Genomic DNA, 72,089 nt, shown 5'->3' on the forward strand with positions numbered 1-72,089 from the left:
TGTACATGCTAGATTAGCCGCTACAACAACAACAACTAGCAAGTTAACAAGGATTTCATTTCAAAATGTTTCCTGGGACCACTTATTAAGTGCACCGCCCTCCCCCCCGTGTGTTTCACGTAGCGCAGAAGTGCTCCATGAGAACATGATCAGCTTTAATCATCTTCAGCTGCTCAGTGTTCGATCTGTTATGTCTGGTTAACTAAGAATAACGCAGTCTGTGTTGTTTTTTAGTTCTTTTTATTCCAGATTTTTGTCCGTACCTCGTAGCTACACATTCACAGTCAGCTAGCTACCTCAAGTACAACCGTTTCAGTGGGAACTTCCGGTTTACAAAATAAAAGTCCGTTGGAGCAACATTATTAGAATGTTACATTCTAACACTACATCAGAGCTACAGAAGATAGGAGAGTTTAAATTAGGTTAATCTAAACTAAGTTAATGAAAACTTAATAATTCATTAAACCTGATCAGATTCAATAAACCAATGATCTCTGAGAGGAAATCAGGTGACATTAATGCTGATCTCATACATCTTTGTATGACATATAAATAATTAAAAAGGAGCAGTCAGAATAATTCATGTCACTACAACTTATATCTACCTTTTGATTGTATCTCCCTTAATTTTTGACATAATTCTTTTATTATTATTATTATTATTATTATTATTATTATTATTATTATTATTATTATTATTTTATTTAAAAAAAAAATATTAGTATTTATTTTGTTTTCTCACAGTAGTTGAAAACTAATCTTTTCTTTAAAAAATGATAAATATTTCTTAAAAAACGGAATTAAAATAATTAAGTGGAAAACACAGAATTTGGGAAAAAATAAAACAGAATTTGTAATAAAATAAAATAATTTTATAAGGCCCTAAGTCAAAGATACAAACTTCTTAGTAGTAAGCAGTGATGTTGTTAGGTACGATACATTGTAAACAACAACTTATGTTTAAAATCACAGTAACGTCAGCGGACCCCTTTACACATGAACTCAGCACAGACACGATCACCTTGAGTACATGCTAGTTTAGCCGCTACAACCACAATCAGCCAGTTAACCAGCGTTTATAATACACCACAAACATATCTGATCATTTTATTTTTCACTGTGTTAGTTCAGTTCCATTTAGTGCTAAAAGTTTCTCAGTGATTCATTTGATTTAGTTTATGTTCAGACAAGAAGATTCTGGTTTTATTTTGGTGACAATTTATTTTTTGACTCTGTCATGATGATGAGAATGTTTTGTGTTAAAATCAGCACTTTTATTAATAATTTATTTTTGTACAACAGACACCATTTTGTTTTCATTTGAATTTTAGTCATTTAGTTTTTTTATGTTGCTACAAACGTGCAATATTTACATGTTACTGTGACAGTTGTTGTGCAATACATTTGTTTAATTTCAGATACATTTTGAACATACATGAATATATCTGCTAATTATAGACATATCATATCACCATTAAGAGAGTTTAACACTACAATTTAAGAAATAGAAGAATATAAGAAATAGAAGGAAATACATTTTTTATTGGGGACTCATTGAATTTCCCAGAGACCCACTCAAATCACCACCTGGGGGACTCACTACATTGAAAACCTATCAACATCACTTCCATTTAAATTCCAAGTGACTGCACGAGGGGTCACAACTCCAAGATTGAAAAACACTGTATTACATTATGTTTTCTAAGGGTGCAGCGGTGGGGGGTACATGACTTCAGGTTAAATGTACGTACGGGACTGTGAAAAATTTGGGAAACACTGACCTAGTGGAAGTGCATCTGATTGTCAAAACAACTTGATGTCTTTTCCCTAACTCCTTTAGGAAGTCTCCTAACTCCTTTCCTTAACGCTGTGACCTCATCCACGGGGTTTAGCAAAAGTGGATAGGAAATGAGATAGAAGGGAATATTCAGAAGCAGCCCTGGGGCCTATTGGGGGGGGGGGGGGGGGGGGGGGGGGGGGGGGGGGATCAATTACGCGCAGAGAAACCAATCAAATGAAGAGCGGACGTGACAACAATAACTAGTGTAGATATTTTTCCCTACTGGAGCCAGCAGACAAAAACAGTGTAGTACGGTACAGACTTACGGTTTTAAAGCCTGTTGTTGTTGTGGTTTTAATAACAATATATCCAGTTCTTTTAAAACAGAGCAGTTTCAAACGTCTTCTCCGTATCGGCGACATGTTTGTTTTGATACTGCTTGATTTTTCCTGTTCGGCTCTCATTGGCTAACCCTAACCCTTACAACAAGTAAGGAAGTGGGTGTGGCTTCACCAGGCTATAGGGGCCTCCTGTACAAAAGGTACGTACACCAAAAACGTGCGTACGTTAAAGTCTACGGCAAAATCCTGATGATCAGAAACTGGAGTGAGCATGGATAAGTGCGGCCTTTCACGTCAAGTCCTAAGGTGGCGTACGTACGTTTCTACACAGCTGATGCTTTAAATTCTAAGGATTTGTGAGGCACACTACCAAAATAATACAATACATCAACACATAAACCTCTGAGCTGCTGTTGACATGTAGCATTTACACATTTTTAGTGATTTACACTTTTTATATATATTTTCATCTGTCTATTCTGAGTCAATGTTGTTCACTACCTGTCAAAGACAACTTACTTGAAGCTCTGTGAGCTGATTTCATGCAGGTGGTCAGACACTTACATCTGAACACTTTAACGCTAAGCAGCCGCACGCACACACACAAGCAGCCGCACGCACACACACACACACACACACACACACACACACACACACACACACACACACACACACACTATGGGGTGAATCTATTCTAAATTCATGTGCACCAGTTCAATGAACGAATAAACAAACGCATACCCTACGCCTGCACACCTATACGTCTGATCTACATTTTCCATAGACTTGAATAGGTACACGGTGTTACGGCAGAATTTACGGTTGACCTCATTTGAGACATGATTCATTGCTCTGGTTGAATGATGGAATCCAAGAGAAGTATTGATGGTTTTATAAAAAAGGTTTATTCTAAACTAAGAAAAAAGGTACAAAATGGAACAAAGTGAAACAAAATTAGCGTCCGTCCAGGCGGACGTCCGAAGGAAGTGCCGCGCCCCGCCCCAACAGTTTCAAAGCTTAAGCTTTTTATACAGATAAGAAAAGGTCCCAACAGTGAGAGACAAAAGGGAGGGAGTCAGATGCCCATAGTGGCAATGTTGGAGGATGATGAAGATGTTATGAGAAGGTTTGGCTCCAGTCTTTATCTGTCTTGATAAGTGTGTACGTCAGTGTATGTCCTTGGCAGAGACTGTGCTGCACTGAGAATAATACGATCTGTACTGTTTAATCATGATTCAGCTGTTCAAAAGTGTAAAGATTAATGGAGTCGTCATGTATTAAAACATGACAAATTGTACACATGAACATACATTTGAGGATATGATGATGAATATAAAATTTGCCATGACATTCCCCACTTTTGGTCGCCTCAACGACCAAATCAAGAAACAAAAGTATTATATTCCACCTTTGCTGTCTGTCAGGGTTAACCATTAGCATCGTTATTGTCATACATTGGATATATTCTTCTTTTGTGAGGCACGGATATAGACATATCAAGAAAAATGTGGAAATAAACCTTAAAAAAAACTTCATCATTATTATCAATGGCATGAATCATCAAAAATCATCCTTTATTACATCTAGATAAGCAAAAATCATCATTTGCATCAAGGACATCACTCGTCTTCATCGGCTGAGTTCAGTGGTAACTGGGGTAACCAATAGCATCATGAGTGAAGAACCTTGAGTATTTTCCTCAATCGTAGCAGAAGGGTTTATGACTGTATTCCTGCAGCTAGGTGTGAGCTTGTCCTCCCTCAACCTAGCTATGAGCATTTGGTGTGGCTTATAAACAAAGCTAGGCCCTTGTTCTAGAGAGTTTTCTTGTGTGTGTGTCTCAGTGGCCTTGTCGGTTCCCCCTTCATTGTTCGGTCAGCCTCCGTCTCAGCATCAGCTGGTGTCGGCAATCATCTTGGATCCATGTTGCCTGCTCCGCGACCTTCACTGCCGTGTGGGTCGTTCCGGTCGGCGTTGTAGATGATTGGTTGTTGTCTGAGGAAGGGTAGTCTCCACACACCTGGCAACCTCTCTTGGGATCGGAAGGTACCTGAACAGAAGAGGGGGAAAAACACCAAAACAAAACTCTTGGGATTGGCTGGTACCTGAACACATGCGCGATCCCACTACTGAGGCTTTAGCTGGTACCTGGTACCTGGTAGGCTTTAGCTGGTACCTGGACAGAAAAAAAAGGGGGGGGGGGGGGGAAAAAAAAAAACAGAACAAAACAAAACAAAATAAAAAAATAAAACGAAATGAAATAAAATAAAATAAAATAAAATAAAATAAAATTAAATTAAATAAAATAGAATAAAATAGAATAGAATAGAAGTTTAGGGGTGTTAGGTTTAGTTAACTAACTAAATGAATAGTTAGTATGGCCAGGAAGGCAGAGACAGGTCAGAGGTCAGGATCTGAGAGCTTTTCAGATCCTAAAAGGTGCTGCTGCACAATCACACAATGGTTAGGTGTGGGTTAGTGAGCTTTTAGCCATGCTAGCTCAATGTTATCTGTAGCATTCGCACGTGAGTGGGAAAATATGAGGCTGAAAGAAAAGCAGGAAGTATTAATTCGATTTTCTTTTCCTGGAGTAAGAAGAAGCATAGCTGGAGTTGCAGTGATTATCTGTGGTACATCTACTTACCTGGTGAGAAGCAACAATTTGAGAACCACTGTTTACTAGTGATGGGAAAACCGGTTCTTTCCTCTGATTCGATTCTTTAACTCTCGAACATTAAATTGAACGAGTCCCGAACGAATCATTTCGTTCATTTGTACAGCAGATGGCGCTGAAGCCTGCACAATGCAGAACTCATACCGCCGACGTGTTTTCTCCAACTATAAATACTGTAGACAAGATGGTTTGCTTCAGGTGACAAAGTATAACACACAAAATGCCATAAGCTATTCAAGCCATTTGAAAACCCAGGAAAGCTAACACACACCACAATAATGTAACTTGTGTCCTGTATCCTCTCTGTTATCATTGTTTAACAGCACGGCAGTCTGGGTAACTGTCACGTGACAGTGAAAACAGACCAATCAGAGAGAAGTAATGCTGCTGGCGCAGAGCTCAGCCTGAGCCAGAGCTGTGAACCGATGAACGATGAACGAGAAAGACCCGGTCAGCCCGCGAGTCATGTGACAAAGGAACCAGTTGGACGAACGAGAACGAAGTACTGAGCTGTGAACGATGAACGAGAAAGACCCGGTCAGCCCGCGAGTCAGACTCGTGACAAATGAACGAGTTGGATGAACGAGAACAAGTACTGCTCTGCTCCACAGCCTGAGCAGACAGAGACCCTTTCGGCTGAGCAGTCGATCACATGACAGCTGGGGAGAGGACAGCGAATGTAAAACTAATTTTGACAATTAATGATACAATTAAAACAAAAAATAATAGTTGATGAGTTGCCTATGTTTACATGGTGCATTTATTGTGTCCAAAAAGTGACATTATTATTATTACTATTATTGTTATTTTTATTGTGTTTGTTGTTATCATTGTTATGTTTGATTATTTTGTGGCAGAGTATAACACAATAAATATGCTGATATAATTTTCGAAAATATTTATTTACAAACACATTCATTATATAGGCTATACAATAACACAACAAGGACTGAAGACCACTATAATTATGATTTCGTGAATAAATAATCTATATCGGGTGTCACATGACAAATAAACTGTAGATATCAGACATCAATCATTTCCTTGTTCAGCTCTCAGTCAACAGCCCCCCAGCCCCGTAGCTGTCTGAGCCACAGCTGTCACGTGACGAATGAACGAAAGAGCAATCCGTCATGATCCGTATGAACGAATCGTGAACGAACCGAACGAACTGCAGTGCTTGCTGCTCACAGACAGCCTGTCTGTCACGTGACTAAAGAACTGGGACCTGAGAATGGATCCAGCTGAGTGAGTGGTGAACGAATCATTTCTGTTTCCTGTCTGCTGCTGACTGAGCTCATGCAGCTGCTGCCATGTGGCGAGAGAAGGTACTGCATGAAAATGAACGAATCGCTCCCTGAGAAGACTCGTTACTCCCGAGTCATATAAAAGATTAGTTCATTTTGAACGAATCGTTCACGAACGATACAACACTACTGTTTACAAGGACATGCAAGTCGGACGGAGAAGGACATGCAAGTCAGACGGAGAAGTGTGGAGTGTGATTACATGTCTTCTCAAGATGAATACATACAATTGGGAGACATGGAGATGTGAGAAAGCTAAATGAGTTTAACCAAATAAATAAATGATGTTATTTATTTATTTAAATTGTTTGTTTACTTTCTTTGCTATCTCTTATTTGTGAAGGAGAAATCTTATTCTATCCTTTATTTATTCTGAATAATGTTAACACTCCACACCTATTTACATAGCCTAATTCTTTTATAGAGCTGAATTTGTCAGTTCATTTATTTCATTCATTTCCCTCATAATTATTATTTGAGATGTAATTTACTTAATTTTGAAGGTCAATTGGTGGCAAAAGTGTCTCCTATTCTGTGTCTGAACCAGAGTTTAGCAAGATTATTGGCCCTTTAAGGTTAGACAGAATTAAAGTTAAGTTGAGTCGAACAATCATATTGTCTTTTGCTCTCTGTATTTATCCCATTCGTGGGGGTGACGAGCCCCAGCACGGTTTGGAGAGCTTCCTTAAATGCTTGGAAGTTACTCAACTTTAAACTATCTCTTATTTCAATCAATTATCAAGAATTTCAGGAGGACCCTTTTTTAAATCTCAGGCGACCCAGATTGGGCCACCAACCCAATGTTGAGAATACTTAATTTTTCCCTTAAAAGTGTCTAAACCCAGTGAAGGTGTTTTATGGTCTTGCACGCTAAGTGCTGTTGGAACAAGAAGAAAATAGTTGGAGGGTTTTGGGGTATATTATTTTCCTATGATAAAATATAAATCAAAAATCAGAGGGACGTTGGCCCCTCCCTTCCCTTTTTTTACATAAGAATACATTTGGATTCTTAAAACCATATGATAAATATCATTGGAAAATTACTTATCTGATCATTTTGGATGTGTCTCCGTTTTCCTCTCTCTTGTGTCCGCCTGCCTTTGTGCCCTCCAACCTCCTCGACCTCCTTCTCCTCAGCCATAAAGGTCAAAGCCAGGGTCAACTGTACGCTCCTTTTGGAAATTTGAAGATCTGTCCCCACTTTCGCAGTTGGATTGGAAGTCTCTGTAGTCTCTGGAATAGATATTATGTTAGAACATCCACAATATGTCATATTGTCACGTGTCTATTTCAATCTATTTCCCCTTTGTTTCCCAGTTACAGTTATGGACAATACTTCCCTTTAATTCTCATCCTTCATCATAACAAGCAGTGACCAGGCATGGCGGCTGGAGGAAGGATCGGAGTCGAGAAGGCGGTGGCATTCTGTTAGGAAACACTCAGAAACAGAAAGAGAGGAAACCATTAAGACTTAACTGGATAATTTAAAATATCTCTTTTCTTTAGTTGGATCTGATTCGTCTCCTTACAGCGACCTGTATTTTGGAAAAAGCTACATAATAACAACAACTAAGACGAAGACGTAGACAAGTGCACACCACAACGAGTATACACATATAACAACAAAAAACATGGACACTGAACATGTAAGGTCAGTCAAGGTCAAAGCCAGTCATTCCACTGAAAGTGGTATCATATATAAAAACGTCGTTTGGTGTTTTTAAACACCCAGAAAAAACCTTTAAAACCTGGTAACTTTTTAGAAGGCCCAAGGCCTAAAACCATAGTTCTTTTAACAAGCAGCAGTGTTTTCTGAACACCCCACTACATAATTGGCAAAAACAGGGAGAAGATCAAGTGCATCAAAACCCAGGAGGAAAAGAAGGTGAAACAGAGGAACATGTGTAGTCAAGCAGCCATTCATCGGTCAATCACTCAATGACACGTCCACGGCACATTCGCACTCACAACGCGGTTCTCTCAGGCATACGTAACGTGTCATCATTCAGTCACTCATGCACCGCACACGTTCATGCCTCAATTTTCACGTCCATGCATTCACAAGGTTTTGCTGCATAGTGTCTAAGTAGAATATAGGTCTCATCTAACCCACCAATGGCGATAGCCAGTCCACCTCGTCTCTCGGGGTCAATGAGCTCTTATTGCCCCCTCATGCTTGGCAACCTTTTGGTGTTAATTAATTGCTTTTTACTGGTATCGTCTGATTACTAAGAGGTACGCTCCTTTTTACTTCCGCCTTGGCGGAGTCTACACTTAGAGTATTGTCCCTTGCAGTACTGACAGTCTACTAGCTGCTGATCAGGCAGCAATCGCACGGCCATGCACAATAACCAAACTCAACCCCGGTCCGCGGGGGAAACTCAACCGCTGTCCATCTCCAGAAATGTAAAAAAGAATCTCTGAATCAGCAGGAAACTCAACCACCGCTCTTGAAAAATAAGAGTTTGGGAATAACTCAACCACCATAAACTCCAGAAGTCTAAGAAAAAAACCTCTGAATCGGCAGTCTACTCTCAACCACCATAAACTCCAGAAGTCTAAGAAAAAAACCTCTGAATCGGCAGTCTACTCTCAACCACCATAAACTCCAGAAGTCTAAGAAAAAAAACCTCTGAATCGGCAGTCTACTCAACCTCGGTCTGCAACCTGAGGGAAACTCAACTGTCAGAACTTTCTGGGCACCTCTAATATCACTCAACATTGAACGGAGCACGCAACCTCTAATAACCCTCCCTCTAAGGGAACGTAGAAATTTGTTCAGAACGGTACTCGGTTACCAAGCATGTATCAAATCAGGTGGACCGCTATCCCCCAAAGAGCGCTTTCCCTAGCAAGGTTTATCCTTTTTCTGCACATTAAACCAGGACTTCTTGTTTGAAAAGTAATTGCCTATGTACTCATAGCAACTAATGGGACATTTTTTTCTCAGGAAAAATTTGGTACCCCCCCCCATGCTGTCGAGTGGCTTTGGGCCGGCCAGACAGTCCGACGCGGTAAGGGGGAGGAGCGCAAAATGAAAACAATGAATGTTGAACTAGGCTGTCTGTCGCAAGCAGCTTCAAAAAGGGTAAGGTACAGATTGTTTACGAGGGTATCGGTCAAAAAAATGTCAAAATTTAAACTTGTTGAGGCTGCAGTCCTCAATCTCTGTCTCAATTTTCCTGAAATTGAGTAAAAACAAAAGAGAAAAAGAAGAATCGTTCAGAAATAACAAAGGAGAAAAACGTGTGAGCTCAAAAAAATCATGGCCAATAAAAATTAAAACTTCAGCTCCAAAAGCTGAGGCAACAGAGGGCTCTGTCTTCAGCGGATGTAACCATATCTTGCATTGTGGGGGGCCTCCCCTCAATCAAGAGAATAAATGAAAGAAAAGCAAACAAAAACAACCTTTTAGTAACACTATTTTCTTCCCCTTTGTTTGTTGTTTTCTCATAAAGGCCAAAGCAGTGTAAATAAATGAGCAACATAATGAATAAAAGCAAAGATAAATGATGGGCACACTTGATCTCATGTGGCAAACAGAAGGGTTCTGTGTGAAGTTCTGGTGGTCCTGTGTTTCTCATAGTTGTGAATGTGGGTGTGTGACTGTATGTCTGGTCTGTCTGCGTGTGAGAGAATAAATGAAAACAAAATAATCTAGTGCACAGTCAGAAGATAGAGGGGTTAGTATTGTGCGAAGGAGAAGCTTGTTGGCTATTTGCTAGTTGTCCCCCTCCATGCCAAAGTTCAAGGCTAAAGTGATTTAGCTCTGTGCGTGCGCGTGCCTGTGCGTGTGCGTGCGCACTACCACCAAAGGCTGTGGTGGACTTCTTGTGGCTTGGTATCCTTGTGGCTTTTGAAACAGTGTCTTTTTGGTGAAGATTTCCAGCAGACGTGTGACCAGTCTGCAGTTGCTGCCCATCATTCAGGCAGTAGTCGTGGCGTTTAACTCGCAACTCATTGGTGGGGGGGAGTGTCCACTCCGACGCCCACAGGTTCTCAGTCTTTGATGATGGGGCAGGATGTGTTAATCCAGCATTGGCATGCGGCCCATTCATAGACGATGAAGAGTTGACTTGGGACTGAGCGAGTTATTTCAGCATTGCTTTGCTGAATGGGAGTTGAGTCCTTGAGTCCTGAAAGGTCACACACCTTTGATTGTCCATTTCCTTCTGATGCTTGGTCCTTTGAATGATGTTGACATTCCATTAGCGTAAGAGTTGAAGGTGATTTCATTCTTTCATTGAAGATGTCGTTTCTTCAGGGGGCAACCACAAAGCCAACAAAAACTAACAATTTAAATAATAAAAAATGATAATGATGGTAACAGTAATATTAAAATAAAATAAAATGAAATACTGTATTCATCTGTGTGTGTGTGTGTGTGTTGCCCATCAAACATGAAATCAAAATAAAATTTAAAATAAAAATAAAAATAGTGTCTGTGTGTAATGGCACTATTCTATCGGCAGGGGAGAAGTGAGAAATCACAATGTTGTGTCACAAGTGTGTAGTGCACTAAACTGGCCAGTGAGGGGCGCCACCTCTCTCTTGGGATGGGTGTGGCGTGTGCGTGCGCCCGTGCGCGTGCCTGTGTGTGTGCTCTCTCTCTCTCCCTTTCTCTCTCTGTACGTGTGTGTGGGTGTGTGTGTGTGTGTGTGTGTGTGTGTGTGTTCACACGTCAAAAAAAAAGAAAAAACACAGCAGCGACGTGTGTGTGTGTTTGGCTCTCTGTATTTCTCTCCCTTTCTAAAAAGCTGACACTCGTCAAATGAAAGCATTAAAGCCAAGCCAAAGGGAGAAATCTGATTCCACGTTTAAACAAAATAAAAACAAAGATAAAAAAAAGTAAAACTCGCCTGAAAGCATGATCTGAGTTCACATCATACCAAGATTGTATATGCGTATGCATATATTATTTGTTTATTGGGTTGTTCATCTGTTTGATTCACAGAAACACAATTTAGGTTAGATTCGGGGTTTTAATCTATTTTGCTTTCGGTACAGAGGTGAACTCAGATCATGGCACCGCTGGGATGTTTTGGAAACTTTGGTTGCCCGTCTATCTATGGTCAGGACCTCACAGGCTGTGGGTGTCCGAACAAAACCAAAGTAAATAATGACCTAAACAAAATATCCGAGCCCGAAGAAAACCAGAGAGAACCTACAGCATTAAAAAGCACAGAACCTCAACCATTTGAGCCTTTCTCATGGCTATTCACTGCGTCAAAACACAGAACAGCTGAGGATCAAAATCAAAGCTCAAAGCTGAAAATCAATACAATGCTTGACTGGTTCCAAAAAAATCAACACAGAGCGAATATATATATATGTAAATGAAAATTTACATATATATATATATTTATAAAGGCTTTACCTTAGTCCGAATTGGTGTTTGAGGTTCAACCGACGGTTCGTGATCCAGTCTCTGTCCGAGGGGTGGACAGAAGATGGTCCTTGTTCGTCGACGCCAATTGTTACGGCAGAATTTACGGTTGACCTCATTTGAGACATGATTCATTGCTCTGGTTGAATGATAGAATCCAAGAGAAGTATTGATGGTTTTATAAAAAAGGTTTATTCTAAACTAAGAAAAAAGGTACAAAATGGAACAAAGTGAAACAAAATTAGCGTCCGTCCAGGCGGACGTCCGAAGGAAGTGCCGCGCCCCGCCCCAACAGTTTCAAAGCTTAAGCTTTTTATACAGATAAGAAAAGGTCCCAACAGTGAGAGACAAAAGGGAGGGAGTCAGATGCCCATAGTGGCAATGTTGGAGGATGATGAAGATGTTATGAGAAGGTTTGGCTCCAGTCTTTATCTGTCTTGATAAGTGTGTACGTCAGTGTATGTCCTTGGCAGAGACTGTGCTGCACTGAGAATAATACGATCTGTACTGTTTAATCATGATTCAGCTGTTCAAAAGTGTAAAGATTAATGGAGTCGTCATGTATTAAAACATGACAAATTGTACACATGAACATACATTTGAGGATATGATGATGAATATAAAATTTGCCATGACAACGGACACAACGCTTTAATGTGCATACACAATATAGTGCATGCACACATACGCCACACCTGGATGTGCGTCAGGACCTACGCCGGGGCCATGCCGTTAATGTGACGTGGAGGTTGGCTCTTTTACTTCTGTGTGGAGGGACCGCCTCGCCACGCGATTGGCCGCCCTGCCATTAGGGGGTGTGGCTGTGTGTTGTTATAAATGAGCATTAAAAAGCCCTTGTTTATCTTCTGGTCACAGAAAAATATGTTTTATGTCTTTTAAGCATCTTAAAATGTAATTTATTTCTAGATTATTACTTACCTACTGTACCTAACTATGTGTGTTTTGTTGGACACACAATAGTCATGTCGGGGGTGAGGGGACCTCGAAAAGAATCCCTTGATAAACTATTCGAAACAATGCAATTTAACTAAAAATAAATCTTGAATGAAATAAATAAAGGAATAATACAAATGAATTGTGGCAAAGTGGGATTCCACCTGAACTTTTTTGTAAAAACGTGTAACTTTGGCCTAATGTTTATTATTATCACCAAACTTGCTGCAGTTGATGTTCATACTGTATATTAGTTCAATTATTTCTGCTTTTATCACCTTCTATATGGATAACTGGCTTTATATCTGATGTAAATCTCCATTTTTTTTTTTGGGCAGACTACAGATTTCTGTATTTAAAGAAGCGTAGGGCATCAGAATCAGAATCAGAATCAGAATCAACTTTATTGACCAAGAGTGTATGAATACACACGAGGAATTTGTCTTGGTGACCTGTGCTCTCTCTGATAGTGTAACATTAAATTATAACAATCAACTAGAATAAAGAAAAATAAATAAAAAAAGAAGTATAAACATAAATATAAGAGTAGTTAGACTAATATGTGCAAACTAAATAAAATAACAAGATAATAATAATAATAATAATAATAATAATAATAATAATAATAATAATCCATCCATCCACCCATCTTCTCCCGCTTAGCCGTTTCCGGGTCGCGGGAGCAGCATCCTCAGCAGGGAGGCCCAGACTTCCTTCTCCCCGGCCACTTCCTCCAGCTCTTCCGGGGGGACCCCGAGACGTTCCCAGGCCAACCGAGAGACATAGTCTCTCCAGCATGTCCTGGGTCTTCCCCGGGGCCTCCTTCCGGAGGGACGTGTCCTGAACGCCGCACTAGGGAGGCGTTCAGGGGGCATCCTAATTAGGTGCCCGAGCCACCTCATCTGGCTCTTCTCGATGCGGAGGAGCAGCGACTCTACTTTGAGCCCCTCCCGATGACTGAGCTTCTCACCCTATCTCTAAGGGAGAGCCCAGCCACCCTACGGAGGAAACTCATTTCGGCCGCTTGTACCCGTGATCTTGTTCTTTCGGTCATGACCCAAAGTTCATGACCATAGGTGAGGGTTGGAACGTAGACCGACCTGTAAATAGAGAGCTTCGCTTTTTGGCTCAGCTCCCTTTTTACAATGACGGACCGGTGCAGACTCTGCATCACTGCAGACGCCGCACCAATCCGACTGTCGATCTCTCGCTCCATCCTTCCCTCACTCGTGAACAAGACCCCGAGGTACTTGAACTCCTCCACCTGGGGCAGAACCTCATCTCCAACCCGGAGAAGGCACTCCACCTTTTTCCGGTCGAGAACCATGGACTCGGATTTGGAGGTGCTGATTCTCATTCCGGCCGCTTCACACTCGGCTGCGAACCGATCCAGTGAGAGTTGAAGGTCACGGTATGTTGGAGCCAACAGGACCACATCATCTGCAAAAAGCAGTGATGCAATACTGAGGCCCCCGAAACGGACCCCCTCAACACCCTGACTGCGCCTAGAAATTCTGTCCATAAAAGTTATGAACAGAATCGGTGACAAAGGGCAGCCCTGGCGGAGTCCAACCCTCACCGGAAACGATTTTGACTTACTGCCGGCAATGCGGACCAGACTCTGACTCCGGTCATACAGGGAACGAACAGCTCCTATCAGGAGGTTCGATACCCCATACTCCCGGAGGACCCCCCACAGGAATCCCCGAGGGACACGGTCAAATGCCTTTTTCAGGTCCACAAAACACATGTGGACTGGTTGGGCAAATTCCCATGACCCCTCAAGGACCCTGCTGAGGGTGTAGAGCTGGTCCACAGTTCCACGGCCAGGACGAAAACCACATTGCTCCTCCTGAATCCGAGGTTCAACTATCCGGCGGACCCTCCTCTCCAGTACCCCTGGATAGACCTTACCGGGGAGGCTGAGGAGTGTGATCCCTCTATAATTGGAACACACCCTCCGGTCCCCCTTCTTAAAAAGGGGGACCACCACCCCAGTCTGCCAATCCAGAGGCACTGCCCCCGATGTCCACGCGATGTTGCAGAGTCGTGTCAGCCATGACAGCCCCACAACATCCAGGGCCTTGAGGAACTCCGGGCGGATCTCATCCACCCCCGGAGCCCTGCCACCGAGGAGCTTTTTAACCACCTCGGCAACCTCAGCCCCAGAGATAGGAGAGCCCACTCTCGGGTCCCTGGGCCCTGCTTCCTGATTGGAAGGCGTGTCGGTGGGATTGAGGAGGTCTTCGAAGTATTCCCCCCACCGATCCACAACGTCTCGAGTCGAGGTCAGCAGCGCACCATCCGCACCATACATAGTGTTGACGGTGCACTACTTCCCCCTCCTGAGACGCCGGATAGTGGTCCAGAATCTCTTCGAAGCCGTCCTGAAGTCGTTCTCCATGGCCTCACCAAACTCCTCCCATGTCCGGGCTTTTGCCTCGGCGACCGCCGTGGCTGCACTCCGCTTGGCCCGTCGGTACCTGTCTGCTGCCTCCGGAGTCCCACATGCCAAAAAGGCCCGGTAGGACTCCTTCTTCAGCTTGACGGCATCCCTCACCCCCGGTGTCCACCAACGGGTTCGGGTATTGCCGCCACGACAGGCACCGACTACCTTGCGGCCACAGCACCGATCAGCCGCCTCAGCAACAGAGGCACGGAACATGGCCCACTCGGACTCAATGTCCCCCGCCTCCTCCGAGACATGGTTGAAGTTTTCCCGGAGGTGGGAGTTGAAGCTCCTTCTGACGGGAGACTCTGCCAGGCGTTCCCAGCAGACCCATATACGTTTGGGTCTGCCAGGTCTAACCGGCATCCTCCCCCGCCATCGGAGCCAACTCACCACCAGGTGGTGATCAGTTGACAGCTCCGCCCCTCTCTTTACCCGAGTGTCCAAGACATGCGGCCGCAAGTCCGATGACACGACTACGAAGTCGATCATCGAACTGCGGCCTAGGGTGTCCTGGTGCCAAGTGCACATATGGACACCCTTATGCTTGAACATGGTGTTTGTAATATAATAATAATAATAATAATAATAATAATAATAATAATAATAATAATAATAATAATAACAATAAATAATAATAACGAAATAAAATAAAAATACAATAACAATAATGATGAGTAGTGCAGGTGAACATTTAATTAAATATTATGTCCATGAACATTCACAGTGACAGGTTGATCCAGGGTTGTTATGTTTAGTTCCAGGTTATTTCACAGTAACAGAAACAGGTCTGACACTCTATGACTGTTTAGTGTTGATCACAGTGACAGCCTGGGGGAACATCAACACCAATGATCTTTTCTGCAGTCCTGATTATCCTTTGTAGTCTGTGTCTGTCTAGTTTGGTTGTAGATCCAAACCAGACAGTGATGGAGGTGCACAGAACAGACTGAATGATGGAGGTGTAGAACATGATCAGCAGCTCCTGGAGCAGGTTGAACTTCCTCAGCTGATACAGGAAGTACATCCTCTGCTGTGCCTTTTTCCTGGTTGTGTCTATGTGGGAGGTCCACTTCAGGTCCTGTGAGATTGTGGATCCCAGGAACCTGAAGGAGTCCACGGTAGACACTGTGCTGTTCAGAATGGTAAGGGGGGGTGAGTGGGGGGGGGATTTCTCCTGAAGTCCACTGTCATCTCCACAGTCTTGAGCGTGTTCAGTTCCAGATGGTTCTGACTGCACCAGAGAGCCAGCTGTTCCACCTCCGTCTGAAGGCAGACTCGTCCCCATCCCTGATGAGACCGATGACGGTGGTGTCGTCTGCAAACTTCAGGAGTTTCACAGAGGGGTCCCCTGAGGTGCAGTCATTGGTGTAGAGGGAGAATAGAAGTGGGGAGAGAACACACCCCTGAGGGGCGCCAGTGCTGAGTGACCGGGTGCTAGATGTGATGCTTCCCAGCCTTACTTGCTGCTTCCTGTCAGACAGGAAGTTGGTGATCCACTGACAGGTGGAGGCCGGCACTGTGAGCTGGGTGAGTTTCTGGTGAAGGATGTCCGGGATGATGGTGTTGAACGCAGAGCTGAAATCCACAAACAGGATCCTAGCGTTGGTCCCTGGGGAGTCGAGGTGATGCAGGATGTAGTTCAGGCCAATGTTGACTGCATCCTCCACAGACCTGTTTGCCCGATAGGCAAACTGCAGGGGCTCCAGCAGGGGTCCTGTGATGTCCTTCAGGTGGCTCAATACCAGCCTCTCAAAGGACTTCATGACTACGGACGTCAGGGCAATGGGTCGATAGTCATTGATCCTGTGATGGCAGGTTTCTTTGGGACTGGGATGATGCTGGAACTTTTGAAGCAGGATGGTACTACACACAGCTCCAGTGATGTGTTGAAGATCTGTGTGAAGATGTGGACCAGCTGCTCAGCACAGGCTTTCAGGCAGGAGGGAGACACTCCGTCTGGTCCTGGAGCCTTTTTGATCTTTTGTGTCTTGAATAGCTGGCACACATCTCTTTCAATGATCTTCAGGGCAGGTGGGGGGTCAGAGGGTGAGGTAGGGGGGGAAGTGGGGGGAGCAGGAAGGGCAGAGTCCAGGTGTTGGGCTGATGCTAATGTATAAATAATGTATAAATCAGACTCCATAGTGACACCACGGTGGTTAGTGTAACTGCTGCGCCCCTGTTTGTTTCACTTTCGCTTGTTACCCGTGCACTGATCTGACGTTATCATTAACAGTCGTTTGTTAATAAAAGAATAGAATAATCTTCATTGTCATTTCCCTGTAAAGGTACAATGAAATTTAGGGGCGGCTCCCACTGAGCCGTGCACACAAAAACAAAGAAAAACAGGAATACAATGTGTACATTATTTGTGTAGAAAAAAAATATTATGTGCATTTAAAATCTTAAAGTGACTGTAGTTTTAGGGCGACCGTGGCTCAGGTGGTAGAAGGTCGTCTTCTGATCGAGAGGTTGGGGCTTCGAGCCCAGAACCTGACTATGTGTCTGTGGTGGGGTTCGATTTTCGTTCAAAAAGAAGAACCACGACCATCCATATGGCAAGTCGACTTTCATTTATTTTTCCATAAATGGTGCCGGTGCTCAATATTTACAGTGGAACATAAATATTTACATGAAGAGAAAAAACCACAACCTGGTCCCAGCTCTACTTCCAGCTGAGAGGCTTTCAGAAATGTTCAGGTACATTGTTCCACATGCACCTCCAGAGAAACACTGCCCTCTATGCAGCTTCCTACACTGCTTTTAACAGGTTAGCCCCTCCCATGGGTGTGGTTTAAATTAAACCAAAAACAATTATTAAGGAATACAAACAAAAACAATATTCACATCCTTTTCAAATTATAACTGATTTTATAACAAACAAATGCATTTTTCAAATCACATCCTAAATTAATCCCCATATAAATGTAAAAACAATTAAGACAAAATAACCCCTGATCACATGATCTCCCACCCTGACCTACTGCCTTACATAATCCCTGAGTTAACTCCGCCCCGTTTTGTCCGTCAGCTGCTCAGAGACGTCATGTGACCGGTAAGAGTTTCCGTGTGTGCGTGAGCTGCTGCTCGGTTAGTGACGACGCTGCTCCGTCACAGTGTCGAAGTGTCCTTGGGCAAGACACTGAACCCTAAGTTGCTCCCAGTGGTCGACTAGTGCCTTGCATGGCAGTCCTGTCCCACTGGTGTGTGAATGTGAGAGTGATTGGGTGAATGAGCTGATGTGTAAAGTGCTTTGAGACTGTTTCAGTGGTGATAAAGCTCTATATAAATCAAGTTCATTTACCATTTTAGTTTTTGCAGGAGTGCAGGTAGGGGGGGTGGGCTGATTGTTCATTCTTTAAGGCAGGGGTTATGCGTGTCTGAGTCCGTGGGTGTTGGCAGTTCATATGGCCTAGGCCAGGGAAGAAGCTGCTGGAGTGAGATCTGGTTGAGCTGAGATTGGTGTTTACCACTAAAACAATGTTAGTTCTGTGAGAAAAAAATGAGGTTTTTACTGCTGGGTGAGACTCAGATGAGAAAATGCGACTCGACCAGTACGTCAACTGTGACACGTTATTTATTTACTCTCCATTCATGTGACTTTTTACTGCACTACCTATGCACATGCCTCTGCGTACGTCTGTGGAACCAAACAGTAGTTTAATTCACTGCGCTTGTCTTTTTTTGTCTCAAAGCCGTCTTCTTCTCATTCTTCTTTATTTCCGATATTGAGCCACGTCTCAAGCCGTCGACAACTCGCACCAGCATCATTTGACGTCTCCATCAGCATCATTTGACTTCACATCTGCAGAACTGCGTGTGAAATCTCACCCAGAACAGCAGCACACAGTGTATCACACAATCTGTTCAAGGCAACAGGGAGAAATGTGTGTGAAATCATTATCTTCATCACCCATTAGCATTAAAAAAAACTTAGAATATATGTTCATCTTTTCACTAATCCTATATGCTCCTTTAAAACATGATTTATTGTCACTCAGTATCATATATTTCCAAAATGTCACATCATCTGTAACCACTAAGGTCCTACTTCAATCTGAGCTAAAATTAATTATGTAGGTCATGTGGACACTTAAAAAATATTATTTGTTATGGGTATGTGATTTCTGGAGAAAAGTGGGTGCGGCTTAAGAGGAGAGGACTACCTTCTTGTTAATGTCGCCATTGTATTTTCCAAGTTTGACAAAATAATAGCCTGTGTTTGAATTTTATTTATTTATTTATTTGACAGGGACAATGCAGTCAGACATACAGTAGTTACAGCAAAAAGATGCAACTGATGCGATACATAGTGTAAAGCTAATGCTAATTCTCAACTCCTGGCCCTGGTTGAGATTTTTCCTATAGATACAAAATACAATAAAATCACAATCTTAAACACATGAACTTGTTTACAGCAGTGATTCAGCATTTATACATTCACACACTAACTCATCACACTATTAACAACATTATTTACAAGTAGGTACAACTTTGATTTATTTTAAGCCACAACTTGAGCCTTGAATTTAAACTGTGTGATACATGTGAGATGGTGTACAGTGAGTTCTACAGTTTGTCTGGTTTGATGGAAAAAACACACTGACTAAACGTTTTTCACTCATTGCTGGAGGTGCTACTGGTGACTCTGGTGCTGCTTTGTCTCTGTATAAATGAACTTAGTGGCTCTGGTCAAAGGTTATTGATGTATTTGAATATTAGTATGTAATATGAAGTTTTCAAAACTTAACAAATGATATTTATTGAGGATATTACAGTGGTGGTAGTGGATCGGTTTTTATTGCCTGGTTGTATAATGAACCAATGCCTTTGTAGCTGAGGGAGCTGCTTGGTTCCATGATGTCATCATGTATGATATGTAGGAGAAGATCATCACATGATGTCATCATGTATGATATGTAGGAGAAGATCATCACATGATGTCATCATGTATGATATGTAGGAGAAGATCATCACATGATGTCATCATGTATGATATGTAGGAGAAGATCATCACATGATGTCATCATGTATGATATGTAGGAGAAGATCATCACATGATGTCATCATGTATGATATGTAGGAGAAGATCATCACATGCAGGTACAGTAGGGCCGTTTGATTTGGGATGTAGTGTCCAATTCATTTAAAACAATTGAGATTTCTTTTAATAGTTTTTGATATTTTCACAATATGTTTATCAAATTTTAGTTGTGGGTCTAGAACCAACAACAAGTACTAAAATTCTGTTACAGTTTCAATTTGTTCATTTTGTAAAATTGTGGAAATTAGGTTTTTTTTTTTATTATTGAGAAACACATGGAATCTGTCTTTGAGAGATTTAGCACCACTGGCTCACCTCAGCCATACCTACAGACAACATGTCTGTACGCAGCCATACGTACAGACAACATGTCTGTACGCAGCCATACGTACAGACAACATGTCTGTACGCAGCCATACGTACAGACAACATGTCTGTACGCAGCCGTACCTACAGACGACATGTCTGTACGCAGCCGTACCCAGACAACATGTCTGTACGCAGCCGTACCCAGACAACATGTCTGTACGCAGCCATACGTACAGACAACTACAGACGACATGTCTGTACGCAGCCGTACCTACAGACGACATGTCTGTACGCAGCCGTACCCAGACAACATGTCTGTACGCAGCCGTACCTACAGACAGCATGTCTGTACGCAGCCGTACCTACAGACAGCATGTCTGTACGCAGCCGTACCCAGACAACATGTCTGTACGCAGCCATACGTACAGACAACTACAGACGACATGTCTGTACGCAGCCGTACCTACAGACGACATGTCTGTACGCAGCCGTACCTACAGACGACATGTCTGTACGCAGCCGTACCCAGACAACATGTCTGTACGCAGCCATACGTACAGACAACTACAGACGACATGTCTGTACGCAGCCGTACCCAGACAACATGTCTGTACGCAGCCGTACCTACAGACAGCATGTCTGTACGCAGCCGTACGTACAGACAGCATGTCTGTACGCAGCCGTACCTACAGACAACATGTCTGTACGCAGCCGTACGTACAGACAGCATGTCTGTACGCAGCCGTACCTACAGACAACATGTCTGTACGCAGCCGTACGTACAGACAGCATGTCTGTACGCAGGCGTACCTACAGACAACATGTCTGTACGCAGCCGTACGTACAGACAGCATGTCTGTACGCAGCCGTACCTACAGACAACATGTCTGTACGCAGCCGTACCTACAGACAACATTTCTGTACGCAGCCGTACGTACAGACAGCATGTCTGTACGCAGCCGTACGTACAGACAACATGTCTGTACGCAGCCATACGTACAGACAACATGTCTGTACGCAGCCATACGTACAGACACAGACACAAACACTCAGGAACCACAGCAGCAGCATCTACGTCACACGTCACCATAGCAACAGCACACAGCGTGACTGTGACCAAACTGCTGCTGGAGAAACGTTGGTATTAACAAAGTGAGGACAAAGGAACCAGTGTGTGCTGGATTAATCCCACAGCTGGATTATGGCAGCAGTGAGACCAACAGGATCAGACCTTCTGCGCTCTGAGCAAAGAACAAGAGGCCACAAGAATGAAGGTAGATATGTTGCAAAATGTGAGAACTTAAGGAATGTGATGTGAGCTTGTGTATGAAAAAAATCCACACGTGAGAAATGAATTTTATGTCACAAATGATGGAAAAAAACATTCACACATGTATAGACTGATATTTACACAAATAAAATGACAACTGCAAACTTGTAATACAGTATTTACTCACATTTTTTTTTATTATTATTTGTGCCAATTATCGTTTCCAACTTCTCCAATCTGACGCTACAGATGCACAAACTACTTTTCTCACGTCAATCTGTGCGTCTTGAGTTTTGCAACATTTTGCGTCTGAGACGTTTGTTGCAGAACAGATTTGTAGAACGTGTAAAAAAGCAGAAGGGAAGAATTGGAGATGGAGCTAATGTCACTTTGGCGCAGCAATCCGGTGATACTGGACCGACACGAAGTCATTGTTCTGGACGGTAAAAATGTCTTCATTGTATAATACGAAGAAATGTCCTCTTCTGTTCACACGCACCGCGCCATGTTTTCTCAGAAAGAAGTGGTCATGTGACCAAGCACGTCCCGTCCTAAAAAGTGTTTCCATTGCGTTAAATTTCAAAACTGAAACGTCTGGAAAAACCTCCTCATTAAAGCGTAAAAACCTTTTCACGGTTTTTAGGTGTTTTTTTAATATTTTCATGTTTCCATGACCACTTTTTATTCAACTATTTAGATTTTGCACATGTTCAAGGGTCATGGAACCGTAGGGTGACCACACATCTGGTTTTACCCAGACATGTCCTCTTTTCATGTCTTGTCCGGACTGACCTGGTGGATTTTAAAAACTCATCAAAATGTCCAGGTTTCCCAGGGACACTGAACGCATCTCAGAAACACGTTAAATGAAATGACCGTAACTCTGCTAATATTTGCTCTATAGGAGAAATTCCACCAGCTTCTGAAAGCTAATGCGTTGCTCTTAGAATCACGTCATTCTGGTATTCTGGGAATTTCATTCACACGTGACAGAATCATTAAAGATGACACTTTATTTTGATGAAATGTTCAGACACGAGGAAAAGAGAAGAGAGAAAGAGACCAAATAGTGATGGATTTAATGAATAAATATCATGATGAAGATCCTCCTGGATGATCAAACCTCCATGGAGGTTCAGAGAGGGGATTTAAAACCAAGGAACCACTGGGACAAACTGACAATGTAGGAAGTTAAGTGTAAAAGAAATGTAATTTCTAGATGAATTAATGTTTTTCTGCTTTTCTGTAGTCTTTTTCTTCTGCTTTTTAAACCTTACGGTCAATAACAACCTGTTTATTTACCATATTGTATTTTGCTGTTACAAGGTAGATTCAAGAAAAAATGGAAACGCAGCTAATGTTTCCTTCCTGTAACTTATCGACTTTGAATCCATCCATGTCGTGGCGCATGCTAGGTTAGCATAGACCACATGCTCTGTTTTACAAATAAAACATGTCAAAAGTATCTTTAGCTGAAGGAAAACTCAATCACATGCACTGTTGCAACACTGTGCACTAAATCCAGCTTCAGAGGCTGTTGAGCCATCCAGCAGGATTCAGAACCTTCTTACACAATGCCATTGTTGTTCACGCTGTGATGCCATTGGCCGGCGGGAAAACAATAAAAGCCTCTGGTTCTGACCCCCCAGGTCAGAGGCTTCAACTGAACACGAAACAGACGTTTGGATTTGAGTCGCTGCGTCGAGGTGGAAACATGGTCAGCAGGTGAGTGTATAAGGTCCTCATCACACACACACGCACACACACACACACGCACGCACGCACGCACGCACGCACGCACACGCACACACACACACACACACACACACACACACACACACACACGTATTTTTGTAGCTGTTTTGTTCATTTTTGCAGCAGTGTGTGTGTTTTTTACTGTATTTTCCTGCAATATTGTAATTTTTTGTATTTTTTTAAATGTATTCTTGCTTTTGTTTTGTGTGTTGTTCTGTCATTTTGTACATTCACTTTGGGTGACGCAGAAAATTAGGTGTCTGTTGTTATCTTGTTTGTTATGAGGCATTGTTTGCATTTCTGTTGTCTTTTTCTGTATTTTTCCTGCAAAATATATGTTTTTTTGGAGTTATATTGTGTATTTGTGTGTGCCATTTGTTTTTTTTGTTTTTTTTGTGTGTTTCTGTTGTTATTTTTATTTTTATTCTTTTGGCTTACTTGTTTTTCTTGAATTTTTGCTTACTTTTGCAGTCATTTTCAGTAATTTTATATATTTGTTTTTGTCTTTTTGTGTTATTTGGCATAGTTTTGTGTATTACTGTTGTAGTTTTGTTCTTTTTTGTAGCAGTTTTGTGAGTTTTTCTTTCTTTCTTTCTTTTTTTCTTTTGCTGTATTTTCCTGCAATGTTGTAATTCTTTGTATTTTTTTTTTTTTTTTTACATATTCTTGTTTTTTTTGTGTGTTTTCTGTCTTTTATTTTGGGGGCCAGTAAAATTAGACTGAGGGCCACATGTGGCCCCTGGGCCATCAGTTGTCTACGTCTGCACATGGTATCTGTCTCTCTCTCGCACACACACACACACACACACACACACACACACACACACACACACACACACACACACACACACACACACACACACACACACACACACATAGACACTTCAATTGCAAATGGACATGAAAACCTAACAAAAATAATGATATATATATATTTTATGGTTTATATATATTTTATTATTATTTTATATACATGGAGACAAAATTCCATTCAGAAAAATCTGAATTTAAAAAAAAAAAAAAAACATACGAACATACAAAGAAAGAAAAAACCTGGACCCCCTACATCACATGTGTCAAACTCAAGGCCCAGGGGCCAAATCCGGCCCTTTAGAGCATCCATTTTGGCCCAGAGGAGAAAGTAAAAATGATGTGAAATATTTTGTAAATTACTAAATAATCTACTTGTCCAGAAATCTCAAATTCACCAACTCCACAATATTTTTAGTGTCTTGCATTTTTCTTTTGTTCGTATCGCATGAATGCAGTCATTTTTATTTGCAAATTGTGGAACGAACTCTCAATTTTTCCACAAATTTTGCAATACCACAAATAATTCCACAAAATGGTGCCAAAATCAAGAATGTTGTAGTGAATTGAACTGATAAAAAAACCTAGTGCACAATAATAATAAAGTTGTTCTTTTCCCCTAAAAATCTACGGCCCACTTGAAGTCAAACTGGTCCATATTTGGCCCCTGAACTATAATGAGTTTGACACCCATGTCCTATATAAAACACGGTTTTCAGGTTAGTTAAAAAAAAAAGAAATAGACAATGAATAAAACAACTGGATGTTTCTTGGAATTTAATGTAAATAGAAAATGTTCAGAAATAAATTAAAATGTGACTTTTCATTGTTTTCATGTAGTGATGTCGTAGCAATCAATTCAGTTATGTTTGACTAAATTAAACATTTTTAATCCCTTCAAATTTAAAACCTTCACCCACAAACAACATCTACAAAAATCTGTGAGGATTTCTAAAAACCGAGCTCTGAGAATCATCAATAACTCTTCTGGTACTGGTGGTCCTGGTAAAGCCATGTTCCAGCTCCTTCCCTCCAGGAGAAGATATCGTTCATTGAGATGCAGAACATCTCACCACGTTAACACTTATTAGGCTGAACAAAGCACTTTGAAGGCTGTTCTTACACTTTTATTGGTGTATTGTTTTAAGTAGGTTATAAGTGTGTTTTTATTAAATCGCTTCATAGTGTGAAATGTTTCCCTTTTCATTTTTACAAATATTCCAATGTGGTTTCTTTTCACAGCAAATGGCAAATAAATTGAACTTGAACAAAACACAATATTTTGCACCATATTAATTTATTACCTTTTAAAAATGTTACTACTTTACAGTTTTACAGCCTGTGTTCCTCCATCTTGAAATCACATGATTGATGATGTCACATCACTGCAGCGTTTGGTTGTAGACAATGAAGCAGAGAAGAAGAGCTCTCCTAAGGGACCTTTACTGTGCACTGACACGCTCTGGCAGCTGAAGTTACAGAGTAAATCAAGGACTGTTGAAGACGCACAAACCCTGAGGATAAAAGTCCTTTTGGGTGGGAGTCCTTCAACTCACAAACTTCATCCACCAGAGCGTGTCAGGACACTGTTTAAGGGGGCCTAAAGCTCCCAGAGCTCTTCTTCTTTGCTTCATTGTCTACTACCAAACCTCAAGATTTTTTTTCGGTTCACAACTGTTTTTACATTGACATCTTTAACTTTCCTGATAATTTAGAGCAACCAAAGCAGCACAAGTTGTTATTTTAACTGAAAAATCTACTAAATGATCAAAAAATCTACTAAATGATATTAAAAACTACTAAATGATCTAAAAATCAGGCTGAATGTTTTACTCTAATAGAAAACAATGGGATGTTTACAGGCAGTGGGGCCATGTGACATCATCAATCACATGATCTCAAGATGGAGGAACACAGGCTCTAACCCCCAGTTTCCACTGGAACGTCACCGCCGCGTCTCCAGAGCTGATAGGTTTCCATTTTAGTCTATGTGTTAATTTCCACCAGGTCCGCTGTGGTGCATGTCTACTCCTTCCCAGATGTGGTAGTCCAGTGCCCACCACCAGATATACACAGGGCGTCTATTTCTGACAGACACCGGAGCATGAGGCATCAATCAGCTCAGAGCAAATGAAGCTAAACAGGAAATTAAGCACGTACTCCGCAATAAAATATCCGCAATAGTTACTTTTCAAAATAAAACACTTCAGATTATATTTCAAGTAAATACATCATCAAAACGTCATAATGTGTAAAAACAAATTCACATCCACTATATTGTTTCCTCTCATACTGTAACTCACTGTAAAATGCAGCAACTTTGATTTAGTTCATGTTTTACTGGTTTTACAGTTTTATCTCTTCTTTGTTGGCTGTTGATAAAAAATGTGTTTATGACAAATCCAGAGTCCAACCTTCTTGTTCTCCTTCGTTAGGAACACTGACCTGTTTATCTGTTTATTGTTGTGTTTATAACACATACATTTAACTGCGTTCTCACGCGATTATATAAATATTGTGAGAACTGCTCTGTCTCGTGACGTCACAGTTGTTCAAACGGAGCGCACGCCAAACGCAACTGGTGTGAATTACCGGACGGTGGACAGCGGTTTACTGGATCGGTGCCGTGGCGCAGCGGAGACGTATCTAGTGGAAACCCCGGGTAAAACTGTAAAATAGTCCTATTTTGAAAAGTTAATGAAAAAAAAAAAAAATAAGGTGCAAAAATAATGTGATTTGTTAGACATAGATCTAATAATAAGATGATTTCAAAGATCTTGGGCCACATTTGTAAAAACTGATAAAAATCTAAAAAGTTTAAGATCAGCTGTCATTTGGGAAAGCAGCCAAATAAACTGTTTCTGACATGAAATATTTTCCAATCAGCAGTTCTAACAGCAGGAGCTTCAACAAACACCATAAACAGTAGAATCCAAGGACTCAGTTTTCCTCCTCCTCTTCTCTGACTGTGTGACACAGGTTTGAACATCCAGCCGCAGGCTACAAGAAGATATTTGAGACGTGTGAGGAGCTTTCTGAGCCTCTGCCCACCACCATCACAGGTAGGAATGTCCGCTCCGCTCCCTCCGAGGGAGAATGTCGACTTCTGTAGGAACGTCTGTTCTCCCTCGCAGCGAGAAGGTCAACTTTCGGAGCAAAGTCTGCTCCGCTCCATCAGAGGGAGAAGGTCGACTTCCATAAGAAAGCTCATGACTTACATAGGAACTTCCACTCTGCTCCCTCGGACAGAGAAAGTTGACTTCCGTAGGAAAGTCCACTGTCCACACTTGTCATGAGTCTGCTTATTTAGTCACTCCCTGTTCCTTGATTTTGCCTGTTCCTGTCCATGTTTTCCTGTTCCTGTCCATGTTTTCCTGCTCTCCACAGCTGCTCCTCATTCCCTCGTCAAGTCGGAGGAGGTTATATATACTCCCTCAGTTCAGTCAGTCTCTGGCTAGATTGTCAACCTGTGAAGAGAGACTTTCATGCTCTTTGAAATTATTGAGAGTTCCTTATTCTGATTATTAAAGTGTGGAATCTGTGCTCCTTATTAATAAACAAATCCGATTGGGGAATATTTCAGTTATCCTCCTTGTTTTGTTTGGGGCCCGTTTATTCAATCTTTTAGATATTTCAGTAGTTGAGTTCTTCCGTATACACGTGATAACACTGTTGTGGCGGTTTTGAATGGAATGAGACGGAGTCAAGTTGTAGGGTTACTGGTCAGATGCGGACACAGGGTTTATTTGGTCAAAGGGTTTTTGAGGCAGACCGGTCTGGGATTCTGAGGTTTTCATGTGTGTGTCCAATGAATCTGTAGTCGTTCTGTACAACTTCCAGAAGAACGTCTGCTCTGCTCCCTATGAGGGAGAAGGTCGACTTATGTAGAAATGTCCACTCTGCTCCCTCAGACAGAGAAAGTCGACTTCCGTAGGACTGTCCACTTTGCAACTTCTGTAGGAACATCTGCTCCGCTCCCTTGGAGGGAGAAGGTCGTCTCTCCCTCCTATGGAGCAAAGGTTGACTTCTGTTTGATTCCTCTCTGGCAGGAAGGATCCCTTCCTTTCTGAAGGGAAGTCTGCTTCGTCTGGGTCCCGGGCTCTTTGAGGTCGGAGATGAGCCTTTTTATCACCTCTTCGATGGTCAGGCGCTCATGCACAAGTTCGACTTCAAAAACGGTCAAGTCACCTACTACAGGAAGTAAGACATGGACATTCTCATTCTGTTGGTGCTTGAGATGGAGAAAAGTCACTCCACTGTGTGACAGACGATGCTTTCACTACGCCACTCACTCCAGTTGTTGCTTTTCTATTTTTGGAGTCATCTTGTGTATTTTCTGTACTTTTTTTGTCATTTAGTTACTTTTTGTTGTTGTCTTCTATTTTTCTGATATTTTTGTTATAATTTTTTCTGTTTTTCTGTAAATATGTTTACAATACAATTTTGTGTATTTTCTGTTATTTTGTCTGTTTTTTGGAGTCATTGTGTTTTTATTTATTTGTTTTTTATTTTTCTAATATTTTTGTAGACCTTTTTGTGTATTTTGTACTTGTGTCTATTTTTCTGTAATGAATATGTTTAGAATAACATTTTATGTATTTTGGTTATCATTTTGTTTATTGTTATGTTATTTTGTGTGTTTTTTGATTGGTCAAAGCATTGCTGAATAACAGCCCTGCGTAACGCCACCAAAGAATGGAACTGAAATTAGCATTGCGCATGATGGATGATGCCGCAAAGACCTAAATGAAAATAGATGTTTTTATTTCAAGCCAAATTACAACACCTAGTGGTCAAACATAAGACTAACAATGATTGGAATCAATTTGACTGACATTATTTCCAAACTTTTGGAAAACTTTGGCATAGTTGTGGCAAAGTGAGCTTCAGCCTGAACTTTTTGAACAAAAACAACAAACAAAAAACATGTGTACTGTATATCTTTGTCCTAATGTTTATTATTATCACTAAACTAGCTGCAGGTGATGTCAATATATTAGTTCAATTATTTCTTTTTTAGCCTTCTTTACTGAGAATTGACTTTATATTTGATGTAAATCTCTTTTTGGGTGGACTAAAGATTTTTGTTTTTAAAACATGATTTATTGTCACTCAGTATCATATATTTCCAAATAAATCACATAATCTGAAACCAATAAGGGTCCTACTTCAATCTGAACAACAAATAGCCATGTAGGTCATGTAAAAGCTTAGAAAAACGTTATTTGTTATGGGTATGTGATTTTCTGAGAAAAAGAAGTTAAGGAGCCCTGAGAAATAAAAGAGTGTTTTCTGTCTTCTTCCTCAGGTTTGTCAGGACTGACGCGTATGTGCGCGCCATCACAGAGAAGCGTGTGGTGATAACAGAGTTTGGCACCTTTGCGTATCCTGACCCATGCAAGAACATCTTCTCCAGGTTGCTTCATAAGATCCTGAATCTGAACGAAACTTCGAACGAAAAAAATTGTTGCTTCTTTGAAACACTGTCACTGATTTCTAATTTCTTCTTCTGCAGGTTTTTCTCTTACTTCAAAGGCGTGGAGGTGACGGACAACTGTTTGGTGAACGTCTACCCCGTAGGCGAGGATTACTATGCCGTCACAGAGACCAACTACATCACCAAAGTGAACACGGACACCCTTGAGACGCTGAAGAAGGTAGATGAGTCCATGTCTGCTCTGCTTTCCCTCTCTAACGCACACAGCTCTGTGTTTGTGGACAGGTGGACATGTGCAACTATGTCAACATCAATGGAGTCACGGCTCACCCTCACATCGAGAGGGACGGAACCGTGTTCAACATTGGCAACTGTATGGGAAAAGGAGCTACGCTGGCCTACAACATCGTCAGGACGCCACCCACCCAGAAAGGTTTGCATCTATGCTGCAGATCTACATTTAGAAAGGTTTGCATCTATACTGCAGATCTACATTTAGAAAGGTTTTTCATCTATAGTGCAGATCTACACTTAGAAAGCTTTGCATCTATACTGCAGATCTACACTTAGAAAGGTTTTTCATCTATAGTGCAGATCTACACTTAGAAAGGTTTGCATCTATACTGCAGATCTACATTTGACCATAGTCAGTATTTCTAGTGAACTACTCATAGTGAAACAGCACAGTTACATTAGTTACTTGGTTAGTTACACTGAAGTGAAGTCAGTGTAGGGCAGACTAATGCTAATGCTAATCGCATGATCCAGACATTCAGGTCAGCATTGGTGGTGTGGTGACTTAGTGGTTAAGGACGCTGGGCTTGCAATCAGAGGGTTGCCGGTTCAAGCCTCACCTGTGCCGTCACTGTGGGATGTTGAGCAAGTCCTTTAAGCCAGAACTGCTGCCCACTGCTCCTCAGAGATGGGTTAAATGCAGAGGACAAATTCCATTTATGTACTAACATTACATGGCCAATTAAAAGCAAAAGCCCCGATTTAATCTTTAATCTTAATTAACACAGGAAACAACACTTTGTGCTTCTTTGGCTCATTTTGTGTTTTTGTCTGTTTTTAGTCATTTGTGTGTTTTTTTCTTGTCCTTTTGTGTGTTGGAGTCATTTTTGTGCACTTATGTGTGTTTTTGTTGTTGTTTTGGGGTTTTTGAGTCACTTTTGTGTAATTTTGTTGTACTTGAGTTTATCTTTTTGTAATTCTGTGTGTTTTTGGTATCATTTATAGTGTTGTGGTGGTCAAGACCGGTCTTGGTCTCGAGACCAAATTTTAAAGGTCTTGGTCTCGTCTCAGACTCTGAAGCATTTTGACTCCGTCTTGTCTCAGACTCGGGATTTTCCGTCAAGACCGTTAGAGACCAGCACTAATTCCTGCTATTTTTAAACTTTTTAATAATGTGATAATAACACAGAGAAGAACGGGATAAAACAATCCTTTATTCATTATTTAATCCACCCCCTATAATGACCACAACCTTCCTTAATGTGACTGAGTGACGTGTGTGTGGCTACGGTGTCAGTTTGGACCGTGGAGCGCAAGGGAGAAATGAACTAATCACTGGTAAAAATCCCAGTAAAACTCCAGAAAACAATAACCAGTAATAAATATTATCTCTGGTAAAGACAGTAGCTCTAATAACTGGTAAAATGATAAAGTGATGATATTACAGCCTGTGAATGCTGGATAGGGGACGCACTTACTCTGCTTCTGGGTCTTAGTGCCAGCCGAGCGGTGAAGCCTGTTCATTTTACCGTGTTTACTGAGGTCTGTGTGTGTTTAATAAGTCTGTGTGTGTTTAATAAGTCTGTGTGTGTTTAATAAGTCTGTGTGTTTAATAAGTCTGTGTGTGTTTAATAAGTCTGTGTGTGTTTAATAAGTCTGTGTGTGTTTAATAAGTCTGTGTGTGTTTAATAAGTCTGTGTGTGTTTAATAAGTCTGTGTGTGTTTAATAAGTCTGTGTGTGTGTTTAATAAGTCTGTGTGTGTTTAATAAGTCTGTGTGTGTTTAATAAGTCTGTGTGTGTTTAATAAGTCTGTGTGTGTTTAATAAGTCTGTGTGTGTGTGTTTAATAAGTCTACATGTTTATGTCTCTGTCCATTCACTCTTTTCATTATATTCATGTCTTTTAAGGCTTTATTACATAATATCAGCTGTAGTCCAGGCCGTCGCCATCTTGGATTATGTCGTCACCAGCGCGTCATCACCACAGAGTTACACTAACACAGAATGAGTCAAATAACTATAAAGAGGTTTTATATTAGTCTATTTTATTTATAAAGTGGTGTTTTTTGTGTCTTTAGACTCAATTACATTTATGTATATAATATGTTCTCTACAATATAAACAGGTTCACAATATAATTATTTTTTATAGTTTCTGTTTCCACTGTATCCAGAATAATAATAATAATAATTCTCAACAGGAACTATTGATTAATTTGTCACATGACTGTTCCAGGGTTTGTTTTATTTAGTTTCACATCTACCTGTAGATCTATGTTTTTTACACTGATGACAACTTGTTTGTAGTTTTATTTCAGAAAGTTTCACTTTTACAGTTACAGTTAGAAACCTTTGTTAAATGAATATTGTAGTTATATTACAGTAACCAAATTAAACTATATCAACTAAGTGAATTAATAAAAATAACCTGTTTAAAGGCTTTTTCAAACTAAAAAATGATCTTATTAAATCTGTGACGTGTTAAACCTGAACAACTCAAAGAATCAGAATCAGAATCATTATTTCTTGGCAGAAATGCTTTTAAACACTTGCTGTACATTCAGCTGACATAAAAATATTGTTTTCAAATATGTAGAATAATTGTGAATTTATCAGTAGCAGCAGTAGTTTTAATATTTTAGTTAATTTTTTGCAGGCACCTTTTTTGTCCGTCAAATGTGTTTAAAATAAACTAAAATTAAAGAGAGATGTTATTTAACTGTTGAACCTTGTCAGAATTTTATTTATGTATATATTTTTTTAAATTGAAAAAAAAATGTTTATGGTCTCGGTCTCGGCTTGTCTCGGTCTTGGGCAAGTCTTGGTCTCGGATAGTGTGGTCTTGAACACAACACTAATCATTTATGTTGTGTTTTACAATATTTTTCTCTCGTTTTTTGTTTGTGTGTTTTTTTTTCTTTGTCATTTTTGTGTGATTTTATTGCCATTGTGACTTTTTTTTCTGTTGTTTAACGTGTTTTTGGTATGATTTTTGTGTGTTTCAGTTTTCCTTTTAGTGTGTTTTTCTGAGTGTTTGTGTGTTTTTGTCATCATCTGGGGCTTTTGAGTCACTTTTGTGTAAGTTTTTTGTGCTTTTGTGTAAGTTTTTTGTGCTTTTTATATTAATAATTTTTGTGTGATTTTGTTGTTCTCTGAAGTTCAAAATTTGTTGTCGTCGTGCTTATCCTTCTGTAATTTTGTGTTACTGTATTTTTCTCTCGTTTTTTTTTTTTTTTTTTACTAATGTTTGTGTGATTTTGTCATCATTTGGTGATTTTGATGACGTGGTGTGAGTTTGAACAGGAGCTTCTTTTTCCCTCTCAGATAAATCTGATCCCATTGAGAAGTCCAAAGTGGTGGTCCAGATTCCCAGTGCCGAGCGCTTCAAGCCCTCCTACGTCCACAGGTGAGCAGGTTTGCGTTGTCGTTGTGGGTCTGTGCACGTGTTGTAGTGTGTAATCACCTTTGGTCGTCCTCAGCTTCGGCATGTCCGATAATCACTTTGTGTTCGTGGAGACTCCGGTGAAAATCAATCTGCTGAAGTTCCTGAGTGCCTGGAGCATCCGCGGCTCCAACTACATGGACTGCTTTGAGTCCAACGAAAGCCAAGGGGTAACGCAAATACTACACAACTGTACCACACACGCAAACACTACACAACTGTACCACACATGCAAATACTACACAACTGCAATACACACACACACACACACACACACATACAGAATATCATGGAAAAGTTGTTTAATTTCCATAATTCCATTCAAAAAGTTAAACTTTCATAGATTATAGATTCAGGGCCCACAATTTAAAGTATTTAAAGTATCACTGCAGCCCCCAAAATAAATGCAAAAAATACACAAAAGCACAACAAAAACACTATGAATTCCTTTATAAACACAGAAAAATGATAGAACACACAGTGAGTCTTTGTAGTTTTCTGTGTTGATGCTCTGATTGGTCGTTAATCTAAACGTTGACATTAAAGTTGATCATGTGACCCTCAGATCAGATACGATCACATGTTTGTGGCCCCGCCCCCTATAATTAAAGTCTCCTTCCTGCCCTGTCAGACCTTGTTCCACCTTGCGAGGAAAGACCCTGGTGAGTACATCGACCACAAGTACAAAGGGGCCCCCATCGGCATGTTTCACCACATCAACACGTACGAGGACGGCGGCTTCATCGTGGTGGACCTGTGTGCCTGGAAAGGGTAAGTCTGAGGTCACGTGGTGTCAGGGCGTATCCATAGAAGTAACAAGTCACCAGAGGTGTAAAAGAGTCCTGATATCTCCTATTCAAGTAGAAGAACTGTTACTTGATTTAAATAGTACTCAAAGTAAAAGTTATTTTGATGTTTAAACATCTCATGTAGAAACAGTTTTTTTAATATCATTTTGTATATTTGTCTCTCATTTTGTGTGTTTGTTGTCATCTTGTGTGTTTTTTTGGAGTCATGTGGTTTGTATTGCAAGTAATTTGGTGCTTTTAGTTGTCATGTTATGATTTTAGTAATTTTGTTGTCATTTTGCATTTCTCTCTTTATCATTTTGTGTATTTCTCTGTCATTTTGTGTATTTGAGTCATTTAGTTATCACAAAAAATAACACTTTACTCAGTAACGATTGGGTGGAGAAATGTAACTCATTACTTTACTTCTTTTCAAATGTACTTAAATACAAGTGAAATGACTGATTTAGAAATACAGTTTGAAAAGTACAAGTACCCATAAAAGCAACTCACTTACAGTAACGTGAGTACTTGTAATCAGTTTCTTTCACCTCTGTATCTCTGAAGCTTTGAGTTCGTCTATAACTACCTGTGGTTGGCCAACCTGAGAGCCAACTGGGACGAGGTGAAGAAGGCGGCCATGATGGCGCCGCAGCCCGAGGTCCGACGCTACGTCATCCCTCTGGACGTCCACAAGGTGAGTTTCTGTCCTCATCTTCATCATCATCATCATCACCACCCTGGTGGTTCTCAACCTGCGGGTGTGGTGGACCCTCTCAGGAGGAGCAGGGGAAGAACCTGGTGAGCCTGCCCTACACCACGGCCACCGCTGTGATGCACGCAGACGGAATGATCTGGTTAGAACCAGAGGTGCTGTTCTCTGGTCCTCGTCAAGGTACCACAGCTTTTCACTCACAAGGGGCGGGGCCAGGAAACTTTCTTATCCTTCAATCTTTTTCTAGTTCTTCTTCATCTACTTCTTTTTCTTCTTCTACTTCTGCTTATTCTACTACTTGTTCTTCTTCTCCCCCTCCTCCTTCTCTTCCTCCTCATGTACAATCACAAAATTCATCTAAAAGCTCCAGTTCCATCTCAGATTACCTCAGATGTAAAAACAGACCAATCGTCCTAAAGGTGGAGCAACATCAAACCAATAGGGGGTATGTTACGAAGCTAGATGACCTGTTGTTGCGCTAATTTCCAGGATTTAATCAGTGTGTGCTGGCTAACGTCTTACGCAGCTAAATCACCATGGTAACTTAGACTGAACGACTAACCTGGTCGGCACCAGGTTTTGCTCTGGCTTGGATCTGAGCAAGTGCTAAAGCCCCGCCTCCTGACCAATCAGTTCTATTAGAAAACAACCTGCCCATTGTTAGGAGATCCTGGATGGTCCAGATCTGACAGCTGAGTTTAGGAAAGATGATTATTAATTATAAATGCAATCCTTTCATTTACCGATGACATCATTTAGTAAACATATAGATTTATATTTAATGGACTGATCTACGGTCAGATGATGAAGCCTGTATGTAGGACAGATGAAGTCATTCATTCATACTCTAGAGTGAGGCTGACAGCATCAGCAGGAACATACTACAGTGAATCAATGTGTTCTCATCCCAGTGTGTGATAAATAGATCTACTTGAATAGAAACACGTGTGTGTTGTAATAAAGTTTAACTGCAGAGCGCTGTATGTTTATCATCTAATGAATTAATATTATTAATAATCTGACGCTTTTACGCATTAACAGTATCAGCAGCTTCCTGTCTGAGTTCTATCATTCCTGTCTTTTCCGTAACAACAGTGTTGTTTTTTATCTAAATTATAGATTTTAATTATTTATCATTTTAAACTGAAGCAACACCTAACCTGGTCGGTACCAAGTTATGAAGTGGATCAGATCTGAGCGAGTATAAAAGCTCCGCCTCTGCCTAACACTGTCATCATGGATTTAAATTAATGATATTGTTTAAGATCATAAACGCTCTGCCAGGTTCTCCATTGATTGGTCAGACGCTGCAATCTCCGCCCCTTTTACGGGAACGAGCACATAGTGAGGCTGAAATCACTTGGCTTAAATTAGCGTGTTGTAATCAACCTTCGTAGGACAGCTTCTCTCCGACAGGGAATGTTTGGTTAGGTAAAGCCCGCTAACGGAGATTAATCCAGGATATAATTATATAGAGTCGTAACATAGGCCCCTAAAGTTCAACATTGGAAAATTCACAACAAATCAACCAAATGTGTTGCAGATGTGTAACTTTAACCAAATTGTGGCCCCAACACTGAATAAACTTTAGTCCATTTAAACCTATTGTAAATAATGAAGTCTGTGCTTTTATCACAAACTGTTTAACTTAATAAACTTTAGCTGCACATCAGACTGTTCAACACAAACCATCCACACATATTTATCATTGATCAATTATTGATCCTACAGTGTATCAACATTGAATGTTTGGAAAATTTCAGAATTTTCAAAAATACACAAAAATGCCTTCAAAAACACAAAATAAAAACAAAAACATACAAAAGGACAACAACAATGTACAAAAGGATTCCAAAAACACACTAAAGGAAAGCCAAATGATTCCAGAAACACACCAAAAGACAGTCAAAATACACAAAATGTAAATAAAAATCTACAAATAGACAAAAAAATACACAAAATGACAAAAAAATACACAAAATGACAAAATAATACACAAAACGACAACAAAAATGACTCTAAAAACACACAAACTAACAAAAACATGTAAAATACACATTAAGACTCCAAAAACACACTAAAGGACAGTCAAATTGACATAAAAAAAAAACAAAATTACTACAAAATGACTCTAAAAAGACACAAAATTTCAAAATATTATATTATTTTTATATTACTTGCACATTATATCATAATAATGTTGATAACTGTTGTTCAAGTTATGTATTTTAAAGTCCAGAACTTTGTTTATCTTTCTGTAATTGTATATTTTGTATTTTTTACAGACCACAGGAAGAATAGCAGCAGCTTTCACTGTGGCTAATGGGGATCCTAATAAATAAACATAAACATAAACATGTTAATAATTGGAGTCAATGTAAACATTTCATTTTTAAACATCAGTTTTTCACTGATGGAGCCAATAAATCATAGTTAAAAACTAATGACCAACACCTCCATGATGTTTACAGGTAATGTGTTGATTTTTTTCTTTTTTTCTTAATAATAATTTTTGACAGATGTTTGAAATCTGCCTTTAAACGCTAGCAGCTGCTGTCTGCACATATGTGACTGGATTAGTGAATTAGTGAAGTTACAGGTTCCATTTCCATGTGCTAATGCTAATTAGCTCAGTGACAGAGCATCAACACTTGTCCCAGAAATAAACAAAATTACTGTCTAAAAACATACAAAAGTACAGAAAAATATGCAAAAGACAATTAAAATAACTTAAAAAATCACACAAGATGACTGAAAAATACAAGAAAATATACAAAACATCAACCAAAAAACACAAATTGACAATAAGGCTACAAAAATGTGCAAAAAGACAATAAATTATGCCAAGCGACAACAAACATCTGTCTTTAAACACTAACAGCTGCTGACTTAAAGGGGACATATCATGGTTTTAAATCCTTCCTTTTTACATATAAATCATACAGTTATGGCAGGAGTGTCCAATTCCGGTCCTCGAGGGCCACTATCCAGCATGTTTTAGATGTTTCCCTCTTCCAACACACCTGATTCAAATGATCAACTCCTCATCCAGCTCTGCAGAATCCTGATAACGATCCTAATCATTTGAATCAGGTGTGTTGGAAGAGGGAAACATCTAAAACATGCTGGATAGTGGCCCTCGAGGACCGGAATTGGACAGCAGAACTGCAATGCTTGGGTCTGAATTCCTCATTATTATAGCTCCACCCCTTTTCTACCCCTTTTCTGATGTGCTTCTGAGAACAACTTGTTTTGATGCGGTCTCTTTAAATGCAAATGAGACACTTCATAGCCCCGCCCCCACTTCAGGTGACACTCGGTTTAACTCCACCCTGCTCGGCCATTTTGGTAGTTTGATAGAAGAGATACGGCTATGTAGCGGCATAAACTTTTTATTCACACGTTATTTACAAAATGTCAACAACGTTAGACTTGTCCATCCAGCCTTACATGTTCCAGCCAGAGTCTGACCCAGTGGAGCGAGATGAAAATGAAGATGATGAACCTGCAGAACCCTAACAAGTGAGCTAACACAAGCACCGAGCTAACGCTAGCGCCAAGCTAACGTCACGAAATGTCTTTTAATACAGTCTTTTCAGAGACAAAAACGGCAAAATGAAATGACTAATGAAAACTTTAGACTTAAATTAAATCACGTAGGCCATATCATCAAGGATCTAAAACGAGCACACAGCGCTAACATATGAAGACGGTGCTAATGCTAACAAAACAATGACAGGGACGTCTTATCACACTTTTTAGCGTTATTTACAGCTTACCGAAGTGCTCTGTTCATCGTCTCCAAAGATAGAAGGAATTGAACCCTCAATCAGACAAAGTCTTTCTGTAAATCCTTCTTTATACTGGTGGAGGTTGATGAAGCAGTCATCATTGAAGTGCTTCACACACACAAAAATGACCTTATCCACAGATGTGGTACATTTCTATAAAAAATAAAACTCAACCAGACACTTTGAAAAGGTTCTGATGCTGGGAGACGTTGTAATGAAGCGTGTGGGTTACTACATCCAACAACCAAACATTTTGACTTATCCTCTCGTAACTTCGGCATCCTGGAGCTTGGACTACAAAATAAAAATAAAATAAAAATGGCGGATTGCTCGAAGTGTTGGACCTGGAGTCGATGTCCTAATTTGACAGTTCTGCTGTAAATACTGTGATGTAATAGTTCAAAAAACGTAATAGAGAATAGAAAAATCGAAACAGATTGAAAAATATGAGCAAAACAGAATATAAAGATATCAACGGAGCACCTGAAGAGACTAATTTGCTTTTTTCTGTACTTCTAAGCACTCTAAATATACAACAAAATGCATTTAAGGGCTAAAAAAGTGGATTTAGCATGATATGTCCCTTTTAACACAGGTGACTGGATTAGTCAATTAGTGAAGCTACAGGTTACATTTCCATGTGCTAATGCTAATTAGCTCAGTGACAGAGCATCAACACTTTGTATAATGCAAATCAGAATGACACTTTTCTTTCATCTTCCTCCACTCTGTTGCTCAGAGTTGCCTGATTTTGCCTAATGTTGCCTGGTACCTACTGTTTTTTTTCTTTTGTGCAGCATTTGAGTTCCCACAGATCAACTACGCGCGCTATGCAGGGAAGAACTACACGTACACCTACGGCCTGGGCCTGAACCACTTCATCCCCGACAGGGTGAGTCACTCAGACATCAGCTCACTGGAGGTTTCTATGGCATCACATTTATGCCAGAGGTCAAGCGTGTAGTTTTACACACTGACCTGCATTGATGCTCGCAGTGAAAATTTATGTGAGAACAAAAAACTGGGCTGCGTCCCAATATTTCCTCCTATCTTCTTTCATATCCACTTTTCCTTAAAGCTGATATCTGGAGTTTCTGAGAAATCTATGTTTATGTATGATTCTTTTGAAATGCAAAAAAATACCTAACTAGTCTTTTACTATGGTCTACTGCTGGTGGTCATTCATATACATCAATGTATATAAGTCCCTCCTTTGTCCTATAAACCCCTATACTATTGGAAACAATCGCCGTGATCGCCCAGCCAATAGGCTTTGACTTCCTGTTTTTGAGACTGTCAATCAAAGTGAATGTAGAACTCTGCACGAGTACAAGGCACAACAGAAAACAGGTAAATATGATTCTGGCTCTTACCTGACTCATAGACATATATCAATGTGACCTGATGCAACCTCATTATGTTCTGCGATGTGCATGCAGAAAAGTAGAGGCGTGGCTTCTGGTAGATTGGCAGAGGCAGTGGGAGGAAGTCGAGAGGTTTAGGGCGGAACATTGAGATGTTTCTCAGAAACTCCGGATATCAGCTTTAACCCCATGGATGAGGTCACGTGGTTAAGGAAAGGTGTTAGGAGACATCCTAAAGGAGTTAGGAAAAGGCCATCATGTTTGTTTTGACAATCAGACGCACTTCCACTTGGTGACGTAATAATCCGATGGCGGTGAAGGATAGTGATATCTGCTATGGAGAAAAAACTACACATTTCCTAAAATGGACTAAAAGCACATTTCTAATACTTTCGCCTGTGCCTCTAACCTGGCAAGAACCATATTGATGTTTAGCCCCTCCCTCTGACTTCAGTTCGCGACATTGATCTGGGTCCGTGTCTGGTGAATCCTTTCGAAACCAGGGAGGGACATGAACAGAATGTTTGAAGCTGATTGGGCAAAGTGCCTGTCCACCATGATTTGTTTTAGCCAATCACACGTAACAAAATATGTCGTCATGGGCATGTGCTGCTGCTACAACAACAAGGCTCCGCTTTGCCATCGTTCCCGTCCAAAAATGCACAAAGCGGCTCTCGCTGTTGCTCTTTCAAAAAGGAAATGCTGGATTCTTCTAAAACTGAGTTTATAGCCAGTTCCACATGTTCATCCTCCTGCGTCAACATCTTTCTATTTTGAGCGGTAGCCCAGCTAGTTCCTCTCCCAGCAACTGCGCATACACCAGTTTTGCTTTGGCGCTTCTGCCTTTGTCACACCCAGATATCCCACCCTATACCACAACACTGCCTCATGATTGGTTCTCATTGGTTCAGTTTCGGAAGGCAAAGGCGGGAACACCACAAGATGGATTCTGGTGTTTGTGAGCACCAGGAAAATCCATCTTGCAGGCAAGGTTAATGTTCCTCTAATTAAGTAAAACACTGATTTATAAATATACTCAAAAAGTACCCATAAAAGCAACTTTAGTATAGTAATGTGAATACTATTGTAATCTATTACTTTCACCTCTGGTTATATCATCAAACACATTGTTATTAATAACACTGCTCATTTTCACCAACTTTCCTCCCTTCTATCTAAAAATATGGGAAATCCCGCTTGTGAAACACTGTTGTGCGTGCAGGTAGTTTTAATTTGCACGTGTAAAACTGCACGCCTGATTTTTTTTTTCCTTTCTACTTTGTCTGCACATGCTGTCAAACACTACAAGAAGTGCAGTCCTTTAAAGACAGCAACGCATGTTTTGTTATGGCAATTAAATAAATGAAATTATTTTATTGCACAAGTGTGACCATCACCAGCCCTCCATAAGTAAGGGTAAGAAACACTTTATTATAGGGAGGATATAAAAAGAGAGGGCAGTGTAACACCTAGGTGGGGGGAAGGGAACAGGGAAGAGGGAGTCAGGGAAGGAAGGAAATGGAAAGGGTGGGGAAGAGTTAACTGCTTTATTGTGAGAGTGAGATGTGATGTCAAAGTTGTGCATATTGTGCTTCCTGTGTTGAGTAATCAGTTCAACCAGTCTGGTGACAAGTGTGAAGCTTAGGTATAATGATGGGGGCCGTGAACAGAGAGAAGGAGTGAGTGGTTATGTCTAAAACAGGTATTTGGGATCAACGTGTCTAAGGTTAAGCCCAGTACGAGTTTATGCCACAGCCCAAGACATGCCAGGGTATCCATGGCCACTGTTTGTGCAAGAACTGCTTCTGCAAATCCAAGCGCCACCCCAGGCCTGAGATGCCCCAGGCCACCCCCCCACAACCAAGCAGCTCTCCAGATGCCCCCGCAATCTTAAGCTGAGAGGCAGCCATTGCCCCCCCACACACACCCAAGAAAGCCCAAAGGAACCGAGGACCCAGCGCACCCCACCACCGGTCAAGCCCACCGGACCCAAAGGGCATCCCCTTGGGACCGGGAACCCCCACCCTGTTATGGTACCTCTCCACTCCCCAATAGAGAAGCACTTCCCTATCCCCTGTGTGAATGTGTGTGTTTAGTGAATGTATGAAGTGCAATTAAAATAAAGTAGATGGGGTGAGCGGTGCTCCCCACCCAACCTTTGTGTATATATTTAGATGTGGTGCATTAGCTCCGGAGGGTGGAGGCGGCGGTCGTACCCTCTGGGGGCAGTGTGTTTTGGCCCTGCCATCCAGCACCCCAAGGGTTGGATAGGTGTGTGATGCCCAAAGTGAGTGAGCCAGACCAGCTGGGAGTGAAGTGGCCATGTTGGAGGCCTGTCTGGTGTGAGCCCGGTCCATCCATAGAGCGGGCCACCGGAGAGGGTAGATGGCGCAGACAGGCACGCAGCACCGCAGGCCCCAGGGACGCGCCTAGCGCCCCCCGAACCATGCCAGCCCAACAGAGCATGGTGGAACCCCCCCAGCGGTCCAGGGGGGCGACCACCGCCCAGAGCAGCCCACCCCGCTCCGACAGGGAGCAGCCACGCAGCAGAGAAGCCCACGCCTGCACCAGAACCAGCACAGGCCCGCACGGCCCCACGATACAACACTGTCCACAGGGAGGCAACCCCGGCCCCCCCTGACGAGAGAGGATGCCATCAACCGCACAAGCAGGGCCACCCCGCCAGTCATGGACCAATAAGCAGGCAACTTTTGACATGAATGTGACGCCATATTTTTGGTCCTGCTCCACAGATCTGTAAATTAAATGTTAAAACCAAGGAGACGTGGGTGTGGCAGGAACCGGACTCCTACCCCTCAGAGCCGCTCTTTGTGCAGACACCGGACGCTATAGACGAGGACGATGGTGAGGCCACTCGGTCCAATCTCTTCCTGTGTTGTTTTTTGTTGCTTGGAGTTGTTGGTTGATGTGTTGGTTGACCTTACAGGCGTACTACTCACCATCGTGGCTGCTCCGGGCTCTCAGAGACCAGGATATCTCCTAATCCTCAACGCCAAAGACCTGTCAGAGGTGGCCCGCGCTGAGGTGGAGTGCAGCATCCCTGTCACCTTTCATGGGATGTACAAACCCTGAAGAATCTCACAACACTTTAGTGTCCTCAGGAAGTTTCTGCAGTTTCAAAAAGTGTTTCACGCGGAGGTCGAACCTGCTTCATTTGGAGGCTACAATTTTCTTTCATCTCTTCTTTTCTCACCCTGTTTATAAATCTAAAGCTTTTTAAAAACGTCAAGATTTAGTTTGATTTCAGCAAGATTCTTTTTATCTTCTTTTTGAATATGTTAAGGTTTTATTTATTCAGACTTTTTTTAGGAAATTCACTTTAATCTTCTTCAACGGGGTCTGCTGATCGCCTTGATGTTTCCTAGAATTCCACATAACAATTCCAACAATATTATTTTTATCTTTTTGAAAAATATAAGTTTTAATTTATTCAGACAACTTTTTTTTCAGAAAATGTACTTTGATCTTCTTCAGAGGGGTCTGTTGATTGCTTTGATGTGACCATTGATGTTTTCTTGTTTACCAGGTGAAGCTGGCTTGGCTTTCAGTTACCTTTTCTATCCATCCATCCCTGTCACTTATAGCGGTAGCCAGTTCGTTGGACCTACATCCCGTATCATCAGTCAGTTGGTCTATGTAGGACTTCTTCGGCTGCCCTTGTAAAATTTTTCGGTGGGATGGCCGCCATAAGATGACATCTGCAGCTAGTTTGTTTTTATTGCGCCAGCAAACTGCAGTCGTTATTGTCGTTTTGAGGTGGTAATGGGTGGAATGTTGTCATATAATTCTTTTTTGGTAAGATTGTCTTCCCAAGACTGGATAAGAGTAGCGCGGAGCATTCGCAGAAAACAGAGCATTTGCGTATAGGCACCATCTATCTTTCTTTCAAGTTTAATGTCAGGGTCCAAGAGATGGAACTGATGTTTCCTTGACTTCCGCGTAACAATTCCAACAAGATTCTTTTTGAATAATATGTTAATGTTTAATTTATTCAGACAACATTTTTATCAGGAAATTCACTTTCATCTTCTTCAGAAGGGTCTGCTGATTGCTTTGATGTGTCCTTTGATGTTTCCTTGACTTCCGCTTAATAATTCCAACAAGATGTTTTCATCTTTTTTTTAAATAATATATTAAGGTTTAATTTATTCAGACAACTTTTTTTTAAAATCAGGAATCGTACTTTGATTTTCTTCAGAGGCATCTGCTGATCTGCTGATCACTTTGATGTGTCCTTGACTTCCGCGTAATAATTCCAACAAGAGGCTTTTTGTCTTCTTTTTGAAAAATATGTTCAGGAACAAAAATCATCTTGAGGATGAAAGGAAACTTGAAAGCGATCAGCAGATGCCTCTGACGAAGACTGGCAGTTGACTTTCGAAACATGTCAGGAGATCAAGGTGGATTTCCTGAGGAACAGTTGTCTGAATAAATGAAACCTTAACATAAGATTTAATTCAATTTTAAAGTTGATTATACAAATCAACATTTCTAATGTTATTCTTCGTATAAAGTTTTCTTGTGTAGAAAATCACATCTTTTACACTTGACCTTTTTCAATGACAGTGTGTGTTCTAATGTTAACTAATCATAACTTGATCTTGATCAATGAGAATCTGCAAAGAGCGTAGCACACTATACTTTAATATTGTTGTCCCAAGTGTTTGACTGCTAAAATAAACGTGCGTCGACAATCTATTTCTTTGTTTCTTCCCTCTTTGTGTTTCACTTCTGTTAGAAGCTGAAATAAATATGATTATTTCAGATTTATCTCAACATATTTCACGGGCTCGTAACTGATTCTTGTTAAAGACGACACACACAAAATATAGAACACACACAGAATATTAACAAAAATGGTTGATTACAAAATTACAGAACACGACAGCAGAAGCACACATGTTATGAATCTAGATTACCTCTTATTGCGCTAACTTTTGGGATTAAATCTGTGTGTGCTGGATTAACATTTTACTGAGCTAAATCACCATGGAATAATATCAAATTTAAATTAATGAGATCATAAACGCAGAATCAGTTTCACTTTCTCTCCTCTTTTTAACTTGTCTGTGTCAGTGATGCTGCCTGTGAACGGTGTGAAAGCGCCTGATGCACACAAGCTTTATCAGCTGATTTATTTTATTGATTTTTCTTTATCAGTCCATCAGATATTCATCTCTATGTTTCCTAAATGATGTCATCGGTAATTAAAAGGATTGCATTGATGTATCAATATTCTCTCCTGTCAGATCAGATCCACACTGTGACATGTTCACACATCACTTTTTATTGACCAGCTCGCTTTCTAAGAGATCTGATTGGTCAGGAGGCGGGACTTTAGCCCTCCCTAAGATCCTAGCCAGAGATATACCTGGTCGCGACCAGACGAGTCGTTCAGCATAAGTTTCCATGGTGATTCAGCTCTGTAAAATGTTAGCAAGCGTCGTAATCCAGTTCATACTGATTTATTCCCGGAAGTTTGCGCAATAAGACGTCATCTAGATTTGTAACATACCCCCTAAACAGGCTTGGGGTCAATTATAATTGTAATCGCGTAAATGATAATTACAATTATGGCGTAATTATAATTGAAATTGTACTTGAAAAAATGTGTTGCTGTTGTAATTGTAATTGAATTGTAATTACGTTTAGATAACTTTGTAATTGTAATTGGCATGAAAATTCAATAAAAACTTTATGGCTTACACATATCATATAGCACTCACTGTTCTAGGCCAGTCTTGTCCCTGCTTAGAAAATACATGTGTGACCAACAAGGTCTGTTTAACAAGGAATGTAACACTTACTCCAGCCTCACAATAGGTCCCTATTGGGCACCCAATGGGTCCCCAATAGGTCCCCAATGGGTCCCCAATAGGTCCACTATGGTTTCACACATGTACGACCTGGCCCGGCCTCGGCTGGAATTATTCAACTGGCATCCTTGTCTGCTCTACCTCTTAAAGATGGGTTCATCCCAACATGGTGTCATGGTGAATAATAGCTTGTGTATCTTCACACCCATACAGGTGGGAGGTATTACAGTTTTTCAGCTTGAACCATGGTCTGCTGTACCTCATAAAATACATTTTTTTTCATATTTTTTTTTTATCATGCATTAGCTGTTATGAGCCATGTTAAGATAATTTGGAGGTGGAGGCAATACGTGCTGACGTGCTGGTGACGTGCTGACGTGCTGGTGACGTATCGATCATTTCCTGTTTACACTCTACCGCTGCTTGCAGCGCTCTACTACTGTGTTCTGCTAACTCTAATCAAACTTGTTGTCATTGATATTTTAGCCTTGAAAACACTTGTTTTAATTTTTTACCGTAGAGTTAAACGTACGAAGGTTAAGTAAAAAGCAATCTCGCCTCTTATAGGCAGTGTAATCTCCTTTAAACTTCCTTTTGTCCTTAGCTTAGCTTAGCTTAAATTTAGCACCTATGGCTTCTCTCTCCTCCCCTCCGCTCTCCTGCCCGGTGTGTCAGATGTTTAGTTACTCCTCGTCCTCCTTTAGGGACAATGGTAGTTGCATAAAGTGTAGCGTACTGTTAGATATGGAGGCGAGGATCAACAATCTGGAGAAGCGGTTCCGCACCCCTGATACCAAACCCGAAGCTAGCAAGCAGGACCTAGCCGGTGCGGACCGTGCTAGCTCTAGCTTAGCCTCCCCCCGGCCAGCAATGAGTGGGTTACTGTCCGTGGTAAGCATAGTCGAAGGTCAAAAAGCCGCTCGGGACACCACCATGTTCACGTCTCAAACAGGTTCTCCCCCCTCCGTGAGGACAACACACTCACCGGGGAACAAACTCTGATAATTGGCGACTCCATAGTGAGAAACGTGAAGCTAGCGAAGTCAGCGGGCATCGTGAGGTGCATCCCAGGGGCCAGAGCGGGCGACATAGAATCAAATCTAAAGTTGCTGGCAAAGAGTAATCGTAAGTTTGATAGGATAGTCCTCCATGTCGGCACTAATGACTCCCGACGTCGTCAGTCCGAAGCAACCAAAGTGAACATTGAGTCAGTTTGTGCTTATGCTAAAACAATGTCGGACTCCGTAGTTTTCTCTGGTCCCTTACCAAATCTGACCAGTGATGACATGTATAGCCGCATGTCATCATTTAACCGCTGGCTATCGAGGTGGTGTCCAGAAAACGAGGTGGGCTTCATTGATAATTGGAGATCCTTCTGGGGAAAACCGAACCTGATAGGAAGAGATGGAATCCATCCTACTTTGGAGGGAGCATCTCTACTATCAGAAAACATGGCACAGTCACTGTATGACATCTCATGAATGAGACCATGTTACAGAGGGGGAGTCCTCCACGCCCCTCTGCGCTTGCCTTAGGACAGTTTCCCTCCCATTGCTACTATGATAGCTGTGTTCATCGCCATGACAACTGTTGTGATGGTGATGAATATTATTTTATGGAGACGGTGTCTGTCCCTCGACCCATATTTCACAATGATTTTAACATAAAATCAAATAAAAGAGCTATCAATTATAAAAATCTGAAAAAAATTAAAATCTCAAATCTAGAAACACCAAAACATAAAACCATTAGATGTGCTCTATTAAATATTAGATCACTGAGATCCAAATCTCTACTAGTAAATGACCTTATCTCAGAAAATAACTTTGATTTATTCTGTTTAACTGAAACATGGCTGTACCAAGATGAATATGTTAGTTTAAATGAAGCCACTCCTCCCAGTCATTTAAATACTCATATGCCACGAGACATAGGCCGTGGAGGTGGTGTAGCAGCTATTTATCATTCCTCTCTCCTAATCTATCCTAAACCAAAGGCCAGTTACACTTCCTTTGAAAGCCTGGTTCTAAATTTATCTCATACCAAATCAAAAACCTGCCAGCCAGTCTTATTTGCGATAATTTACCGTCCTCCAGGCCCTTATTCTGAATTTCTATCAGAATTCTCTGAGTTTATATCAAACTTAGTCCTCAGTTCTGATAAAATACTGATAGTAGGAGATTTTAATATCCATGTGGACAAAGATAGTGATAGCCTGAGCTCAGCCTTTATGTCCCTAATAAACTGAGTTGGCTTTTTTCAAACTATTAATGAAGCTACTCATTATTTAAATCATACTCTTGATCTTGTTCTAACATATGGCCTTGATATTAATGAACTAAAAGTCTACCCTGAAAATCCTCTGCTATCAGATCACTTTTTAATATCTTTTAACATTATCCAAGAGGATCTCGCACTGTGCAATAAAATAGTTAGGAGTAGAAATCTGTCCAATAGTGCTGTGGCTAAATTTAAAGAGGCCATTCCTGCTGCCTTAAACTCAGTGCACCATCCAATAAATAACTATGATATTAATTATAACCCCTCTCAACTGGATCTGCTTGTCGATAGCTCTGCTAGTCTACTAAAATCCACCTTGGACTCAATTGCCCCATTGAGGGAAAAAACTATTAAACGTCAGAGGAAAGCTCCGTGGTTTAGCTCTGAAACTCACACACTCAAACAAACAACCCGTAAATTAGAGAGAATGTGGCGCTCCAATAAAACAGAGGAGTCACGAATACTCTGGCAAGAAAGCCATAGTAAATACATGACAGCCTTACGACATAGTCGATCTATATACTACTCCTCACTAATTGAAGAAAATAAAAATAATCCGAGGTACCTTTTCAGCACTGTAGCCAGGCTAACACAAAGTCAGAGCTCTATTGAGCCCATGATTCCTCTAGCCCTCAGCTGTGAGGACTTTATGACATTTTTTAACCATAAAATTCATAAGATTAGAGATAAAATTAGCCACTCCCTGCCTTCACCTGGGCCTGTTGTACCATTAAATGTAAATAGGCCTAACCTAAACTGTTTCACACATATAGGACTTCAGGAACTTAACTATTATTTCATCCTCCAAACCATCGACCTGCCTTTCAGATCCGATCCCAACTAAGCTGTTTAAAGAAGTTGTTCCCCTGGTCTGCCCATCTTTGTTGGAGACAATAAATATATCCCTATCAATAGGCTACGTGCCACAGTCCTTTAAAGTAGCTGTAATCAAACCCCTTCTCAAAAAACCTACTCTTGATTCTAGCACTTTAGCAAACTACAGGCCTATATCTAATCTTCCTTTTATTTCAAAGATTCTTGAGAAAGTTGTGGCGGCTCAGCTCTGTGACTTCCTTCAAAACAACAGCCTGTTCGAGGACTTCCAGTCAGGTTTTAGAGCTCAACACAGCACAGAGACTGCTTTAGTTAAAGCAACTAATGATCTACTCTGGGCTTCAGATGAAGGACGACTCTCAGTGCTGGTTTTATTAGATCTTAGTGCAGCTTTTGACACTATAGATCACTATATTCTACTAGAGAGATTAGAGAAATTACTTGGAATCACAGGGACTGCCCTAAACTGGTTTAAGTCCTACCTATCTGATAGGTACCAGTTTGTACACGTGAATAATAAGTCTTCTGTGTACACTAAAGTAAGCTACGGGGTTCCTCAGGGCTCTGTGCTAGGTCCAATCCTCTTCTGTATCTATATGACCCCCCTTGGTAATGTTATGAGAAAATACTCTGTTAACTTTCACTGCTATGCTGATGATACCCAACTGTATGTATCAATGAAGCCAGGTGAGACAAATCAGCTATCTAAACTTGAGGCCTGTCTAAAGGACATTAGGGCCTGGATGGACCAAAATTTTCTTTTTCTCAACTCAGACAAGACTGAGGTCATTGTACTGGGCCCACGACACCTTAGAGAAACCTATGATAGCCTAACTGCCCTAGATGGCATTACTCTGGCATGAAGCACAACTGTTAGAAACCTTGGGGTTCTATTTGATCAGGATTTATCCTTCAACTCTCACATAAAACAAACTTCAAGAACTGCCTTCTTTCATCTCCGTAACATTGCTAACATCAGATCTATCCTGTCTCAGGGCGACGCCGAAAAACTAGTCCATGCTTTTGTTACCTCTAGACTGGATTATTGTAATTCTCTTTTAGCAGGCTGCCCGAGCAAGTCGCTTAAGACACTTCAGCTGGTTCAAAATGCTGCAGCACGTGTACTGACTAAAACTAGGAGAAGAGATCACATTACTCCTGTATTAGCCTCTCTGCATTGGCTTCCCATAAAATATAGAATAGAATTCAAGATTCTTCTTCTCACTTATAAAGCCCTAAATGGACAGGCACCAGTCTATCTCAAGGAGCTTGTAGTGCCATACAATCCCCCCAGAACACTACGCTCTCAAAATGCTGGACTACTCGTTCCATTTGTCTCTGTCAGGGACCGAGGGTCAAAGTAGGAACACACAAAGCAATTCAAGTTTACGGCTTTTATTTAGCCAAAAAAATAATGTTAACAGAAGGAACAAACTGAACTCCAACTGAACATGACAACCCAACAGACCTACCAAATGACACACAGGGGGGAACATTTAAGCTGGCTGATCAGACCAAACATGAAGGGGGTGACTAGACAGACACTTTACAAACATAATTAGATACATAAATTGGTAGGTAAATTAGCTAAATCTAAATAAGCAAATAAGATTTGGCAAGTAAAATACATTGACAAATAATATTAGCAAATTATGTATAAACTGTAAATAATAAACAAATTGACATTCCAGATCTCCCCTCATGTCCTGCCATGGTTCAGGCCATAGGGGTGGAGCCTGGAAGTTACACCCTGGAGCTGAATGAGTGACAGCTGTCCAGTGTGTGGGCGGGGTCAGCCCTCACATACCCCCCCCTCTTCAAAATCTTCACTGTGGCTGCGGGAGAGGTAGTCGGCTGTGTGGTTCTCTTTTCCGGGGATGTGCTGGACAACAAATCGGAAGGGCTGCATGCCTATGTACCATCTTGTGATCCTTCCATTGGTGTCCTGCATCTTTTCTAGCCACTGCAGGGCCTTGTGGTCTGTCTGCAAGATGAACTGCCTTCCCAGGAGGTAATATTTGAAGGAGTCCAGCGCCCATTTGATGGCCAGAGCTTCCTTTTCAATAGTTGCATATCTCACCTCCCGGGGGAACAGCTTGCGGCTGATATACGCAACTGGGTGTCGGTCTTCAGGCGGTCCTTGCAGCAGCACATCTCCAATGCCCCGAGCTGATGCATCTGTTTGCAAAACAAAGTCTTTGTCAAAATCTGGGCAGTGCAATACAGGATCTTTACTTAATGCTTGTTGAAGGTCCTTGAAAGCTGCAATTCTCTCCTCCGTCCACTTTAGCTGGTTAGGTTGCCGAGAGCCCGTCATGTCGGTCAGCAGCGCAGCTCTGGCAGAGAAGTGCGGTATAAACCGATGGTAAAATCCAGCCATTCCTAGGAAGGACCTCAACTGCTTCCTGGTTTGTGGCAAAGGACATGCTGAAATTGCTTCAATTTTGTGAACTTGTGGTTTGATTACCCCACCTCCAATCACAAAGCCAAGGTACTGCGTGTCAGTCTGAGCCAGAGAGCACTTTGCTGGGTTTATTGTGAGTCCAGCTGCCCGTAGAGCCCCCAGAATATTAGCCAGATGCTCCACATGTTCCTCCCAGGTTGTACTGAAAATCACAATGTCATCGAGATAAGCACAGGCATAATCCGAGTGACCACACAGTACCTGGTCCATCAATCGCTGGAAGTTAGCGGGGGCGCCATGGAGACCAAATGGGAGTACCTTGAACTCCAACAATCCCCATGGTGTGTGGAAGGCGGTCAACTCCCATGACTCCTGAGAGAGGGGAACCTGCCAATAACCTTTGCAGAGATCAATAGTGGTCAGGAATTTGGCCTTCCTCAATCGTCCAATCAGGTCATCGACTCGGGGGGTTGGATAACAGTCAAATTTTGATATTGAGTTCAAGTACCTGAAGTCGATACAAAATCTGATAGTCCCATCCTTCTTAGGTACCAGCACCATAGGGTTACACCATTCGCTTTTGGATGGCTGAATGATTCCCAAGGATAGCATGAGATCCACTTCTTTCTTCAATGCCACCAGGAGGCGCTCAGGTATCCTGTAACTTTTACGCTTAATTGGTGCATCAGGTTTCAACACAATGGTATGCTCCACCATATTTGTTCGACCAGGATATTCAGAAAATATAGTGTCATCAATAAGAGGCTTTACCTGGGCCTGTTGTTCTTCAGTGAGGTGAGCTATATCCAAGTGGGAACTTGCAATTGAAGGCAGGTATTGATCATCCACTTCCTCATCTTCCTCCACCCTCTGGATCAGCATCACCTCTGCCATTTTCTCCTCTCTGGAAAACCACTCTTTGAGAAGGTTAACATGAAGGATTTTTTTAGAACGATTACGGCCAGGCATATAGACCTCATATGTAGTAGGACCCATTTTTCTTGTGATTTCATAGGGCCCTTGCCACTTTGCCAGGAGTTTGCTGTCACTGATAGGCAACATGACCAATACTTTGTTTCCAGGCTCAAAGTTTCTGTGGCGCGCTTTGTGATCGTACCACACTTTTTGGTCATGTTGTGCCGCCTTCATGTTTTCCTGGGCCAGCTCGCTCATCTTCTGCAGCTTCTCACGCATCTGCATGACATAAGAAACAACATTAAGGGGCTCCCCTCTCCCCTGACTCCCCTCCCATGTCTCCTCTAACAAAGACAATGGACCTCTCACTTCATGTCCATATAAAAGTTCAAAGGGAGAAAACCCAGATGAGGCTTGAGGTACCACCCTATAAGCAAAAAGGAGGTAAGGGAGCCACTGATCCCAGTCGGAACCAGTGTCATTCACAAACTTACGGAGCATTTGTTTGAGTGTTTGGTTGAAACGCTCTGTCAATCCGTCCGTTTGTGGGTGGTAAGGGGTTGTCCGTATACTGCAGATGCCCAGCAATTTGTAGACCTGCTTCAAAAGTTCAGACATGAAGTTAGTTCCTTGATCAGTTAAAATTTCACTCGGAAAACCCACTCTGGAGAATAACTGAATTAGGGAAAAGGCCACAGTTTTTGCTTTAACATTTCGAAGAGGGAATACTTCTGGATATTTTGTAGCATAATCAGTGATCACCAACATGAACCGATTCCCTGATTTGCTTCTTTCTACTGGACCAACCACATCCATGCCAAGGCGCTCGAACGGAGTTGAAATTGTTGAGAGGGGCTGGAGCGGAGCTTTAGCTGGAGCTCTAATTGTGGTCTTTTGACACTCAGGACAGCTTCTACAAAATTGAGCAACAGCAGAGCATAGGCCAGGCCAATAAAAATGCCGCTTGATACGTGCCATGGTCTTTTGTTTCCCCAGGTGGCCAGCCCAAGGAATAGAATGGCCCAAGGTGAGTATAACTTCTCGGACAGTTCTTGGCACAACTAGCTGTTTGAATTGACCTTGCTGATGATATAAAATGCCATTTTGTAGGAAAAACTCATTCTCTGTCTCCACTGAATCAGCTTTCACCTCCAGTTTTTCTTTAGCCTTTAGAAGCAACTTGGACAGGTTTGGATCATTCTGCTGCATTTGAATAATATTGGTTGGAAGTCTATAGCCCAAGGGCAAGTGTGAATCGGGCTCACCTGGTGCCTTGACAACAGTGCGCTGGAATTTTTCTTGTCTTTTCTGACTGCGGGGCTTTCTGGATTTTCCGGGTTTAGTCTCCAGCTCTGCATCAAAAAAAGGTAAAGCACTGAGACCAGGAGATTCGTCACACCTTTTAGACTGTGCCCTTGTTACGACATTGCAGGTTTTTGTTGGTTTTATTAAATCATACAAGATTGGCAGATCTTCACCGAGAACCACTGGAAATGGTAGGTTATCGGCTACTCCAACACTTATCAGGTAATACTGCCCTTGGATTTCAATATACACATCAGCAGTAGGATAAGGTTTCTCGTCACCATGAACACAGCAAATGGGGATAGTGTCCTTAGTGCAGATGAGATTACGAGGAACATAGTTCAGATGCACTAGTGTCTGAGTACTGCCAGTGTCCACCAGAGCTTTTGCCTTCTTCCCATTCACCTTCACTGAAATTACTTTTGTATTTGTTATCGTCTTTTCCTTACATGTCAAAGTTTGTCGTGGTACAAAACACATTTGTGTTAATCTTGTGGGGTTCTTTGGACACACCGGCTTAGTGTGGCCCTCTTGCCCGCACAAATAACAGATTGGTATTTTGTTAGATTTTGGCATAAAGGGTGTAGTTGGCCCAGTTGACTGACCTTTTCCAGGCATTTTACACATGCTGGGTGTTACCCTCTGGTGGTGCGGTGGAGGAAGCCTTCGAACCTCTCTCCCAGTTTTCCATGCTGCATTTGTCCACTGCTGATTTTTCTTCCGGGCCGAAACAAACACCTCTGCCAAGGTAGCAGCCTCAGAAGCAGTCTTAGGGTCATGTTCCTTAACCCAAACCTGGAGCTCTGGAGACAACATCCTCAAATATTGTTCCATTATAATTATTTCATTAACATCACTCACAGTTTTATTTTTAGGTTGAATCCACTTTCCATATAATTCTTTAAGTCTCACATAAAGTTCTTTAGGGCTTTCTCCTGGATCCACATCAATAGACCGGAACTTTTGTCTGTAGGTTTCTGCATTAATATCATACTTTTGTAGTATAGCCAGTTTAACATTTTCATAGTCAAGTGCCTCATCCATATCCATGTGCACATAAGCAGCTCTCGCTTTCCCAGTTAATACAGGAATAAGCCGGAAAACCCAGTCTGTTTGAGGCCATCTACAAACTGATGCAATTCTTTCAAAAGTTATGAGATAATATTCAATATCATCTTCACTTGTTAATTTTTCAAGCCTTGGTTCATGTAACAATCGTGACTGACCTGGGAGCACATGGAGTGCAGTACAGTCCTCAGGCTGTTGGTCTGTGTAGGCCCCAGAGAGAGTGGCTTCCTCCTCTGTAGGTCTAGCCCCAGTGATTGCAGGATCAGGGTCAGGTGTGGAGCGGGCCTGCACTTGTTGCTGGAGGAGCTGAAATTGCTGTTGTAAAACTTTAAATCTGTTTTCTTGTTGTGCACGCTCCCTTTCCCACTGTACCTCTTCTTGTTGCTGCTGTCCCATAAAGGCTTGTAGAATACCTGTTAGATCAGAAAGTGTTGGCTCCTTGCTCCCAGCCTCTCCTTTTGCTTTTTCTTTCTTTTCCTCTTCAGTTTCTTCTTCTTCCTCTTCTTCTTGACTTTTTCCTTCTTGCTCCCATGAATCCCCTTCTTTTCCAGAGGCTTTACTTCTTATCTTCTTTCTTTTCATTTTGTTTGAGAATTGCAGGTGATTCCAGGTGAAAAAATTTAAAAAATCAAAACCAGGTGTGTCCTTGACCAGATTGGATCCCACCACTGCCACCATATGTCAGGGACCGAGGGTCAAAGTAGGAACACACCAAAGCAATTCAAGTTTACGGCTTTTATTTAGCCAAAAAATAATGTTAACAGAAGGAACAAACTGAACTCCAACTGAACATGACAACCCAACAGACCTACCAAATGACACACAGGGGGGAACATTTAAGCTGGCTGATCAGACCAAACATGAAGGGGGTGACTAGACAGACACTTTACAAACATAATTAGATACATAAATTGGTAGGTAAATTAGCTAAATCTAAATAAGCAAATAAGATTTGGCAAGTAAAATACATTGACAAATAATATTAGCAAATTATGTATAAACTGTAAATAAAAAACAAATTGACATTCCAGATCTCCCCTCATGTCCTGCCATGGTTCAGGCCATAGGGGTGGAGCCTGGAAGTTACACCCTGGAGCTGAATGAGTGACAGCTGTCCAGTGTGTGGGCGGGGTCAGCCCTCACAGTCTCTAAAAGTAGTATAGGAGGAAGAGCTTTCAGTTATCAGGCCCCACTTCTCTGGAACCATCTACCAACCACGTTTCGGGGGGCAGACACCCTCTCTACCTTTAAGGTTAGGCTCAAAACATTCCTCTTTGGTAAAGCTTTTAGTTAGGAACCAGCTCATAGCTCATAATTAAGATGCAATAGGCATAGACTGCCGGTGGGGGGGTCTGGCATGCTCGGTTAGAGAGAGGTTGGAGAGGGCGTTAAGAGAGAGGTCATTTAGGTTAGAGAGGGACTGGAGAGGGTCCCATTCCTCTCTCAAACACTCCCTCTATGTCTGCTTCTTCTCTTGTGTGTTTGCTCCTGTACTCCTTCTGGCTTTTGTCTTGCAGGTCCGTGGGATCCTCAGTGTGGAGTTACAGAGTCTCAACAACTCTGTCTCCACCCTTTCCTCTGCACACACCCAACACAGCATAACGTGGATGGCTGTTCATCATAGGAATGGGATCCACACAAAGTTCCTGCTGCTTAACAGAAGGTTTTCCTTGCCGCCATGATGAATTCATGTTGGGTGTGGGATACATATGTATGTGTATATACGTATATATGCATGTGTGTGTATCCATAAAATGAAGAGTCCGTCCTTAAGACTGCTCTACTGTAAAGTGTCTAGAGATACCATTGGTTATGATTTGGCGCTATACAAATAAAGATTGATTGATTGATTGATTTTATTTAAAAAAAATAAATAAATCATGGGGTATACCCTCGATTTAAGCCTATCAAGATGAGAAACAAATTAGATGACGGATAACTGTTACAGTGTATTTTACAGCTGATTTTAGAAAATGGTTAAGACATTTAATAATTGAAAACGTAATTCTAATTGACTTTTAGGGGTGAATTTAATTGTAATTTAATTGTGATTAAAAAAAATGCTGGTCAGCGTAACCATAATGTAATTGTAATTGAACATGGATAATTGAAGACGTAATTGTAACTGAAAAATGTAATTGACCCCAACCCTGCCCCTAAATAATTACAAACATACAAAAAATATAGAATACAACAGAAATACACAACAATTTGTCAAAATACACAAAATGTACACAAAAACACACAGAATATTTTTTTAAAAATGCCTGATTACATATGAAAAAATATAGAACACAACAGAAATATACAAAGATGACTCAAATATATAAAATGTACAAAAAAACCCGACAGAATATCAACAAAAATATATATTAAAAGAATACACAGAATATCAACAAATATACACAAAACGACAATAAAATTACATAAAATGACTCCTAAATTAAGCTTGACTACATACAGAAAAATATAGAACACAACAGAAATACACTAAAATGAGTTAAACACAAAAACACACAGAATATCAACAAAAATACACAAAGTTACTCCAAAAACACAATAAACGATTACAAACAAGAAGGAAAATATAGAAGACCCCAGAAAACACACAGAAATTTGTCAAAAATATACAGTGTCTACAAAAACACACGTACACACAAACACAAAAGAGCTAAAATAATTGGCCGTCCTGAATTCCACAGATATTAATAGAGCGTTGCCAAAGAAAATCTCCTTAAAGTCGCAGAGCTTTCAGTGTGTGATACTCAAAGTCTGATGTAAAAAGCCAAGGTTTACAGACTCACAAAGCTGATTAACTTTAATGAATCTAAACAAATAAGCACAGATTTGTTTCTGTGAATGTAGATGCCGTGCACACACTCGTAAAGACACGTTTATTCATTTTTTATTCAAGTATCTATACTTTTATTACAACATGGAACTCTGATGTGAATAAATCGAGTGGCTAGATGTTCTTACTAATAAAAAGTATGTTTGTCTCTGCCTGAACAGAACACGGAGTAACGTCCCCATCCATGCTTTGAGGAACAGTTCCGTCAGGTTTGATTAGTTGGTTATATCATGGAAAACACAGAAAAACTGTACAGAGCAATTTTTACGCCTTTCTGGCGCCTCCAGCACAAATATCTGCATAAACCTAGTTAGTGAAACGTGAGCAATCTTTGTGTCAGCCTGATATTTAATAACTTTATAATAAATATGATTCACACAGACCAAGTTCACTGTGTTGGAACAGACCAGTCTAATCAAAGTTATGTTTTCACAACTCCAGAGCGCAGAAAGAAAACGTATTTGTGCCCGCGGTTGGGGAGAATTATTATTATCATTATTATTTTTTTTTTAATTAGAATTACGTCTTCAATTATCCATGATCATTTAAAACTCAATCATGATTATGTGTCTGGCATTTTTTCCAATTATAATTAAAATTGCAATTATTTTTTTCCCCCTGAAAGTCAGTGACAATTACGTTCCCAATATTGAACTTCAAATTAAATTAATTACAATTACTGAACCTGAAATAAAAATAACCCCATAAAACATGACCTAGCTCTTGTGTTAGCTTCCTGTTTGCATCTCTAATGATAATGGGTCAGTTTTGCATTACTATAGCCTTATCTCGGGAAAAAAAAGAAAATATTTCCATTTTTATGCTTTACTATAGTCTTATCTAAAAAAAAAGAAAATGTTTCCATTTTTATGTCTTACTATAGCCTTATCTCAGAATTTTTTTTTTTTTAAATGTTTCCATTTTCATGCCTTGGCGTGATCAGTTTTTATAGAATTTCCAAGACAATTACAATTACAGAGTCAATTATTTGAACTGAATTACAACTCAGTTATGATTAAAACAGCCACAGATTTATTCAAATACAATGACAATTATAATTACATCATAATTGTAATTCATCATCAATTATAATTGACCACAACCCTGGTTGTCCCATGTCTCAGTTTTTCTCACATCACTATTAACATGCGCAGCAATTCCACTACAGAGTGAAACATGCTGTCATATGCAGATGAGGATGGAACACAAACATATTTTAATGAGGCTCAGCTCAGGTCACTTTAAACTATTTATATTTAAAACTGCATATTATGGAAGCCAAGCGGTGGGCGTGTCAGGAGCCTGGACTGGAGAATACGTATAGGAGAGAAGCGCGTAACTGCACATACTGTATACCCGCTCCACAACATTATGTGGTAAACACAAAGCTAGCTCATATACCATCGTAAGCCTATCTAAGTAAACACACTTCCAATTGAAAATGTAATTCAATACGCACATGCTGCAAGCAACAGATACAAGTTTACTTAGTTTGTGCACATTTCACAGTCAGATTCAAAGATCAAACTAATGCTGCCAGTTACAGTTTTTATCAGATGAGAATGAAAGTTCTCATAACTATTAGTTCAACCTCCACAACATTTAGTCATTTGTGTACATCATAGTAGCAGTTTCTCCTTCCTCTGAACAAATTGCAAATGCTTTTGGACATTTATCAGTTGCTTTCATACAACTAGTACAGTGCCCGTCGGAAGTATGCATTCATGTGGGAGGAGCTTAAGTAGAGTTAATTATGGCCAAATGAGTATGTGTTTGAAGGTTGGATGTACAAAGAGGCGTACATACTCTGTAGTGTTACGAAGGGGTGTATGTGTGGGTGAAAAGTAAAATAGTGTTTAATTCTATGAGACATGAACATGATAAATGTGTTTGTTGTTTTTTTTTACTCACTTTTATATTTTTTGGTTTGGTGTATTTTTCTGTAATGTATGTTTTTTGGAGGCATTATGTGTATTTGTGTATCTTTCTGTTGCATTTTTTGTATAATGATAGTTTTTTGTTGCCATTGTAGTGTGATTCTGTTGTCATTTTGTGTATTTTTTGTATAAATATTTAGTTTTGTGTATTTTGAGTCATTTTCATACTTTTGTTGTATTTTTCTCTAATGTATGTTTTTGGAGTCATGTGTATTATTTTTTTTTTTATCTTTCAGTTGTCTTTTTGTGCATTTTTTGTATAATTGTTTTTTGTTGCCATTGTAGTGTGATTCTTGAGTCATTTTGTGTACTTTTTGTACTTTTTATACTTTTTACTTTTTATAATCCGGTGCGCCTTATAGTCCGAAAAATACGGTAAAATTCTTTTTTTTTATTATTATCTTTGAAATACACATCACACACAATAAATATCAAATAACTGTATCCTACTCTTTATACTTAAACTCAAATATAAATCTAGTTCAAATAAAATGCAGTATAAAAATAAAGATGGTACACTTGTTACTACAGTAATCCTGGCTACTTTGTATTTGTAACACACTTTAATAAACATGATCAAAAAATAATTCTAGGAAAAAAATATGTCTCTGGAAGTTCTGGGTTAAAAATGAAGCTTATTTATTAATGCAAGAATACTAGTATAGTTTCTGAGCGGAAAAAAGAAAAAGGTGTACATAACTTACAGTAGGAGCCCAACAAGATGGTTTGTACCCAGGGCCCAAAATGTGGTGCTACGTCCCTGGCAGTAGGCACCAATTAAAACAATAGTTCAATGAGATATAGTGCTTCTGGACTAGGGGTGGGAGTCGAAAACCAGTTCTTTCTGAGAACCGGTTCCCAGTAATCCAATTCCTAGGAATCATTTGTTTGCCATTTCCGGGGACTCATTTCTTAAAATTATGTTTTTATTAACTGAATTAGTACTAAATTAGTGAAAACAGCTGATTCAAAGACAAAAAACTTTTAAAACGGTACGAGAGGGGGACCTGTCAAAATTCAGCATGTATACACAGATGATTAAAGCCCCACTGATCAGTGTTTCTATGGTTGGTAGGTTTGATATCTGATATCAAGTCATCACAGTCTAGACCAGGGGTGGGCAAACTTTTTGGCTCAGGGGTCACATGGACTTTTAAAAATTGACAGACGGGCCGGGCCAGCACCCGATACATACATACAGTACATTCTTCTTCTTGTCTAAAGTTCAAATTTATAAAATTTCATAACAAATCAACCATATGCATTACAGATTTGCAACTTTCACCCAAATTGATCCCCGATTCTAAAGAAACGTTTGTACATTTAAGGAGAAACAGGGCTGTTAGTAGAGCAGTGCTTCTCACAGTGTGTGGTAGAGAATGGAAACATGACTGGTTGACATTTTCAATTTCATGTCAATCTTCTTAAAAACTCTTTCTTCATTGATAATAAAGATCATTACTAGACAAATTTAGAATCCTAAAATGTATCAGAAATGAAAAGATCATTAAATAAAGACTACATTAGATATGTGACTGGGATCAAAATGTAACGTGGAACTAAAATGCAATGATTTACGTCAGCATATGAAGTGGAACCGTAAACAAACTTTTATTATCTGATTTAAAACATTTATTTACTTTTTAGTTTTCTTAAGCTTTTTGGCACAGATTGCAAACAAAGCGTTGTTTCCAAAATTATTGGACTGCTGTACTTTTACATTTGTTTTTTATGTAGGTAAATCATTTCATTTAGTTTTTCAGTTTTTATTTATGAAATATACTTACATTATCAAACATGATGATACTTATTCCCTGTTAGTTCATTTCATACTTGTACTGAATTTATTTCTTTTTTTTTTTTTTTTTTTTCTACTGCACTTTTTACATTTGTTTTTTTAAATTCAGATAATGAGTTTAATTTAGTTTTTCATTTATTATGAAATATTATATTACTTGTTCCCTGTTGGTTCAACACATTTTAACATGTGTTATTTGTCAGAATTATTTGGGGGGCAATGGACACAGGTGGGACTTGAAAGTTCACATAACACACACACTATATATATATATATATATATATATATATATGTGTGTGTGTGTGTGTGTGTGTGTAAGTAGCTCAGTTAAATAAAAAGTATTTGCATGAAAAAACCCTCTAACATAATTTGTTAATAATGGTTATTAGCATAATTAACAGCATGTTTGGAGGAAAAGTGACGGTGGATGTTTTATTCCTTTAAACCACAACAGTTTCTTTACCAATAATAAGACAAACAGCCTTTGACTGAACTTCAGTGAAAAGTATTTACTTGTCCATTCATTATTAAACACTCATTGTCGACTCTTCTTTTCTTTGGGCCACTCATTGTTGTAGATGTGTATCGCTGTGTCAGCGACGCAGTTTTGCTCCATCAACCTCCACCTGGCTCCAAGGCGCGCTACGCTGCCTTGGAGCCAGGTGTATTCATGCGACACCACATGATCCCACAATAAAACATCAACAAACAGCTTACTTTGATTATCCGACGTGGAAGAACTGTTTATCTGACCAGCTATCCAAGTTTCTGCTTCTAACATGAGTAAGTTCCTCTGCCGCTTCTTCTTCTTCTTCTTCTTTGTAGGTGTGTTATGGCGGTGACCAATCTAACTCTGCTTTCATCCTCATCTTACATATTCTGTCCATACCCAGTAGGATGTCAGGCATCACAGGACTAAGTTAAAGGAATGCAGTCATAATTATGTTGTAACAGACTGAGTCCTAATGTTCCACATGTAGTTTATTCAACGAGTGTTGTGGTCTCCCATGACCCCATGTTTCCCGTGAAGGCATCATTGTTACGTGCAGCTTTCTCTGCCAATGTTCGTCTTTGTTTACATGTGTTCTGCGTGTTGATTGGCTGGGAGGCTGCTAAAGGGCGGGCGTAAGCGGAGAACATTTGGTTCCCACGGGCGTTGAGATAAATGACGGAGCAAGACGGTTCATTTTGTGTTTTAATTGTTTATTTTGGCTTCGGCGGGCCGGATTAAAAAGACCAACGAGCCGGATGTGGCCCGCGGGCCGTAGTTTGCCCACCTATGGTCTAGCATCTACAATATAATGACTGAATATAAATAAAGTGTGTTTTTTTCTGAATCTTGATTACAGATGAAAAGTAAAATAAAGACAAATACAAAAAACACTTAGTGGTGTTAATGCACGAAAATCTGTGAAACCGGGTTGCATATATATACATTTTATATATAGAGGGTGACTATTAAATGCACTTAGCATTGTGCTAGAGGGCTGAAATTTCACACATCACATCCTCACAATATCAGTTTCTGACACGCTAAGTTACGTACCGCGAGCTTAAAAGACGGCCGAGCTACAGTCTGTTTTGCACTTTTACTTCAGGCAGCCATTTTGTCTTGACCTTTGGTGACCTTTGGGCTTTATCTCAGAAACACAAGGTGCAATCGAGATGGGGTCAAAAGTTCCTACAATGGTAGAGCAGACCCCTTTACATATGCAGGGACCAGAGTTCTGACTGGTTCCCATCCTGTCGTCTGAGGCCGTTTCCCTGCCCAAATGCCTGAGGCCTAGAGGTCCAGAGGTGAAGTCGCTCATGCTTGCTCCAATGCCAGTAAATGAGGTGTCCACGGAGAGGTCTCATCAAGCCAAGTTCCTCAGTTGTAGAACAAATGTTCTAGAACCTTCCTCTGTATAGTTAAAAGCCTAACCCCCAGTTTCCACTGGATGCGGCTCCTCTGCCTTACGTCACCGCCGCGTCACCAGAGCTGATAGGTTTCCACTTTAGTCTATGTGTTAATTTCCACCAGGTCCGCTGCGGTGCATGTCTGCTCCTTCCCAGATGTGGTAGTCCAGTGCCCTCCACCAGATATACACAGGGCTTCTATTTCTGGCGGACACCGGAGCATGAGGCATCAATCAGCTCAGAGCAAATGAAGCTAAACAGGAAATTAACCACATACTCCGCAATAAAATATCGGGTCACTTCCGGCAACTGAGCTGACAGCAGCAAAAGAGCAGAGCAGAGCTCACAGAGAAATTTATTTACTAAACATGAACTTTTTCTTCTGAGAAATGATACGATACCTCAACATCAAACTATCATTTGCCATCTGACTCTGGCTCTGAGGGAATCATCTACTGCTTTTTTATTTGCTGGCTCAACTGGAAAGCTAAGTAGCAAGCTAGCTAGCTACAAGTAGCAAGCTAACTAGCAGAAGAATGGCTCTTTCCACAACAGAATACAGCAGTCTCCTCCAAAAGATTACTGAACTGGAGACTACAGTGCGAGGAATACAAGTAAACATTGAGGTTAATGGACACTGTGGATATGATAATGATACGACTGTGCCGCTGTTTCAAAACAGCGGAGTGGATAAAGCTAACTCGCTACCAGCCCGTGCTAACAAAGCTATCAGGCCTAGGGAGGATCCTGTTCCCGTTGATAAGCCAACAGGTGTGAGTCCTCCCTGGAATACTCTGGGAGCTAAGCCTAAGAAAAAGTAATATCCACTTCAAAGGCTAACGGGCCGAGCAAAGCGCCCTGATATCAATAATGAGACGGACTGGCCTGCACTGCCTTCGCAGACTGCAGCCTCAACATCAACTCCCTTGTCTGCCCAGGCACAAAAGTGGACATCTGCTAAAGGCAGGAGTATCACCAAGTCACAAACCCAGTTTCAAGTAGAACTGGGTAATCGATTCGCCCCACTGCTGAATGACCTAGGATTTGCTCTAATGAGGTCAACACACAACCTTCTGGAACTGTGAAGACTGAAAGTGCTTCAGGAAAACAAAAGTGACATGGTAGGCCAAAGCAACAACCTCACACACTGATAGTGGGAGACGTTTCTGTTAAAGATGCTCAGAAGATGTTTAGCAGCAACGTGAAAGTGATCTGTTTACCTAATGACACAGTATCAGACCTGGCTGACAAAATCTTGCATATCGTTGCAGATTACCCACATTTGAAAAATGTTGTGATTCATTTTGGATTAAATGATTTAGCCAAGGAGGAGTCTGAGGTGTTAAAGCAGGATTTCACCCATCTGCTAAAAACTGTGAGCTGTATACAGCCTAAAGTGTTCATCAGTGGCCAGATACCTCCAGTCCACAAAGGAGATCTGAAATTCTCAAGGATTTACTCTTTGAATAAATTTCTGTCTTCGGCTTGTGCTGCCCTTTCACTAAATTTTATAGAAAATTTTCCTATTTTTTGGGAACGTCATCTTTTTAGAGCAGATGGACTGTGTCTAAACAAGGCTGGAGTAAAACTCTTCACATCCAACTTGTTTTACTTCACCAGTCACACTGCTATCAGTTCTGATAAAGACAGAGGACAACATGTACCATCAGAGAACAAAACAACAAGGAAAGAACATGGAGTCAATGAGCTTCCAGCAAGAAATAAAAATCGCCAAAATGAAGAGGTCAACCCAACCCCCACATCTCAGGACCCACCTGCTTCACCCCAAAATTCACCTACTTCCACCTCATCCAGCTTCTCTCCTACCCCTGCCTTCTTGGATTTAACTGCCCAGATGAACGAGCTGGTTCTGGCTGGCACAAGACTGACACCCCACCCTTTACCCCACCATGGTCAATGTGCACCACCCATCCCTCCTCGACGATACCAGGCTCAGGATCACTCTTCTCCTCAGGCCAGCTGTGTTCATCTTAGAGCGACACAGGTCTGATGTGTGCTGGGTCCAGACTGCAATAGCTCTATGTTTAGGAACAACCAGAAAAAGTCAGGGCCCTATGGAGTTAATGCAGCTTCTTTAATTCCTGTGGTGACAGGTAACACTGGTAAAATTGTGAAATTAAAGAAAAGCAAAAAGCTTTATAGAGATAAAAATTTGACTCCTATAACATGACATCCAAAAAGTCCACCAGTGTCTCCAGTAAAGTCTTTAAAATTAGCTCTTCTTAATGTTCGATCTCTTGTTAACAAGTCACTAATAATTAATGATTTTATTTTGACACATCACTTGGACTTTTTATTTCTCAATGAAACATGGTTGAATGATGGTATCAGTAATACTATTCTCAATGAAAGTTCACCACAAGACTTTATTTATTTAAATAAGTGTCGTACTTACAGGAAAGGTGGTGGAGTTGCTGCCATTTTTAAATCATTATTTCAGTGCAAAGAAATAACATTTGGTGATTTTATCTCCTTTGAATATATGTCATTCTTACTGAAGGATGATTCAAGAGTTCTATTTTTAGTTGTTTAGACCCCCAAAATATTCTGGAGAATTCATGGATGAGTTTGCTGAACTGCTGTCAGTTGTATGCACTGAATACAACTTTTTAATAATAACAGGTGACTTAAATATTCATGTAGACAATAACATGGACAATACTGCCAAAGAACTGTATGCTTTAATGGACACTTTTGGTCTTATACAACATGTGACTGGTCCGACACACACTCAAGGTCACACTTTGGATCTGGTTATCTCTAAAGGTGTTGATATCTCTGCTGTTGATGTAAGAGACTTAGCTCTATCTGATCATTTCTGTGTCTTTTTTGACCTACAGACTGTGTCATCGGTAGGCCGTTTCCTTTAAGCGGTTGGAGGAACAGAGTAGAGCTAAGGCCACGTTTCCAGGTGCAGACCAAAGTGTATTTATTAATGACTTCCAAGTAGAAAAAGTATTTACAAAGAAATAGTCAAAAAAACAAGGTTAAAACATGTGCAGAGCTCCAAACATAGCTCCCATCATGCAGCACTCTCACCCAACAATGCAGCTGAGCAGCTTTTATAGGCCGACAGATGATTAAGTCTCAGCCTATTCTGCAGCACAGGAAAGTTCTTAAAAACAATAATTTTATTCTTCCACACTATACATTACAAATCTAACAATGTAAAAACATTTCATTACCTCTACCAAATATATATATTTTATTAAGTTAACAATATCTATATTAAAAACAAACATCTAATTTATCACAACATTTAAATCAAACACCCCTCCTGCTCCTCACACAATGGTCCCTCCTGGAACCTTCTTAAGGTGCTCCGGCTCTCTGGGGAATCTTTTAGCCGGAACACCTGGGACCAGACCAGAGATACAAAGTAAGTTCATTTGTCAGACAATTATACATTTTATATTTAGTTTCACTCATACTTTACTCTCTGTTGCAGGTCCACAACCATGGGAAAAGACAATCAATAAACATCTGTTTTACAAAGATAATATGCATGCGTCTTTTGTATACAAGTAATGGACTTGCTTCATTACAGACTGTAACATCTGTTCCCCCTAGTTATGTGTGTTTAAAGAAAAGGTACATAAATGACAACACATGCACAGTTTATGGAAGCCATAGCAATGACACCAACATTGAGTGCTGAGACAGTTGATGATCTTTTGGATGAGTTTAATACAAAAGTCTGTAATGTCATAGATGTGGTGGCTCCAATCAAAACTAAGAGAAAACCAAATACACAGAAAACACCCTGGAGGAGGACTGAGATAATGAATTTGAACTCTGACTGTAGAAGAGCTGAGCGTAAATGGAGATCAACAAAACTCCAAATTCATCTAGAACTGTACAAAATAAGTCTGCGAAAATTCAACGATGGTTTGTTCAAAGCAAGGCAGCAATACTTTTCTGAAATTATTGCCAAAAATGTCAACAACTCTCGCACGTTGTTTTCTGTTATTGAAAAGCTCACAACCCCCCCAGATCAGATAGCCCCTGAATTACTGTCAGCTGGAAAATGCAATGAATTTGCTGTATATTTCAATGAAAAAATACAATCAATAAGGTCAAACATCAGAATAAACCAGCAAAATCACAAAAAGCTTGAACAGCTTCAACCACTGAGGGAGGAGTCAACTACAATGTTAGAGTTTATTACAGTGAACTCAAAAACAATAGAGGAAACTGTTCAGCAGCTGAATCCATCAACGTGTTGCCTTGACACAAAACCCTCAAACTTCTTTAAAACTGTTGTAAAGTCAATTGTCATTGATTTGTGTCAGATAATTAACTGCTCATTCAAATCAGGCACCGTACCAAAGAGAACACTGGATGTCTCTATACTGGCTAACTATAGACCAATCAGAACCTTCCATTCATGGCCAAGATCATTGAGAAGGTGGTCTTCAACCAACTGAGTCAATTCTTAACATTCAACAAAATATTTGATAAATTTCAGTCAGGTTTTGGTTAGCCTGATCTAAGTGTAACTCTAACTCTAATCCCTTACCCTCTCAGACCTAAAGAGTGCTGCAGTTCTGGAACAGATGGTCACAGAAACACACGTAAGGTATTGTTGGAAAGGTCTCATTGAGCTCTACAACATATATGTAAATTTGAGACTCCTTGCTTGAAATCTTTATACCCAAAGACACTTTAACCAGTCTGTGGACCTTAGAACCTGAGAGGATCCCAGATTTTGGCCTGGATTTTACTATTTTTGGTCCGTTTTACACAAGTGAGGCATCTTTGGAAAGGTCTTCTCCAGCTAAGACCAAAACAAGTAGAATGGTTTCTCTAGGTGGCTGTGTTTGGCCACTAGAGCCTCCCAAACCTTGGAAAATCCACTTATTGATGTGTTCTCACTCAAGTACCATAAGTCACAGAGACTCTATTAGGACATCTTTGGAAAGCCCCTGAGGGGTACTATAACATATCGAAGCCCCGCCCCCCTTGGACCTTCCTAGAACTGTCTTCTAAATGCAATGTCCCACAGAGATGAGAGTACCCATTCCTGAAAGGACACACTGAGCTGAATCCAAATATGTGCTTGGTTTTACTCTACCACCTTCCTTCACCTTCCTCACAGATTTTTGTGCATTAACTAAATTTCAGAACTCACATTCCAACTCATAGAATAAGCAGGTTCATAGCACAGATAAACCTAAAGCCAATCAGCATCAAACACAAGTGCTGTAAATAAAATATTATTTTAGTGCTTATAGAACCATGCAGGTCCAAGTTAGTTTAAAAAAGAATTGAGTCAGCTTAGCCATAGGTTCACTTACAATTTATTCTGATCTTACAAGTATTAAACCCATGGTTGAAGAACTTTATCAAGCTAATTATGAAGATAATTATTTCAAACTCACCTTTTGGAGTTCACCGTCATACATCGAAGGAGATCAGACTATGTGACAGTAGAGCGAGGAAGTGATTTGCGTCTGAGCTCCAGAAAACTCTGAATTCGGGATTTTCCAACATCAGTAAAATTGGTGTGCTTGCTCGAGATCTTGGAGGAAATAATCTTCTGAATTTGTTGGAAATCAATTGTCTGACATCACACAACAATGACCTGTATTCATTTTGAGTTACTTTTTCACATTAGTGAAAAGACATGTTCTTTGTTAACTGACAAGCCATCAACGTGACTATGAAGGTGACTGAATTCATTATCTCTGTTGTACTTTAAACTTCATAATGCAGGGGGTAGAATTTATTTATGGTCGACACTAACATAACCCTATCTGTGGTTGGTGAAATAATGAAATATGTTTGCAAGTTTAAAATACTATAATTAAATGTATAATGGCCTATATGTAGTTTTCCCTGTTTCCCTACCCACTTGTTCCTGTTGATCAGGGTCGCGAGGGTCTGCCGGTGCCTATCTCCGGCTCACACTGGGCTGTAGGTGGGGTTACACAGCTTTCCAGTCCATCGCCGAGCAACACAGGATCAATCAATCAATCAATCAATCTTTATTTGTATAGCGCCAAATCATAACCAATGGTATCTCAAGACACTTTACAGTAGAGCAGTCTTAAGGACGGACTCTTCATTTTATGGATACACACATATGCATATATACGTATATACACATACATATGTATCCCACACCCAACATGAATTCATCATGGCGGCAAGGAAAACCTTCTGTTAAGCAGCAGGAACCTTGTGTGGATCCCATTCCTATGATGAACAGCCATCCACGTTATGCTGTGTTGGGTGTGTGCAGAGGAAAGGGTGGAGACAGAGTTGTTGAGACTCTGTAACTCCACACTAAGGATCCCACGGACCTGCAAGACAAAAGCCAGAAGGAGTACAGGAGCAAACACACAAGGGAAGAAGCAGACATAGAGGGAGTGTTAGAGAGAGGAATGGGACCCTCTCCGGTCCCTCTCTAGCCTAAATGACCTCTCTCTTAACGCCCTCTCCAACCTCAGAAGCAGACAAAAACTCACACTCACTCCTACGGGCAATTTAGAGACTCCATTTAACCTAACCTTCGATTGTGGGAGGAAGCCGAAGTACCCAGAGGAAACCCACACAGCATGAGGAGAACATGCAAACTGCACACAGAAAGGACCCAAGTGTTCTTGAACCCATGACCTTCTTGCTGTGAGGCAGACATGCTAACCACTAACACAAAATAATAAACAAATAAATAAGTAATTGATTAAATCATTGCAATAATGTAATTATATAAAGTGAAAAAAACGTTGCTCTGCTAAGTTTAGACCGAGACACGGGAGCTCTATGAATAGATCATTTGAAACCATCAGCCACAGTCTTTTACAGACAACTTTCCCAACCCGTTCGATACTCCATCTGGAACATAACTGTCAAGTTTTGGATTTGAAAATAAGGGACATTTTCTTGCGCCCACTACCAGCCGTCCCACCCGCCCAAACAAACTCCAGTATCTCTTATATTTTAAGATAAGTGTACAATAAATCTAAAATACACACTTATCAACCACTTACTGAATACAATTATGTGATTATAATCTGATAGGTCGACTTTTATTAACATTAAAATGCTGTGAACATTCCTACTAGGGCTGGTGATATGAATCAAAACTCATATCTCAATATATTTTCTCAAAATGGTGAAATATGATAATTTTATCAAATAAAGTCTGAGCAGAAAATCAATTCTGGGTTAAATTTGCTGATGCAAAATGTTACACAGACACATTTATTAACAATCAGCTGATCAATATGTGACACTCATTAATCATCAGAATCACACTACAATGGCAACAAAACAATAATTATACAAAAAATGCACAAAAACACAACAGAAAGATACAAAAATACACGACTCCAAAAAACATACATTACAGAAAAATACACCAAACAAAAAAATATAAAAGTGATGATGAAGTCATGCACATGTCCCATAGAACTAAACCAGGAAAATTGCACCCGCAAATACAGCCCTTATGCTCCCACATGAATGCATACTTCCGATGGGTACTGTACTAGTAATCTTAAATTGATCGTTAATATGACCAGAAGTGGTGCGGAGGAGAAGAAAGCGACGTAGCAGCTCATGTGAGTGTTTGAAACAGCTGAGTCAGCTGATAGTTGAGAGTTTACTTCCCTGCGGTACAGCATGAGCGGTTACAATTAGTTCCATTTTTATCAGTCGTTATACCACCTTGTACCGTTTTTATGGGATGATCTGATGTGTTTGTGACCCAATGAGATGCAGCGGTCGGACAAAACAATGGACTATCATCTTAAATGGACTATTCCTGTGATCAGTAGAGGTGAGGAGGAAAAGCAAGACTGTTAATGATTCTCTGATGCTGCTGTGATAAACACACGTGCCGGAGCAGCATGTGTTAACGCCCACTCATTCATATGCATGAAGGCCCTAAAAACAGCCTGTTTTTAGAAGCGTCATGAAAGTGAGTTTTCAGAGGCTAAAACTCCAGAAAACAGGTGAGTTTGGGAAAATAAACCTCAAATACTATGTTGTTGGGGTTCTTAGAACAAATGGAGATGGGTGAAAAATAGCATGACATAGGACCTTTAAGACCTTTACGGAGGTGGAAAAGATTGGTTTCTCCTTTTGGGAATTCAGTTCATAATCTGTTTTTCCCTCTCACCTCTTTTTATGTTGTTTTCCCAATTGTCATCTAAATATGGGGTGTCTCCTATGCCCTTGGCGACCCACAATTCTCCTGTTCTTGTCTCCTATGTTATTTGTTACTGTTCTTCCATGTTCTCTTTAGACGGGATGATACTGTGTTTTTTTTTTTACCTGTGTAAAGTGCTCTATAAATAAAGATTACTTACTTACATATGCAGGGATCGGCCGAGCCCCCAAAATTAAGGAAATTGAGTGTTCCATGTTGTTCTTCCTCAGACTCTGGGCTGTCAGGGCCTTCAGTGCTTCCACCAGAGGACGCTGTCGGCCTCTTCTCTGAACACCGCCGTGGCTCTCATCCTGATCGGAGCTGCCGTCTCGTCCACAGGTAAGAGGAAAATCCACTGGGAATGTAATGAAAAATTTGAGAAATAAAAAACTAAGCTATAAAATTCAAAGGTTCATGAAATAAAACCAAGGAAAAACGTTTTAAAGGAGAGCAGCAGCGTGATGACATTTGACCCTGCTGCTTACCGCAGCAGCTCAGAGGCTACGATGTCTACAACATAGAGAACAACGCAGAAGCTCCGTAAACTCAAGTCGGTTGTGTAATGATTCAAGAAGTCGGGCTTACATCACAGATGACGTTAGCGGTAGTAAATAAACAGGCACCGTCTTAAAATGGGGAAAAAACTGGTCCACCTCCTGTTTGTTCGATGACAAAAACGTCTTTATTTCAGTACAGGAGTGATTTATATCCCGGTATGGTATACAACTAATAAACACTACCAGAAGAGGCCAGGGGAAAATATAAGGCTATGTTATCAGTGCAAGGGATATTTAAGTGTCCATACAAAGTCCCAGCCAACACTTCGATGAACAATCCAAAACCTTGGCCCAATTTCACCTACCCAGATCTTTACAATTACCTCATAAATGAACCCTGTGAGAAACCCACACATTAAAAATCTTTCTGTAAAATCCT

At 40.6% G+C, this 72,089-nt stretch overlaps 1 protein-coding gene and 1 long non-coding RNA gene across 2 annotated transcripts; both read left to right on the forward strand.

Annotated features, from left to right (window-relative positions):
- The first annotated feature begins 4,799 nt into the window (after positions 1-4,799).
- LOC114479376 (uncharacterized) lies at positions 4,800-5,681 on the forward strand. Its single transcript, XR_003675983.1, has 2 exons — positions 4,800-4,993; positions 5,119-5,681. It is a non-coding gene; the product is annotated as an uncharacterized LOC114479376 (long non-coding RNA).
- A 15,723-nt stretch (positions 5,682-21,404) lies between these two features.
- rpe65a (retinoid isomerohydrolase RPE65 a) lies at positions 21,405-43,840 on the forward strand. Its single transcript, XM_028472967.1, has 15 exons — positions 21,405-21,518; positions 23,164-23,239; positions 27,059-27,141; positions 28,129-28,279; positions 29,388-29,495; positions 29,595-29,736; positions 29,802-29,949; positions 33,074-33,155; positions 33,229-33,361; positions 33,823-33,962; positions 34,547-34,676; positions 34,760-34,874; positions 39,283-39,377; positions 42,603-42,714; positions 42,797-43,840. The coding sequence occupies exons 1-15, from the start codon at positions 21,446-21,448 to the stop codon at positions 42,940-42,942; spliced, it is 1,734 nt and encodes a 577-aa protein (XP_028328768.1). The 5' UTR covers positions 21,405-21,445; the 3' UTR covers positions 42,943-43,840.
- The last annotated feature ends 28,249 nt before the right edge of the window (positions 43,841-72,089 follow it).

The sequence above is a fragment of the Gouania willdenowi genome, chromosome 17 (assembly GCF_900634775.1).
Source record: "Gouania willdenowi chromosome 17, fGouWil2.1, whole genome shotgun sequence".
Classification (NCBI taxonomy): domain Eukaryota; kingdom Metazoa; phylum Chordata; class Actinopteri; order Blenniiformes; family Gobiesocidae; genus Gouania; species Gouania willdenowi.

Excerpts from the sequence above, each read along its gene's own strand:
- rpe65a (XM_028472967.1), top strand. The coding sequence starts at position 21,446 with ATGGCAGCAGTGAGACCAACAGGATCAGACCTTCTGCGCTCTGAGCAA. Across the intron at positions 23,240-27,058 it reads GGTGGAAACATGGTCAGCAG|GTTTGAACATCCAGCCGCAG; the intron begins GTGAGTGTATAA and ends TGTGTGACACAG. Across the intron at positions 39,378-42,602 it reads ACCACTTCATCCCCGACAGG|ATCTGTAAATTAAATGTTAA; the intron begins GTGAGTCACTCA and ends CCTGCTCCACAG.